Raw genomic sequence first — 57514 nt, forward strand, 5'->3', positions numbered from 1 at the left:
AATGTTGTACCCTATTTCTGGCCATTTTGGGAAAGCCAATAAGAGGGTGACATGCGGCATTGCATAAGGAATGGGAAGTAGATGAAAAGATCTTCAAAATCTTGGAGTGCTTTTTTGGAGATTACAGTGGGAATAAATCCAATTTTACTTGTCAGTGGATGGTCGACGGAATGTTGTGGTCAAGTTACGAGCGAAGAGAGAAACGTGGTCAAGCTGTTAAGATATAAAAATTGACCGAAAAGAACAAAGTCTTGGCCAACAGAAGAGGAACCGTTGTGTAAATAATAATAATAATAATACCTTAATAAAAGAAGAATCTAGATAAGATAATGATATATAAAGGCTTTTCAACTACTATAACCATTGCAGTAATGAAAGAATGATCCGGAAGAACAAGCTGCAATAAAGCTCTATAAATGGCAGAGGAATGTGATAGAGAAGAGGTGAACTAAAACCCAAACAACAACAAAACAATTAAATCTATCAATTTATCTTTTATCTCAACTTATCTAAGAGTAGCGATAATCAATTAGTAGTAATTCTTAGTGATAATATTTAGTTGTAATTCAAATCTACGCTGATATGTTGGAATTGTTCTCTATCCAATATTACGCAATTCTTTCAAGAGATGCATTCTTGCAGTTGTTCCTAGTGACTGATTGTGAGTTTTTTCTTTCGTTTGATTTGCATTGGTATTTTGAAAATCATTTTTCTGTGTTAGGCACAAAACAACCCATCTGCGAGGAAGAACCTCAACCTCTGATTGTCGTATAATCATTACAAAATTCTGCAATTGGTTGAGTAAGTGACCAATTTTCTCAGAATATGGTCATATATGTTCATATCAAATGTATCCACTTATTTTAGCTCTCAGTCGAGTTGATCGATTTAGATGGAGACGCTATATCGATTGTAGCACCCCTGCACACACTACACGTTACAGAAAACAAGCTAAGCGTCCAACAGTTCGTTGACATAGATCGTTGATCTAGTGGTTCCAGAGTGGATTGAGGATGCTCCAAAAAATCATCCATATCGGAAAATCCTCACCATCCAAATCCCGGCCTTTTCTTCCTGACCGTTACTACATTTTGTTTACTGATTGTATATTATGGACCACTGATTAGAGAGTACGATCTCCCCATCCCATCAGATCATCAACGGTATGATAGCCAAAACTTGATACGTTTTATGGAAAGAGCCATCAGGAAACTACACGTGTCCCACTGCACAGTAGCCGTCCATGTGCTCACGACAGGGGACAAGATACTGAAGAAATGGTTGAACCAGAGTAGCGTACACGCATTTTAGTTTTTCTAAAAATCGAATTTAGAAAAAATGCTCATTAACCGAAGGTTAGGATTGTTCAATCAACCTGACCTCCGGATGACATATTTACATTGGGTCCCACAATGCTGATGGTTTAACTTGCGTTATTATACACACGTCATAGTTTTCATTGTAGATGGCAGATCACACGCTATGTTTGAGAATTTCTAACCTTCTAAGAGCTATTTAATAGCATCCGGTTGGTCCCATCTTGCCGTCAGAATGTCAATGGTAATGGATATCCAAGCTGTGGTTGCTCAATCTGTTTTTTTTACTCCGGCATGCCAAAATCGATACAACCACTCAATTCAAACTGATCAATTTTCACCTCAAGCACTAAAATAGGCTGATATAACCTGTGTGTGTGTGATGAGATTTTGAGAAAATTGATCACTTACTCAACCACTTGCAGAAGTTTATAATGATCATGTGATAGTTAGAGGGTGTGGTTTTTCTTCCGAAAATGAATTACTTTGTGACTTCCATAAGAAAGTACTTTCAGAATACCAGTGCAAATCAAACAAACAAAAAATTTGTGACAATCGATCATCACTATGAGCAACGACAAGAATGCATCTCTGGAAAAAACTGCTTGATATTGGATTAAAAAAATTCCAACGTATAAGTATAAACTTGGATTACAACTAAGAATTATTACTACTCCTATAATAAGCTGAGATAAAAGATAAACTTGACTGAATTGTGGTTTGTTGTTTGATATTGGTTGGATTTTTTTAGATGCTTCTCTCTATCACATTCATCTACTATTTATAAATATATGTTGTGGCTTATTTTTCTAGATCTTTCTTCCATTGCTAGAACAGTTATAGCAATTTAAAAACTTCTTTCTAGATCCTCACTTATATCTTTAACAACTCAACCACGTTTCTTATCAGTCAACCACAATACTTCGTCGGCCATCACTAACATATAGAATTAGATTTATGCAACTGTAATCCACAAAAAGCACTCCAAATCTTTCAAGATATTTTTTTTATCCACCTCTTATTCCTTATTCAATGCCACATGTCCCACTCGCATGGGCTTTCTCATATTGGCCAAAAATTGAGTACAACACAAGCCATTTAAACAGTGGGCCCAACACGTAGATGAAAAAGGAGGCCACCTCCATTTGCCATGTCACATTTAGCCAGGACGAGGCTTAACATTCCATGCTCATGATCTCTCAAGCTATGTGAATTTTTTAGTACATGTCATCCATTTTAGGATCCACCGTAACAACGGTTTGGATTACTGAACCATGGCCTCACTAGCATAATTCGTGGAGCAATTCCGCTTAAATAGCACTCTTTGAACACTCAAAAGCTCTCTGGGCCACCATGCTATATATGTAAAAATTGGTATGGACTACACTGATTTTTGTATCTTCTATTCACCCTTTTGGTTGGCATATGATGAAGAGGGTTGATGAAAGATAGAGACCATGGTGTCGCCATACAAAAACCATGGCGGCCGTGATTTTTGGGTCCCATGGCCTAACATTGGAAAGTGCAATAGATGGATGGATGGAGTGGATTTTACATTCGCAGTGTGGTGGGTCCAATCGAGCTTGGTCGTTTCACGCGGAGGATTCGTATTGCGTGCTGAGTTACTCCAAAACTGAGTGTCCCACCGGAATGTATGTGTCTTATCCACACCGTCCATCTATTTTACCAGCTCATTTTAGAGCATCTAAAGCTTAGGTGGATCTCACCACAGGAAACATTGGAATTGAATGCTTCTATTTGAAAACTTGTTAGGGACCACAGAAGTTTTGGATCAAGTAGATATTTGTGTTTTCCATTCATCCATGTCTGTGTGACCTTATAAACAGGTTAGGATGATAAATGAACATCACCGTGGGAACCTAGGAAGGATTCAATGGCAGACAGCACTATCCCCACTGTTTCCTGTAGTGTGGTCCACCTGAGCTTTAGATATGTTTCAATTTTGGGCTCAAGAGCTAACATGATCTGAAAAAACGGATGGACCGCATGGATAAGAAACATACGTAACGTGTGGACCACATAGCACCCATGCTCCGTGTGCTAGAGTTTCATAAACGTGTGCTGTGACTCTCCCGTTAGCAAGGCTTGTGTGGTAAAGTTCCGTTCACATCATTTAGAGAGAGAGAGAGAGAGGAAGACAAGACATTCTCAATAACATTACATTTGAAATATAAAAAGAAGAAATAGATAACTTCCAATAATAAAAAAAAGCATAGAAAGCCAAACTCGATTATTGGTGCTGTGTCGTCGATGCAGGCTCTTCTACCTCTTCTGCATTTCTTTTCAATATTCGATGTCCTTGTTCTTCTACTTGTATAAAAAGAGGTAGGAGGAGTGTTTTGGTGTTGGGATCATCCCACTCCAATGCATCCCACCACTCTTTGCTTCCATAGATATCTCCTTCCACAAAAGATTTTGAGTTGCCAGAGTAAAGAGGGATCCTCTTCAACTGATGACAACCCTCTATAGAAATCGCATTCAAGGAAGGGCAAATGATTACCCGCTTACAAACGCTTTTCAATTTCCCTAAATTTATCAAATGCAACTCCCTCAAGTTTGGGAGTAGGATGATGGTATTCTTATTATTGTTGTTATAACCTTCTTCTCCTCCTTTTATCACCTCCTCCATCTCACTGCATTCTTCAATGCTGATGGATTCGAGGCATTGGAGGTACTGAAACAATTCAAGTGAAAAGACATTCTCCAATACTTGGCATCTCCAGACTGTCAGGAGTTTAAGGCATGCAAATGAGGGAGGCACCAAAACTCCCTCACACATCCCCATAAATTTCGGAAGATCCATTAGAAACAGAGTCCGTATTGACAGTAAAGGCGTTATGATGCTGTTGTCTCCTATCGGCACCACTTCATCCTGCACCACCAGATGTTACATGTCTGAAGTATTGCAAGCGAGATAGGCAGTGTAAGCTTGACAGCTCGCAATTCTGCATATTCAGCTTGATAATATCATCAGGAAGCATTGAGGAATTGCAACCAACAGAATAAATCCTATTTGTCTCTTCAGAAGATGAAACATAAAGGTTATTGAGGTTAACCAAACATTCAATCCCATCTGGCACTTCTTTGATGCCAGTCTCATAAAGGACGGTACCTCCCTTAACCTCTTACAACTATTTAATAAGAGCATATACAGGTTCTCTAAGTTGGAAACTGACTCTGGTAGATACTCAATACCAGTCTTAGAGAGGTCGAGAACTCTTAGGCTGTTCATGCGATTGAAGAACTCATCAGAAATGTTGCCTAAGAGAGGGTTATCTCGCAACAACAATGTGGAAAGTTTTGGGCAGTTGGGTTGGTCTGAAAGCATTTCAATTTCATTTCTCGTTAATGAGATTTTTTCAACCTCTTCAGTAAATGCTTCTACACCAATTGATCCCCTTATCCCCTTCCCAATTTTAACCACAAACTGAGGGCTCTTCCTTGTAATTCCGATGGCCAAATCTCTGACTAAATCATGCATTACTACACTATCACCAAACCTCCTTACCAACATACATGCATCTATCAGTCCATTCAATATTGTCTGGCCTTTGTCGAGTTCCTTTTCCCAGCCTCCCATATCATTTATCAATCCATCAGCTATCCAATACTTTATCAGTTCTTCATCAGTGAATAGGTAGTCCTCTGAAAACAGAGCACAATACAAGAAACAAGATCGAATCTTCTCAGATTTTAGTCGATCGTAGCTAAATTTCAAAATTGGAAAAACTTGATCATCAAGGCCTTCCATCTCCATCGTTGAGCATTTTAACTCCTCTAATGCATTTCTCCATTCTCTAATGTCATCCTTTACTCTCATTGTGCTTGCTATTGTGATGATTCCAAGCGGCAAACTACCACATTCTTCAGTCACAAGCTTCACAATCCGTTTTACTTCCAAAGAAAGCACCACATCAGCCCCAAGCCTTTCCTCGAACAATTCTCATGCTTCTTCTCTCAAAAGAACCTCCACTTCAAACTTTTTTTGGCACTTCATGCCTCGGCATATATTTTTTGATCAAGTAGTTAATACTACTTTGTATGCATTTCCCTAATCCCTACCTTTTCCAATGGAAATGGTTTCCACATATCATCTAAGATGATAGCAAACTTCCCCCTACGCTTTAGAGCCTCAAACAATTTCTTTGACCTTATCATTTCATTATCTTCATAGGAAAGATTCAATCCTATTTCTCGTGCAATACTATTTTGCAGTCTCTCAATATTAGAATCATTAGACCCCGTCACCCAAATGGCAAGGCCAAATATTCTAGAGCTCTGTATTTTTATTATAGATGTGGGTCATGATGGTCGTCTTGCCCACTCCTCCCATGCCATACACACCAATAGTTCGCTTGATCCATCAAGGACTCTCAAATCTATTCCAAATTTCTTTTTGCTGTCGTGCTACCCACAAGTTTTGTCGTGGGCGTACTTCCTGATGCAGGACATGGAAAATTAAATATGATATGCAAGATTTCAGGCTTAGATCACACCAATTCTGAAACAATCACACAAATTCCACATCCCACATGAAAATCCAAACATTCAATTAAAGGGGAATCTATGCGGGTCCAAGCAAACACTAGTATAAATTTACCAACTTCAAAATAAAATCAACTACTCATGCATAAAAATCAGTCCCTAATCCAAGGGATTCCCTAATTTCAATTCAAGGAACCCTAAGGTGATAAAAAGGGACAAATCAATTAGGGATCATGTAATATAGGATTAGGATTAATGAAAAACGACTATGAGAGGATAAAAGAGGATAAAAACCTGAGCCAAAAGATGATCCCGCGTATGGACAGCAACAATGGCCCAGACGGACGTGCGTGTGATCCCGGCCGCATGTGTGTGGGGCCCACTATTCAGAAAAAGGCCACCTTGGCCCTGGTTGGTCAGGGATGGACTCCAAAACCCCCAAATCTCAGCTCGATCCGATGTACGGTTTGTGCATGGTGCTCCGCCGAAGTTTCAGCTCGCCTACAAGCCAAAATCTGAAAATCTGCTGTAATAAAAAAATCTGATGCAACAAAAGGACAAATTCGAAGTACGGATGGTGGGGGAAGATGGAAAGAAAGATGATGGAAGATGGGGGTGAATTGGGATCGATGTGGCTTCGTACCACGGTAGTTAGCCCTTCGAAAAGGGAGGGCTTCGCACCCACTTTTGAATTTTTCAAGAACTCACGAAGAGAGTAGAAAAATAAAGTAGAAATTTTTTTATTAACTTCAATGAATGAAAAGAACTACAAAGGGTGCCTATTTATAGGGAGAACCCTATACCCAAAAACTCACACCATGTGCGACACCTATTACTTGGCGATAAAGTAAACTAAAATAAAAACCAAACAAGAAAATCTAAAGCGTTCATGATGTTCTAAATAATAACAATAAGCAAAATCTAAAATATAAAACTAATCCGATGAGTGGGCCACGATCATGAGATCCCATGGTGGGCTTTTTCTTAACTATCGGGCCACTTTTCTGAACCAAAACTTGTCTTCTAGCTAGGAGGCCCTTCCTGGACGTCGTCATCCAGCCAGATCGATGGTGGGGTCCTCCTTCTGCGTACGTACGAGCGTAAAGGTGGTGGTGTGCGGGCGTGCGTGTGCACGATGTCCTCATCAACTCTCCCTAGCTGCGAAGATTTTGCTACTGGCGAAATAAAACTCCTGAACCGCTCTAGGATGTCAGGATCAAGTCTCTGAAGCTCCTCCTCAGTGAGCCACACACTATCCGAAGTTGGGCGTGACTTCCATTTAACTAGGTATTTCTGAAACCCGCCATTCGACGTGAAAATTATCTCATGGTCCAGGATATCCTCTATTTCCTCTCTGGGTGTGTGAAGGCTAGGTATGGGAGGCAGAGGCTGGGATGAAAGGTCGGGAAGAGGCCATGAATCAAAGGGTAAGGTTGGGACATCAGGATGGGTGGACGAAGGGCCGGACAATGTATTAGTGGGTCCCTGAAAAGCAATTAGATCCTCCACATTGAATGTGGAACTAATTCTCATGGAAGGTGGAAGATCTACCTCATACGCATTGAGACCGTTTCGCTTTATAATTTTGAAGGGCCCAGCGCTACGCGCGTGTAACTTACAAACGGCCCCTGGAGGGTACCGCTCGGGCCTGATACGGACCATCACAAAGTCCCCAATATTGAACTCTTTGAAACGTCTATGTAGGTCTGCAGAAAATTTGTAATGCTCATTACTAGTAGTGATCTTTCGCCTGATTTCTTGATGCAATGGATGTATGTGATGCGCAAAAGACTCTGCAGACTCTGATGGCCTATGGGACAATGACATGGAGATAAGATCAATAAGTTTTCTAAGCTTATAACCAGTAACGACTTCAAAAGGACTTAGACCTGTGGACCTATTGACAAAACTATTGTATGCAAAATCGGCTATGGGTAGTACGGCGTCCCATGTCCTGGTATGCTCCCCCACTAAACATCGAAGTAAACTCTCTAGGCTCCTATTAACCACCTCAGTCTGGCCATCGGTCTGAGGGTGGTAAGCAGAAGAAAACTGGAGCCTAGTATTCATCATGTGCCATAGTGTCTTCCAAAAGTAACTCATGAATCTCACGTCATGGTCAGACACTATGGTTTTTGGTAACCCATGCAGTTTGACAACCTCACTAAAGAATAGCTTGGCAACATGAAAGGCGTCGGAGCTCTTAGAACAAGGAATGAAGTGGGCCATTTTAGAGAAACGGTCCACGACAACGAATATGGAGTCATGCTTTCGAATAGTCTTGGGAAGTCCAAGCATGAAGTCCATACTGATGTCCTACCAAGGGATAAATGGGAATGGTAAAGGTGTATATAATCTTGTATTCTGTTTCCTCTGCTTTGCCAGTTGACAAGTAGGGCATTGCCCTATAATTTTGGCCACGTCCCGCTTGAAGCTTGGCCAATGAAATCTATCCTCCACTAAGGCAATGGTCTTGTCACGACCGAAATGACCTACAACCCCCCTGAATGTAACTCCCAGACAAGGGAGGTGCGTGGTATGCACAAGCGGTAACTTCTAAACAAATATCCGTCCAAAATCAAATACTCACTGTTAACTCCTGACGGACTCTCTAATAAAGACATATACACAACTCCAAAATCTGGACACTCAGAATACTCTTCTTTGATGCGCTCAAGGCCCGTAACTTCAACGTTCATGGAGTTGAGTAATGCGACTCGACGACTAAACGCGTCGGCAGGCTTATTCTCTACACCGGCCTTGTGCTTAAGCACAAAAGTGTACTCTTGAAGGAATTGAACCCACTTAGCGTGCCTGGGGCTTAATTTCTTTTAAGAGTTCAAATATCTTAAGGCCTCGTGATCTGAGAACAAGACGAATTCTTACGGTAACAGGTAATGTTGCCAATGGCGTAGTGATTGCACTACTGCGTAGAATTTCTTGTCATAGGTGGAATATCTTTGCTTCGCCTCATTCAGTTTCTCACTAAAAAAAAGGCGACAGGGTGCCCTTCCTGGCTAAGTACTCCTCCTATGTCGACTCTTGACGCGTCACATGCGACTTCAAAAGCTTTTGAAAAATCTGGAAGTCACGTAACTAGAGCTTCGGTCATCTTGACCTTTATCTCCTTGAAGGCCTTCAAGGCAGCCTTTGTCCATTGAAACTCTCCTTTTTTTATGCAGTCCGTGATGGGAGCCACAATGGAACTGAAGCCTCGAATGAACCGCCTATAAAAAGTAGTTAAGCCATGAAAGCTGCGCACCTCAAAAATATTGCGGGGTTCAGGCCAATTAACTATGGCCTTGACCTTCTCGGGATCCGCCGATACGCCCTCAGCTGACACAATAAAACCTAAGAAGATCACACTACTAGACAAGAACGTGTACTTCTTTAGGTTGGCGTACAACTTCTCGGCCCTAAGGATCCCACAAACCTGCCTCAAATGGTTGAGGTGTTACTCCTTAGTCATGCTATAAATTAAGATATCATCAAAGTATACGACCAGGAACTTCCCCATGAAGGGTCTCAACACTTGGGTCATCACACGCATGAAAGTGTTTGGGGCATTAGTTAACCCAAAAGGCATAACTAGCCACTCATATAGCCCATCCTTCGTCTTGAAGGCCGTCTTCCACTCATCACCAGGGCGTATACGGATTTGGTGATACCCACTTTTGAGGTCGATTTTTGAGAAGATAGTAGCATTAGCCATCATATCTAGCATGTCATCAAGACGTGGTATGGAAAATCGATACTTGATTGTGATTTTGTTGCTGGCCCTACTATCAACACACATCCTCCATGTGTCATCCTTCTTAGGTGTAAGAAGGGCGGGCACGGCACACGGACTCATGCTCTCTCAAATGAAACCCTTCTCTAGGAATTCATCAATCTGCCTCTTCAACTTAGCGTGCTCCTTCGGGTTCATTTTATAATGTGGGAGGTTTGGTAGAGTTGCCCTAGGGATTAAATCAATGGTATGTTGTATATCCCTCATAGGGGGAAGCTCATTCGGTAAATCATCAGGAAAAACACCACGAAACTCGTGTACTACCTGAATGGCCTCAGTGGGTAACTCTACTCTAGTCTCTGGTACACTCTCCCTAGCCACAAGGGCGTATATCATCGAGTCCACATCCGTCTCTCGCTCAAAGTCTTTGGCATTCAAAATATGGAGCGGTTTAGACTTGGACTTCGACTCCTTCACTTCTTTTGGGCCGCTCACACCACTGTGTGGTGAACTCTTTTCCAGTTGTATTCTTGGGTGGTAGAGGATTTAGCTTGACCTTCTTGCCCTCAAACCAGAATGTACACACATTTGAACGACCAAATATGGTAACATCCCTGTCATAGAGCCACGGCCTACCCAAAATGACATGGCCCACATCCATAGGAACAACATCACACCAAATTGTGTCTTTATAAGATCTGAACTGAATAGGGACAAGACAGTGGTGCGAGACTGGAATGGATGTTTCATCAACCCAGGAGACTCTATAGGGCTGAGGATGGGCTTCCAGCTTCAAGCCCAAATGACTCACAGTGCTAGTCGATGCCACGTTGGCACAACTACCACTATCCACGATCATCTTACAGCTCTTTTCCCCACATTTTGCATAAGTGTAAAAGATCGTGTTGCGGCACCAGTCATCAGTGTTCTTGGCTTGAGCCAGGGCACAACGCACAATTGCGAGGGTCAAAGACTCTTGTGCTCCCTCTTCCTCATCACTAGGGGTTCCGACTAGCTCATATTCCTCCTCCTCACTATCACTCTCTGGGGGCACTACTTCTACTTGCCCATCAATAAGGAGTACTTTGGTGCCCTCTCTCGTGCCGCACTGGTGAGCAAAGTGACTAAACCCCTGACACCTAAAACACCTAGTGGCCCCACTTCCACATGAACTAGACCCGACAATCTCTTTACCCTTATCATCCTTAGGTCTGGGCTGAACATTAGGGGAAGGTTTGTTTTGGAATCCCGTGTTAGGTCTAGCCCCAGAGGGGTTGGCCTTAGTACCGGATTCGCGAAAGTCAAACCGCCTTCTCACAAATGCTTTAAGGTATTACTCGACATCTAACACTACTTGGTACAACTGTTCGATGGTGTCTATGTCTTTGGCGAGCAATTCTCTCCTAATGTCAGGACGGAGGCCCATTTTAAAACTAGCAAGGGTGAGTACGGGGTCCTCATCAACTTCACAGCGGGTCGAGTACTCTTTAAATTTCTCAATATAGTCAGCAACACTCATGGAACCCTGTTGAAGAGACTGCCACTCCTCAATCAACCGCATACGATAAGAGAAAGGGAGGTACTTCTCTTTCAGCGTTTCTTTCATTTCTCCCCAATGGACTATTGGAAGTTCCCTCGCTCTTTCTTTTTTTCACTCAATCGTCGCCCAAAACCTCTTTGCTTGACCCACAAGCTTCATCTTAGCGAATCGAACTCGTCGAGCATCCGACATATCATACCATTCAAAATAGTGGTCCATATCCGCCAACCAATCTAAAAAGCCTTTAGGGTCCAAGTGGCCATCAAAAGTAGGGGCATCTACCCTAACTCTCTTGAGGAGTTGTGCATTTGGGTCATTTTGATCATGATATCCCTCACGGGGTGGGTGCACGGGTACGCACCCATGACCAGCTCCTTGGCCGCCTCCATTCCTTGGTCTAACCTCCTGACCAACTGCCTAAGATTGGGCATCCTCTCCAGTGGTGGGGTTTGCCCTGAAGGAGGCCTCTATTTCTTCGAGGCGTTTATCTATGTGTTATTCCAAATGCTTATTCAAGGACTCAACTTGGTGGGCTAACTTGGCCACTATTTCTTGTAGTTGCTCTATGTTTAGCGTGGGGTGCAAACTAAAACCGCGACCCGTACGTGTGGGCATACACTGACTTGCTCAACCTAAGGACCTGCTATGACAACTATATGCGTCTAAAAACTAAATGACCCTACGAGACTCTATATGAAGGAGACTACACACTGTTACTAAAATTCAGCTATATATGATGGACTGAATGCATGAAGGACTTAAACAAACTAAACCCTAAATATGTGGTGAATTCCCCTACAAGAACCCTAGGCTCTAATACCAAATTTGATGCAGGACATGGAAAATTAAATATGATATGCAAGATTTCAGGCTTAGATCACACCAATTCAGAAACAATCACACAAATTTCACATCCCACATGAAAATCCAAACATTCAATTAAAGGGGAATCTATGCGGGTCCAAGCTGACACAGGCTAGGACTGGACCAATAAAATTATAAGCCAAACATGTCAAAGGGAAATAAAATCAACTACTCTTGTATAAAAATCAATCCCTAATCCAAGGGATTCCCTAATTTCAATTCAAGGAACCCTAAGGTGATAAAAAGGGACAAATCAATTAGGGATCATATAATATACGATTAGGATTAATGAAAAACGGCTATGAGAGGATAAAAACCTGAGCCAAAAGATGATCCCGCGTGTGGACAGCAACAATGGCCCAGACGGACGTGCGTGTGATCCCGGCCGCACATGTGTGGGGCCCACTATTCAGAAAAAGGCCACCTTGGCCCTGGTCGGCCAGGGATGGACTCCAAAACCCCCAAATCTCAGCTCGATCCGATGTACGGTTTGTGCATGGTGCTCCGCTGAAGTTTCAGCTCGCCTACGGGCCGAAATCTGAAAATCTGCTGCAATAAAAAAATCTGATGCAACAAAAGGACAAATTCGAAGTATGGATGGTGGGGGAAGATGGAAAGAAAGATGATGGAAGATGGGGGTGAATTGGGATCAATGTGGCTTCGCACCACGGTAGTTAGCCCTTCGAAAAGGGAGGGCTTCGCACCCACTTTTGAATTTTTCAACAACTCACAAAGAGAGTAGAAAAATAAAGCAAAAATTTTTTATTAACTTCAATGAATGAAAAGAACTACAAGGGGTGCCTATTTATAGGGAGAACCCTATACCCAAAAACTCGCACCATGTGCGACACCGATTACTTGGTGATGAAGTAAACTAAAATAAAAACCAAACAAGAAAATCTAAAGCGTTCACGATGTTCTAAATAATAACAATAAGCAAAATCTAAAATATAAAATCAATCCGACGAGTGGGCCACAATCATGAGATCCCATGGTGGGCTTTTTCTTAACTATCGGGCCACTTTTCTGAACTAAAACTTGTCTTCTAGCTAGGAGGCCCTCCCTGGATGTCGTCATCGAGCCAGATCGATGGTGGGGTCCTCCTTCTGTTTACGTACGTGCGTAGGGGTGGTGGTGTGCGGGTGTGCGTGTGCACGATGTCCTCATCACTTCCACTTTCAGGTAATAGATCAGCAAGTAACCCTTTTAAAAATCGACCTTTCTCCTTGAGCTTCACCACCTCGTCAATCTTCTTTACTACAAGCTTTCCCAATGCTACACGAGAGAGTGAGAAATCTCTCCCTACTTCTCTAGAATCCTCTTCTATCTTAGTCACTTCGCTTGTAGTCTTTTGCACATTTTTCAGCCATAAACTCACCTCTGCCTTTAGCTTCTTTCCATGCATTACCTTCGCTATGTTCAGTTCGTTCTTTACATCGGCCTCCTGGTTGCTCAACTCTCGCATTTCAGTTTTCAGAACATCAAGACTCTCTTCAAGCCTTCTAGAGTAGTCATATTGAACCCATGCATTCCTGGCAATCTCCTAGAGGAATTTCATAGCAACTCCTGCAATAGCAACTTGGAAGTGTAAAATTAAAAATTATTGAGCCCCAAAAATAAATTAGGTTGTACCAAATTTCATGAAAATTTGCATTAAATTAAACTGATCATAGTTTAAAAACCCAGAAACTCAACTCGATGTCCATTCGGCCCAAATCAACTTGGAGACTCAACCCAACTTGACTAGAGATTTAATAATTATAGATTTTTATATTTATAATTATAGCCAATGTTAAGAATGGTTAAATCTATATTTATACAAACTTAAAGCCCATTGCCCTATTTTTCCTGCTCCTTTTAGAATCAGGGTTTTTTTTTTCTTTGCGTGAAAAGAATGAAAAATCCTTAAAAATAAACTTCTAATGTGTTACTGGGCCTATTTGGATAGCACATTTTGATAGTATTGTAACTTAAAAGTGTCATCATTATGATTTTACAGTACATGTTTAAACATGTAATTTAGCACAATTCAGTGGTCAAATGCAAATGTAATAAGAAACAGATAGATAAATTTGTAGTCATTATAGATCTACAATACATTGTAGTAGAAATCTTCTATCTAAACACAAGATTCAATATATTTTTTCTATAGATATTTGACATTTTAATAATGTAAAAGTATTATCATTATACTTTTACCACACTTATCCAAATAGAAGAATTAATGGTCAAATTACTCATTAACTAGGAGACAACATTGTAATATATAATTATTGCACTTTTACAATTCATTAGTGTCAATTATTCAAATAAGCCCCAATGGTAGTTAGGTAAGTTAGGTAATCTCCTCTTTACCATACATAACGCAATAGTTAAATGTTGAGATTTTGCCAGCTGCCCAGGAGAAACAAAAGAAAAATGTACCCTATAATATTTATGTGGAACAAGTTTCAGATCCAAAACATTCAGCAGCGATCATTACAATTCAACATGCTTGCACTTCTATGTTTCCATCCACCTCTTGTGCTACCAACATACAATTAGTACCATGTTTTGGGCTGCCCTCTCAACAATGGCTGAGAGTGCATTACAATTCCATTTTTGTATAGATTGTAAAATAAATGAGCTTCTAAATACGATATTTAAATGGAAGAATCCACCCAACATACACACCTCCAAGCTAAGCTTAGCACAAAGAATCACAATTAAGTAGAGAATAGATCTAAAATTTTATTAAAAGTATCTTGAATACTTATGTGGGGCCTTTAAATAGATCTTGGGCATAGTACAAGGAAGGAAAGTCTCTTTTTATTGGCATGAGATCTCCTTCCTTGCTTAATGTTATTAAAAACTAAGAATTTATTATGAAAATAGAAAGACTAATAAATAAAATACTAGATAAATAAAAAGATCTAATGGGATTATATTGGGTCCCATTAGTTTTGCATGGTTGGCTGATTGAATTATCCTGCTTAATTGGGAGGCTTGCTCTTCCTGCTATATACAGTTGTGCATGATGAGCTAACTGGTGGGATTGGGATTGGGATTGGGCTTAATGGAGATGGGCCTAGCCATGTTTTGGGCCTATTGATAAGGCACAGCCTGCATCAATTCTACCTTACTTAAAAAGGACTCAACTTGAGTTAACGCCCTGATATTGCTCATAAAGGTTAGGAGTCCGGCGTTGGAAGTCTATAGTTGTAATCCACGTATAGCATCAAAGAAAAGTTGTTGGTGCTAACAAACGAGAAACTTTTGGTACCCACCTTGGCACATGGAGACGATATGTGGTTGTTAAGAACATCGATGATCATGTTCGTAAGTGAAAAAATGGTCAAAAGTGTGATAGTTTGCTCCTTGGTACCATCATCAGTATGGTGCCCATGATAGATGAAAGGATCTTCCACATTGAAAGTAGAACTGATAGGTAAATCTGGTGGAAGATTTAGAACATAAGCATTTGCACTAATATTCTGTTTTATAACTTTGAACAGTCCCATATTGCAAGGATGGAGCTTTGTCAAGTACTCGAAGGGCAATCACTCAAGACAAATACAAATTATAACCATGTTGCATTATGCAAACTCGATAAAATGACATCTTGCCATGCATGCTACTTATAACTCTCACTTGTGGCGATATTATGTCAAACTTCGTCATGAACGTATTGCATATGGAAGGAAATCATCAATTTTTACACTTGGTCTCAACTCTATAGTAGAAGAGCCAAATCAACTAGAAGATGCGGATGTATACCAGTCATTGCTTCAAAAGGTGACATTCTTGTGGACCTATTGATTGAGTTATTATAAGAGAATTTAGCCTGGGTATTACGAGGTCCCACATAGCTATATGCTTGCGGACAAGACACCATAATAACTTTCCTAAGCTACATTTGACTACTTTCATTTGACCATCAGTCTGAAAGGTGGTAAGTACTAGAGAAGTGAAGCTTGGTCTTCGTTGCTATCTAAAGAATCTTCCAAAAATAGCCCATGAATTTGGTATCATGATCTAACAAAATCGTCTGTGAGAACCATGAAGACAAACAACCTCTCGAAAAAATAATTAAGCAAATATTGAGGGCTTCTGCTATAGTATGGTATGAATAAGTCATCATGTAAATTGGTCAACCACCATAAACTTTCCAGGCAGTCTTTAACAAGTCTAGAATGAAGTCTATGATAAAATCTTCCCACAGAGCATGTGGGATCAGTAATGATTAATACAATTCATTCTTTTTCTTTTAACCCTTTAGCGAGTTTGCAAACCTTGCATAACCAACAGATTTTCGTGATATCTCTTATTTTATTAGACGAAGCCAAAAGTATCTAACTCTAATGAGATTTTGGGTCTTATCACTACTTAAGTGACAACTACATCCACCAACATATAATTCTCTCATAACATGCTCATAAATGGATATGATTGGTAGGCAAAGTTGCATTTCCTCAAACAAGTAGCTATTGTGAATGTTGAAATGAGGATTCTCGCACGCTCTCTACAAAGAATGTCTATATAAATATGCCCAAAATTCGTATCTTCCACATACTCATGTCATATCTCTTCAAATCTTGGAATAATGACAGACATCGATGACAATAAATTCGCACGATGGTTTAAGGCATTAACAATATGATTGTCCTAGCCAGCCTTATGACAGATGACAAATGAGAACTCCTGTAGATAAGTACTCCACTTGACACGATAATCACTTATTTTCTACTAAGAGTTTAGATAGTTGAGTCTTCATGATCAGTGTATAAGATACTCTTTTCCAACTAAATAGTGACGTCAGTGCTGTAAAGTCTGAACAAAAACATGAAACTCTAAGTTATATGTAAAGTATTGTTGCTTTGCATCAGAGAGCTTCTTCCTGAAGAATGCCATCAAATAACCCTCCTAACTGGAAACACCACCAATGCTATTGTTGGAAGCATTGCAGCTCACCTCAAACACCTTCTTAAACTTTAGAAGGCGCAAAACTAAAGCTTTCATCATTTTACATTGAATCCTCTTAACAGCCTTGCTATTGCACTGGACCATCGAAATTCTATTTGTTTCATGCAATTGACAGAGCCATAATGTTGTTGAAGTTCCACACAAAAAAAACTATGAAATTTAGCAAGACCATAGAAACTATGAACTTCAGAGATATGGGTAGGCGTTGACCAATCAACAATGACTTTCACATTGGTGGACTCCACTTTCACACCTCATGGTGAGATAGCGTACCCTTAGAAGATACACGGATATACTGATGAAAGTGCACTTTTTATGATTGATGTAGAAGTGCTTGTGGTGAAGGACTTTGAAGACAAGACCCAAGTGAATGAGTTGCTCTTCCATCCATTTACTGTAGACAAGAATATCAACAAAGTAAACAACAACAAACTTGACAATAAAGGAGTAAAATAACTTAGTCATGATGTGCATGAAAGTGATATCTGCATTTGTGAGACTAAATGTCAAACCAACCACTTGTAGAGATTGAACATCCTTCATTTTAAATGTCATCTTTCATTCGTCACCAAATCGGATGCGAATTTGGTGGCATCCGCTACAAAGATCAATCTTAGAAAAGATGCTAGAACCTAGCATCAAGTCCATCAAATCATCACGCCAAGGAATTGAAAAGTGGTACTTCATTGAAATTCTATTAATAATTTGGCTATCCATGTACATATACAAACTCTCATCCTTGTGGGAATAAGGAGAGCTGAAACAATGCATGAGTTTAGGCTTTCTCGGATGTAGCCCTTTTCTTAACAACTCATCAACTTAACTGATGCGGGACACATGATTTAATCCTAGCATGCAACATGGAGATTATGAAAGAGTTTATAAAGTAATTCAATGAACAAAAAACGCTAACCCACTATGTAATTAAGAGTAAATAATAGGAAATAAAATCTTACTTAACATAAATCACATGCCCGCATGCTAAGAAGTCACATAAATCAATTAAAACAAGGCCCGATGGAAGGATAAAACTTCCAATTTAGCATAGGCATGTTCCACATTCAAGGGACATATTTATAGGTTTTATGATTAGGGTTAGGAAGGGGAAAATATGAAATTTAGAAAATTATGGTTCATGAGAATCAGGAATTTTGGAATTAGGGTTTTTAGAAATTAAGGAAAATAGAACATTAGGGATCTAGGGTTTAGGGTAGGGTTATGGATGGGGAAATTAAGGGTTTTGATGGGGGAAGCAAGGGGAAATCAAAGGATTGAGCAGTTGTCCATACGGTCAGCCTAGGGACTCGCACGTGTGGGTCGTTGGCTAGGGTTTTTGGGTTCTCAATGGTTGATTTCGGTTAGGGTTGAAGTTATATGATGAAAAGTTAAAGAAAAAAAGATGATTTAGATGGTCTTGGATAGGAAGGGAAGAAGAAAGATGATAGATGGAAGCTTCGCACCTCTGTTGAATGGGGAATGGAATCACACCACACCCAAATTCCAAATCACATAAAGTATTCTTCAAATCACATGAAGAAAAGAAAACACAGAGCTTTTTTTTTTTTTTCAAAATAATGGCATTAGGGCTTCATACATCAATATTTCTCTTTTATAGTCGCAGAAAAGACCTTTTACAAAAAGACACTCTTACATAAGATTCTCAACATAAAGACGCTTAATAAATGAAAAGTTGCTCCTGACTCCCTAATTTCAACACGAATATAAGGTATACCAAAAATAACAAGCATGAAAATAATCTAAACATCTAAACTATTTTGTGGCCCATGGGGGTCCATGATCAAGATGTTCGATGATGATGATCTAAAGGTCTGATCATCGAGTCTAACCAATCGAACGGTCCGATGTGTCCATCAAGCTCCTATATACAGCCCATGTGCATCTTCCCAATGTGGGTCTTCATAGATGCATGAACATGTACGTGGGGTCTTTAACGTGGCTAGGAATGTGAATTAAGCTAAGTGGGCCCCATGTAATGGTTTTCTAGTCATAAGGAGACTGGCTCAGCCCTCCTCTGGTATGGTGTTCGGATATCGTCATCATTAATGCTTCAACTCAGCATGCTCGATTGGACTCATCTAATATACTAATAAGTAAAGATGCTTAAGGAATCAAATTTATGGTGCTTTAAATATTCCACAAGGGAGACAATTCCTTGGGTAGATCATTAGGGACTATCTTGAAAGTCATGGAGCATGGATTTCACTTTATTAAGAATAAAATCATCTTGATCAGTAACGGGCTCCCACATCTGTTTTGTGACTAAAGAGAACATTACGCCTTTCTCTATACTCTATTCCTCAAACTTTTGGATGATGAGAACAAGAGTTAGGAAGAATAGCTAATGTCAACAATATAAATGAAGAAAACAATGTAGGTTGCAATGGGCTAAGGTGGATCAAATGACCTCTCTATAGGAAAGAATGCATGTTAGCTTCACCGTTACTTTACACTTTCAAGTCAAAGAGTCAAGGTAGACTAAGAAGGATGTGATGACATTTACCTAAATTATGTTACACCAAATATCGTCCTCATAGATGCCAATTAAAAATAAAACATCAAACGCATTTAAGTCACATGGATGGCAATGCCATCGACCCACGCAACCTTGTATGGTTTGAATGCTTTTCAGTTGGCAATTTGAGCTCATCAATCACCTATTGTGATATGATGTTCATCATATTGCCATCATGTATGATCATATTACAAAACCTACCCTGACACCTTACCCATATATGAAAAATAGTGGTCTATTGTCAGTTTTTCGCTTCCTCATAGGTGATAGGAAGGAGGAAGCATATGGTAAGAGTGAAACCTTTAACCTCGGCTTCAACCTTAGTTTTAGCGAGTAATTCATCTGCCCGTTGTGTAGGCTCTACATAGGATTGTTCCATCTCAATATACTCGTTGTAATACTCAGGATGTCTTGATAGTATGGGCCCTCATTATCACAATAATGAAGGTACATTGCCCGTAAATGCTCATTAGAAAAGTGAATACTCTATTCATAACAGTAATAGTCAACATCCCATTTATCTTGGCTAAGGGGAGGATTATGATTATGACATCTCCCTCTAGCACAATGTCCCTATAGCATTGACCACTTTTGGTATGAATTATGTGGCGGATGGTGTTGTAAAGGTTGTAGTTGCCTTACAGGGGGAGTTTGCATCTATGGGCGTGATTAAAAAGGGAACGAAGATGGTCCATAGCCTTGCGGCGAGTCCGATTAAGATATGGATTAGGACCTTTTCCCATAAAAGACTTCTCGACCAAAGAGCCAAAACATTAGACAATCTATTGTTGCGACTGTCGCTCAACTTGTTGAGCCTTTCAATGAACAGTGTCAAATGACTTGAAATCATATATGACCATCTCATGCTGGATCTAATGGCGTAACATTTTTCAATAGCAGTTAGTCGTTACGCGGTCAGTCTCTACAAGCTTACAATAGATAATAAGCTTATTGAATTTCTCGGTATAGTCATCCAACGATAAACTTCCTTGTTTGAATGAGAGAAGTTCCTGGAGAACTTATTCATGTAGCCTAAAGGCAAATATTTACTTTCCAACTTCTCGCTCATGTTAGTCCACCTGATGATAATAGGGTGATCCATGATGAGATTTTTTTCATCAATACTACGCCACTAGATTCTTACCAGGCCCTTTAACTTGACCTTAACAAATGCCACTCGCTAATTGTCCATGTTATACCATGCAAAATAATCTTCAAGCATTGTAATTCAGTTGACGAAAGCCTTTGCATCATCACGAACTGTGAAGTCCAGAACTCAGCTTGTTTGTGACATCTTCTTGCTCTAGTGTTTTTATAAAGTCACTATAGGCTTTCTTTGCAAAGAGCCATTGCATGAAGTCATAAACAAACTCCCGGTGACCAATGCCATTTTAATTTACTGGAGGTTCTAGTTAGAAACTCGATTGCATATTTGGGTTACCCCGACTCTAGTTGCACAACCAGATCGGACCTAGAAATCTATGGGGGACACTAGTTTATAGGAATTTAGAAAAAGAGATGTTTTCGGGGGAGGGGGGATGTAGAGATTATTTTTCTTTTACTTTGGTTAACCCATACTTGGGTTCTATTAGGTAGCAAGGACTCTTTGTCTTTATAATAGTTAGAAGTGGCAAAGGAATTAATAGAAAACTATTACAGATTTAAAGAACTTTAAAAACTCATTAAAACATTAAAAAAAAAAAAAAATTTAAAAGACAATATACAGCGAACACACATATAGGGCACCTTGCCATGCCATGTCTAGGACCATGACCATGGCTTGGCACGCATGTGCGTGAAAAATGGAGGCATGAGCATGGGAATGCACTCTCCCATACTCCTAAAAGCATAATCCCTAAAACGCTCGAGCCCCTACCTGAGAACGTCCTTATATAAATGGGTTAAACTACACTCCTCGTAACAAGTATGGGATGCAACTTTAAGTAAATTAGATTGGAAAGAAAATGTTAGCACGCCTTGCCACCATCAAGGTTGAAAATACGATCATTATTAAGCTAGGAGGTAAGAACCATTCTTTCTAGTAGGCATTCTTCAAAATTGAAAAAAGAAAAAGCCTTGTTGAACAAAAGTGTTATCGCCTAGCTAGCATCTAAATGTTGACTCATTGAGTGTATAGTACTTTCAATCCGTTCAAAAGGTGGGGTGAACTATGAAAAACATCTATAGTTTTAAAACTCGCTAGGTCAACTTGAAAGTCAACCAAGTTAACTCAACTCGGCAAGATTTTGAGCCATGCTGATGGGAAACTCAGTACTAGTTTTGACTCGATCATGGCTTGAGACAACTTGTTTACTTGACTTGACCACTCGCAAAAGGAAAGTTGAACGGAACTAGTGCACCATTAGGTGACTTAATGATTATTTGTATTTTATATTACTTATATTTAATTCAACTAAATGTACACTCTTATTTCTAATTTTTAAATTTATAATTATTAAAATTCAAGTTGATTCGAGTCACGTCTTCAGGTCAACCCAACACAACTAAACATTAAGTTGAGTTTTTGGATTTTCAACCTATGGGCCAATCTATTCATCCTGTGGGCCGCACCATATAACACAATAGAGTTATGTTTTTTATCCACTCGAAGAAAGAATTTGCTTGATTTTGGGAAGGGTGATTTTCATGAAGCCAACGTTTTGGATGTAAATGTCATACACAATTAACATGTCGGGAAGTAGGACTATTAGGATAAAAATATTATTGTCCAACTAGCGTGTCTCATCCTCATTTATAAAATACTTAGTATTATTCAAATCCTTTTGAAAAAAATAGTTATAATAAAATATCTTTAAACATAAATGATTTATTGCATGGTACGTGCATAACATTTAACCCATCCAAAATGTATGCTAACATGCTCTCTCTCTCTCTCTCTCTCTCTCTCTCTCTCTCTCTCTCACACACACACACACACACACACACAAGGCAAGTCCAATATTTAGGTGGACCCCACCATAGAGATCATGTACATGTTGTCAGATGTCTTCAATCTATCTGAAACAAGGGTCTATTGATAGGATCAACAGACCGCTCGATCCCATTTAGAAACTCCTGATTTTTCCCAATTGCTCGCTGGACAGTTTTTTGGGCATTCTTCTATCCTATCAAGGATGGCTTCGATCTCATCGATAGGTCGTCAATGCCACTCAATCCTATCGAAGTCCCATCGAAAGAATTGCACGATTTTGTGGAAGTGCGGGTTTTGTTTCTTATTTTGTTTGTAACACTATATAAGAAAGTGTAATCGGGATTAGGGTATTCTAAGACGTTCTTAAGGTGTTCTAGAGAGAAAGCTAGGGTTTTGGAGAGGGTTTTCAAGGTTTCTCATTTGTGTAAGTGCATCCATCTTTTGTAATTCAATTTTCATAGTGGATTTGTTTGTCCCTTTGTGCTGTAGTTCTTTTTCTCATGAGGGTTTTTCCACATAAATTCGTATGTTTTCTATGATGTTTATTTGTATTTAAGTTCTTGTTTGATTCGAATTCAGGGTTTGCTTTCGTGATTCCCCAACAAGTGGTATTAGAGCTAAACTTAGGATTCGAGTTTGAATCTAAAACATATCGTCAAAGGTATCAAATGTGAAGTATGAAACAGAAAAGTTCACCAGATGAAACAATTTTAAACTATGGAAGATGAAGATGAGATGTGTTCTAGTTCAGCAAGGATTGCAATAAACACTCCTTCGTAAAGCGAATCCATGAATGATACAGAGTGGGAAGAACTTGATGAGAGAGCCAGTACCTGAATTCAATTATGTTTGGCGGACAATGTTCTTTATAATGTCCTTAATTAAAAGACCACCGCAAGGGTTTGGATGAAACTAAATAGTTTGTACATGAAGAAATTCTTGGACAATCGTCTATATCTTAAGAAATAGTTCTATAATTTTAAGATGATGGCATGGTCTGATATTAATGAACACATTAGCATGTTCAGTAAATTGCTTTACAAATTAACGAATGTGGAGGTGAAGATCGAAGAAGAAGGTCAAACCTTAATCTTATTAAACTTTCTTCTAGCATCTTAAGAGAATCTCATAGACACTGTGCCATGGTAGGGAGACCATAGATGTCGAAACTATCATCTTAGCCCTTCATGTGAAGCAGTTGAGAAAGAATGACAACGACGATGGTTCTTCTACGAATACGTTGGTCGCTAGGGGAAGGAATTCTGATCGGGAGAATGGAAACTCACAATCGAGATCCAAGTCAAAGGGCTAAGAGCAAGATAAAGTGCTTGAATTGTGGCATGACTGGACACATGAATCCTAAAGCTCAGAAGGAAGTGAGATCAAATAATACACCGAAAGAGGCCAACACAATGGAATCTAGTGAGGAAGTTGATGGCGGTGATGTTCTGACCGCATCCAAATCTGAGTATCGTAGTAACAAGTGGATTTTGAATACGAGGCCCTCATACCACATGACTTTTCAATGAGATTGGTTCACTAGTTACAGCGAGTGCGATGGTGGCCAGGTGTTTATGGGCAATGACATTTCCTATAAGGTTATTGGTGTCAGATCGGTATGCATCAATATGTCTGATGGGGTGGGGCGTATCCTAACGGATGTGAGACACATTCCTAACCTAAGAAAGAATCTAATATCTCTGGATGCACTCGAGTCACTTGGATGCAAATTCACCAGTTTTGATAGTGTCCTAAAAGTTTCAAAGGGGACACTTAATAATCATGAAAGCGCAGCAAAGCAGTAACCTTTACTAGTTTATCAGGAATACAGTATTAGGTGGAGTTGCAGCATCTGTAGCAGAGCCCACATTAGCATGTATGTGGCATGCACATCCAGGCCACATGAGTGAGCGCAGTATGAAAGTACTTTCTGATCATTATCTAATTCATGCATTTAAAAGCATTGATTTTAATATATGTGAGCATTGCATGTATGGTAAACAATCACAGTTATCTTTTAAATCTAAAAAGGAGTAAGGGTGTACTTGATTATATGCATTCGGATATATGGGGGTCGTCGCCCGTGGTTTCTAGTGGAGGACCGTTACTCTTCGTCACATTCATTGATGATTACTTTAGAAAAGTTTGGATTTATTTTTGAAAAAATAAATCCAATGTTTTCGCCACCTTCAATATGTGGAAGGTGATGGTTGAAAAGCAGATGAGGCAAGAATTGAAAGTGTTAAGAACAGATAATCGTGGTGAATTCATCTCTAGAAAATTTAATCAGTTTTGTAATGATAAGTGGATTGTGAGGCACAATACAGTAGGGCATACACCGGAGCAGAATGGTGTGGCGGAATGAATAAATCGAACTCTCTTGGAGAGAGCCCGAAGCATGTTAAGTAATGCTGCATCGGGCAATGAATTATGGACTGAGGTCATTAGTACGGCTTGTTACTTAGTGAATCGGTCCTTGTTTACAACCATAGATTGTAAATTTTCAGAAGTAGTGTGAAGTGATCATGATGTAGACTACTCAGGATTGCGTGTATTTGGTTGTGATACTTACTCTTGTGTACCATCAATTGAGAGAGATAAGCTAGACCAAAGGGCAAAGAAGCTTACCTTTGTGGGATACGGTGATGGTGTGAAGGGATATAGGTTGTATGACCAGGTCATACGGAAAATCACGATGAGCCGTGACGTCGGGTTTAATGAGGATTATGTGTTGCATAAGGATGAACACAAGGAAGCGAAAAAATCAGTGGTGATTGATGTCGAAACTGAAAAAGGTGAGACAGGTAGAAGCCGAGCCGCAGGAAGAGGTACATGAGCAAATGGAGCAGCCACCTCTCAGAAGAAATCCGCCAAGAGATCGCAGATTACCAGCCAGATACAAAGACGACTCAAATATTACCTTTACCCTCATTACGGATGAGGAGGATCCGTTTACCTTATAGGAAGAATTAGATGACACTGATGCTGAGAAGTGGATGGTGGCCATGCATGACAAGATGGATTCTTTGTACAAGAATGAGACATGAGAGTTAGTGGAGCTTCCAGTTAGGTGTAAAGCAATAGGGTGTAAGTGAATTTGTAAAAAGAAATAGGATGGGTACAAGCGAGATTGGTTGCAAAGGGATATGCTCTGAAAGAATGCATAGACTTCAGTGAGATATTCGCATCAGTTGTCAAGCAGGTATCTATCAGATTTATGTTGGCATTGGTTACCCAATACAACTTGTAATTGGAACAAATGAATGTGAAGACTGCTTTCCTACGTGGGGAATTGGAAAAACGTATCTACAGAAGCAATCAGAGGGGTTCAAGATACAGGGAGTGGAGAATAAAGTTTGCAAGTCGAGGATGTCGTTGTACGACCTGAAACAATCGCCTAAATAGTGGTACGAAAGATTTGATACTTTCATGATGGGTCAGCGATTTACCAGAGGTGAATATGATCATTATATCTATTTCAAGACACTGAGAAATGGAGAATTCATTGTCCCGGTATTATATGTTGATAACATGCTTATCGTCAGTCATAGCATACTAGAGATCGATACATTAAAGACTTAGTTATCAGGGATATTCGAGATGAAATAAATGGGGGTTGCAAAGAAGATTTTCCGCATAGACATGCACAGAGACAAGGAGAGGAGCAACCTACGGTTATCACAGACAGAATATCTTGAGAATGTATTGGTTAAGTTCCAGATGGACAAGGCAAAACGGATTAGCACATCCCATGCTACTCACTTTAGGTTTTCTTCAGAGAAATATTCCACTACATATGAAGAAAATCAGGTTATGTCTCGTGTGCCCTATTCGAACGTGGTTGGCAGTATGATGTATGTCATGGTCTCTACGAGACCGGATATTTCACATGCAGTCAATGTTGTGAGCAAATATATGTCTAACCCCGACAAGCAACACTAGGAGGCAGTGAAATGGATACTTCATTGCATATGAGGTACAGTGGACTACGTCTTTAAATTTGAAAAAGCAGAGGAGAAATTGATAAGCTATGTGGATGTCCATTACACGGGAAACGTGGACAACAGAAAGTTGACTTCCAGTTACTCATTCGTATTAGCAGGTGGAGCGATTAGTTGGATGTCGAAGCTTCAGTCTATGGTTACTCTTTCCACAACCTGAGATAAGTATATAGCGGTGACAAAGGTATTCAAGAAAGGCAGTGAAATGGCTACTTCATTACATATGAGGTTCAGTGGACTACGTCTTTAAATTTGAAAAAGGAGAGGAGAAATTGATAAGCTATGTGGATGTCCATTACACGGGAAACGTGGACAATAGAAAGTTGACTTCCAGTTACTCATTCGTATTAGCAAGTGGAGCGATCAGTTGGATGTGAAAGCTTCAGTCTATGGTTACTCTTTCCACAACCTGAGATAAGTATATAGCAGTGACAAAGGCATTCAAGAAAGGCGTTTGGTTGCGAGGAATGATAAACGAACTCAGGCTTTAGCAGAAGGCCGTGCCAGTTAATTGTGACAGCGAAAGCGCGATCAACCTAGCAAAGAATTTTGTTTATCATTTTAGAACTAAACATATTGATATTCGTCATCATTTTATCCGACAGGTGCTTTAGGAAAGAGGTGTCTCTTAAGAAGATCCACACAAGCATGATTTTAGCATGCATGCTTGCAAAGGTGGTTCCCACAGAAAAGTTTCGATTCTATTCGACTTCTCTACGTCTGACAAAGGCTTGATGAAGACGAAGTGTGCATGAAAAGTGACCACGATGGTGAAGCTATGATGAAGGCAATTAGAGATGGAGCTTGGAGTTGTGGATCATAATGATTGAAGCGATGGTGGAAATGGTTGATAGATATCTTCAATCTATCTAGAACAGAGGTTTGTTGATAGGATTGACAGACTGCTCAATCCCATCCAGAAACTCTTGATTTTTCCTGATTGCTCGCTGGACAGTTTTTGGAGCACTCTTTGATTCTATCGAGGATGGCTTCAATCCCATCGATAGGCTGTCGATGCCACTTGATCCCTATTGAAGGTATCATCGACAGAATTGCATGATTTTGCGGAAGTGTTGTTATAGAGAGAAAGCTAGGGTTTTGGAGAGGCTTTTCAAGGTTTCTCATCTGCGTAAGCGCATCCATCTCTTATAATTCAGTTTTCATAGTGGATTTGCTTGTCGCTTTATGGCATGGTTTTTATCCCATTAGGGTTTTTCCACGTAAATTTGTGGTTCTCTGTGGTGCTTGTTTACATTTATTTTCTTCTTATTGATTCAAATTCGAAGTTTACTTCCGCGATTCCCAACGGTACAATCGTTCAAATGCCCTAAGATGGGGTCCACATGTTATGCGTACCACATTGAACCCATCCAAAAGCTACACCCCACCATGACGATGGGATACCCTAAAAATCATGTCAATCCAAGCATCAGGTGGGGCAAGACCACTTAGGGCCTGTTTGAATACCTATAACTTTTTTAAGTTATAAGTAAGTTACACGTAACGTACTTACAAGTGAAAGAAAGTTACTGGTAATCATGTTTGGATGTAAGTTGTAACTTACTTACAAGTAACTTTGTTTTTGTATTTGGATAACCTGTAACTTTGTTACAGGTAATAAGTTGTATATTCACCCTAACTAGAGCTTGAAATAGGGAATCGTTGAAAAATCAAATTGACACATTAAAAAAAACTTGGATAAAAGTATTAGATTTTATTAAGCCCATGTAAATGAATAGTTTGGTCGATTCTTAGGCTAAACTAATCAACAGGTGGGCCATAAAAGTGGGCCCACATTTTCGAAATGCTTGTAACGTGGGGAAAAAAAAAACTTGAGGTAACACATAAATCATGGTAGGGCCCACATAGCGCCATCAGTAGTAGCCACTTTTAGCTGACTACTATCGTTTGGCTACTGACATGTTATGTCGGCCCCACTATGATGTATTTGTTTCATCCACACCATCTATCCATTATTTCAAATCATTTTAAGTCATCAGCCCAAAAATGAGGTACATCCAAATTTCAAGACCACATCACTGAAAACAGTGTTGATTGAACGTCCACCATTAAAAACTTTTGGTGGGCCACCAATGTTTTGGATCAAACTGATATTTATTTTTCCCTTCATCCAGGTCCTTATGACCTAATCAACAAGCTGGATTTCAAATAAAAATTACAGTGGGCCCTAGGAGTTTTTTAATGGTGAACTTTCAATCATTACTATTTTCTGTGGTGTGGTCCACCTGAGAATTAGATATGCCTGGTTTTTTTAATCAAGCCCTAAAAGGATCCAAAAGAATGGATGAATGGCATGGATAAAACAAATACAAGATGGTGGGCCCCACAGACCACCAGCCATTACCCACAATTCCTAGCTAAACCACGTCTGTAAAACTGGACGCCAAAAAAGGGGGGAAAACATAAAAAAAAATAAAAATAAATAAAAGGAGGACAGGGTTTTCCAACCTTGCTGGAGGACGGGAGAGAAGGAGACTAGGAGAGGGAGAAAGAGACAAAGAGAGGTAAACAAAGACACATTGGAGGGGGATAAGATGTTTATATAGATACAGGCTGCGATTCTTCTCATAAATTTTGATTTCAAAAATTCCAACCGTTATCTGTATCAAAGATACAAGTAACTTGAAAAATGACTCGAGCCCGATTCCCGAGAATGGGGTACTACGGAGACTATCATAGCGTGGACCACCTTGTGTGGCCCACCATGTTGTTTAATTTCTATTTGCCTATATCATTTTTGCCTCTTTATCCTGTAAGAAAGTCACAGGTTGAGAGAAAGTTACCTATGACTTTCCTCCCCCAAACACCAACTGTAATAATCTCTCCTGTAACTTTGTTACATTTTAAAAATGTTATAGGCATACAAACCCAGATTTGAATGGGTTTTAGGTGATTTCTCATTGTTCCTAGTAGTGTGGCCCAGCTGATGGTTCCATCTGTCTGATTTTTGGGATGCCCAATCATCATATTTGTTTTCCATCAAAACATTATAGATAGATTCGGAAGATCTGACCATTATCCGAAAACAAATCATATTTTCTTTAAAAAAAAAAAAAAAAAAAAAAAAAAAGAAGAAGAGAGAGAGAGAGAGAGAGAGAGAGATGTACCCAGCCGAAGTCTCTCTTTCAAGGTTTTCAAAAGCAACTCGGTTTCTGTAGAACGGAAATGCAAAGAGATATTAGCTGAAACTCCAAACTCAGTGTGCGTTTGTTGCAGCAAATAGCAAGGTATTTCATGATTAATCAGTGCAATTGGTACAAAATCTCATGAAATTTTATGATATTTGGTGCAACCAAACGGCCATTAAAGAGAAGAAAATAAATAGAAGAAAACGGGTTAGACCTTACAAAAATGAACTCTGATGAGGCAAACTAGATGTAATCCGTTTTCAGTGGTGATGATGATTTTTAGACCGATGGTGCCCTGAAATTTCTTGCTGGGCACATAGGAGAGCGGATTAGGTGAGACCCCGGCCTCACCTAAGACGGTGCAGCCCTTACTATGGGATTACTGTAGGGCCCACCTTGATCTAACTATTATGTATCCACGCCATCCATCCGTTTTTACATATCATTTTAGGACATAATCCAGAAAATGAATCAGATCCAATTATCAGGTGGACCATACCATAAGAAACAGTGGTGATTGACCACCTTACCATTAAAAACTTGTTAGGGCACACCTTAATGTTTTCACAATGGCAATGAAACAGTGATAATTGACCACCTTACCACATCTTTTGATAAGGTCACATGAGCTTGGATGAAGGGAGAAAACAAATATCAGCTTCATCCAAAACTTTTGTGGCCCATTAACGGTCAGTCACCACTTTTTTCTATGGTATGGTTCACCTGGTAATTGGATTTGCTTCATGTTCTGCATAGTTCTCTAAAATGATCTGAAAAAACGGGTGCACAGTGTGGATACATAATAAATACTTCAAAGTGGGCCACACGGTAACCCCACGGTAAGAGCCGCACCGTGTTGAGTAGGCCGCGGTCTCACCTAATCCGCTCTCGGCACAAAGAAGGTTGACTAGGATTCAGTGCGACACACCCATGTTGGTACATTGCCAGTCTTGGCCGTTGATACCGTCCAAGTAATAAATCTCCGTACGTGGAGCGTGCTAGGTGGTAGCTACCAGATGTGGGGCCCAGTGATGTGTTAATGAAATCCAACCCGTCCATCACAGGCTTCAATTAAAAAAATTCAACCCCAAAATCAGTTCGATCCAAAGCCTAGGTCATCCATAGCACAAAGCACATTTTGGAACGGATCGTCCACCACTAAATAGAGTGGTGGGGGCTAATGTGTTGTATATATAGAATCCAGTACGTTGGGACCCTTGATCCAGGCCGGATAAAATGTTGTGCATAACTTTCATAGGAGGTGACGCATTTCTTACCTCCAACACACGAACCAGTGGTGGGTTACATTGTAAAAGCGGCATAGGCGACAACGGAACCATGTTGCCGATCAAACTTCCATCAACATTATGTTGTGCTATTGGTGGCGTTCGTTCCATTATCAAAGCCACCAATCGTTGCATGGCTTTAGTCCAGTTGGCCATATAACGATTAATGCTCTCGACTTGTATATAGAATTGTTCCCCTTGATCTCCTTTGTATTCTTACACCATCTGGATACTCATCCGAACATCCTGGAGTACCACGGACACCTCGTCTGGGAGCACGGTACGGGATGTGAATGGCCCCACTAGTTCTCCGATCGGGTTGTTATTCATATTTAATGCCTCAAGAGGTGCAGGAATCGATACATCCTCGCCTGGAGGTGGTGCCTTCAGTGTTGAGGGCTCAACCCCGGCAATACGAGCACTCCTATGCATCCTTGGCAATATCACAACGGTAACTTAAAAACAGTGTCCCATCAAGCGTGCTAGAAAATTATTCATCGTTATTTTCTCCACTGGTTATACGGGCGTGCCAAAATTAGAATTGTGGCTCCAATTCGAACTGAACAATAATAACCCCGAGCGCCAAGGTAGGCAGACACATAGTTTATAACCAAGATCTGGAGCGATCGGTCGCCTATTTAGTCACTTGCTCAATGTGTAAATTGAATCGGGCGATATTCAGAGGATGGGGTTCGTCTTCTGATAACGGGTTACTCATTAGCCTTCTATACGAAAGGACTTTTCAATACAAATTAAATGAAAAGAGAAAGAAATTATTGCAGTCCGTCGCAAAGATCAGCTAAAGAACGTCTCCTTAATGGATGATTTGAGTCCAGCGTGCAAGCATATACTCAAATTACAACTAAAATTACCGGCTATTTTGTTAATACTACAGATTACACTAAGGAATGTAAATTGTCAACCTTGAAAAGTAAAGATTATGCTAGGGAATGTAATTTTCTTAATATGGAAAGTAAATGATTATACTAAGGAATGTAAATCGATAGGATAATTTGAAAGATAATTGAAAAGATAATTGATTTAGTTTGTTTGGGTTGGTGTGAGACGATTTTCATTATTGCATTTCTCTTCTATTTATGGTTTTCGATCCAACTGTTTTGAATTCTTCCCATGTTCTGACGGTTATTGTAACTGCTTTCCACTTCTTAGCTTTTGGATGCTTCCCATGCTCTGCCTCTCCTTTCTCCACTTGTTCTCTAACCGATTGAGCTCGATCCCTTCCCTCTTGACCGCTCTAGTGATGCATGACACCACCTAATACGTCCTACCTCTACTTATTGAGAAATCTCCTCTGTACATATCTGCAGATCTCTAAGAGCACCATGCGCATCCGTATATATCAAACGTAAAGCCCTCTAATTAGTCATTGCAGGGTACGACCGTAGTGGGGACAGACAGTTGGTACTTGTGGACACTGAAAATTTGGGTTCGTTATACTAGGTCTCAGACCCCTGGGTGAAACTCTCTAAACCTCGAGTGGTACCCTCGAGCCTCATCGCCAAGACCGGACAGATACCATGGGTCATCAAGCACCGAAGACCATTGTAGGCTGACTCCCGCCGGTATGGTCAGGTGAGAAGAGGTTCGGCCATCCCTAGCTGAAGATATGGAGCAAATATGGTTGGGTTTGACCATCCAAATGGGTCCGTTGCCAGCATGTCGGGTGGGTTTTGGCATGGCCTTAGGCCCCCACCGATGAGACGGGTATGCAATGCCTCTATCCAACAAGTTTCAGATTTTCTCTGGATACTAGGCCTTGGTGATTTCCAATGATGGTAATTGTATTTGATGTTAACTTTTAGAGGATAACTTGCACGCTTGCATACACCTTACATACTCCCGCATTGCATCTCCTGCATTGCATCATGCCCTCTTGGATTCATGTAACATTACATTGTCACCATGCTTTAGTTCGTGTACTCTAATATCTTGATTGTTACTGCATGCTTGTACACTACGCACACACGAGTGTACTCACTAGGCTTTTAGCCTAAGCCTTCCTTTTCCCCATTTTTCAGGCAGCAGTAGCTTGGAGGACTTTGCTTTTTTGGATACACCTCGTCTATGCTATATTTTGGTGATATCTGCATTTTATACATTCTGGGAAAGCATTGTACTTGTAATTTGACTAAATCTAAAGAGAAGACTATTTGCTTGGTACTGTGATTATGGATCTATATGATCAGGTATTATTATTATTATTATTATTATTATTATTATATATATAAATCACTCCAAAGAAAAAAAAATCTTCCTTGTGGTGTGCCAAACTCGATACTTGGTGTATGGGTGCCAAGAGTCGAATTCAGGGTACCACGAAAGCTATCCATTCCCAAATTTGGGGCATGATAGCCCCTTCTACGATATGCTTGGGTTTCAATGTGTACGAGTGGGGTAATGTTTATGGTTGATCTCTAGATGCCCCACCCACATGTATTCTTGTCGTTGGCCTTATCCCTTCATTTGATTGACATAAAATAAACAAATAAAAATAACAACCATCCACAATCGACTAGACCAAGTCAGAGATCTGACTACTCCAATCTGTAGGACTTGTGGTGCTTGGGCCATCCATGGTAACCATCCATCATATCAAGAGTTTGGACTATCCGAACATGGCTCCAATTGTACAAACTAAAACCTGAAGGAGCATTGAACAAAACATAATGGCTACTGTTTACACTCATTTTTGGTGCCTCAATGTGGACCAATAAAAAGATGTTACATGGAAACAGTATGTGTTTGGCACGGTACTCAAACTCAGAGAAGATCTGCATCTGATCGTCCTTCGGCGTTATGCATTCTATCATTATTGCAACAGTACATACTCTTATCAAGCCCTTTAAGGGGACAAATCGCCACATGCCATGTGGCCACGATTAACGTGCCCATTAAATGAGCAACATGTCTGGCATAGATATAAAAGACCTGTTGGATAAGCATATCTTATCTCACAACTAGATATGATCTCATCCGCGAGACGGTCTCTTCGAAGAACCAACAATAGTCTAGAAGATTTCGAAGACCAAGGGGACGAATCAAAATCCAAGCCAACCTAGACACAGTCCCAAGCACAAGTTGTAAAGAGACAGTTGAACCTATATCATGTCCTGTTCTACATGATGATTGGAATCAAGAGAATGGGAGATCTAGTATATCCAAATGACATATTAATATTGAGGGTCAAATCCCTCCAACACTCCAAGCCATAACTGTTTAAGGTGATCAAACAGAGGAGGTGGTTTGATCTAGACCGTCCAACACCTTAAAGCTAACAAGGTGGGGCCATCAAAAGATGATGGGTGGCCATCTTCGATAGAGATCAACTCTTGAGGTCCCTAGAACTTGGTCTGGTTGCCTTCATCAAAGGAACTTTGGTAGCACTAGGCCAAATCTTTAGTGTGCCACGAACATATCAGCAAATGATCAACTATGGAAAGAAGACCCAAAAAGCCAACAAGTCGAGAATCCTTTCTTTCTAAGGCATGCCCCAATTTTCTAAGGAAAAGATTACGTGTCCTGAAAGCCCACATGAAGGATCTAGAAGCCCAATGAGGGGCTTACACCACCTCAAGAAAGCTATAAAAGGAACACCCGACTAAGAGCTCGAGGCCCCACGCTAAGCACATCTATTTATTACATATCTAATTTACATGCATGCCTATTTTACTTTTCCTAGCCTAGTTCACTACTACCCAACAGCTCCTGCTGCAGTACGTTTATCTTAGGAGTAGATTAATTATTTACAACTTTAAGTTGCCAGATCCCCATGTCCGAGTTTCAATTCAGTTGTTCATATCCTCGGTCATATCATGCTGACCATTTGCCTCAATTGTCTGTTCCAATTGGCGCTTCAAGTATTTATCTTACTTACTATTTTAATAAGACTGTAAAGTATTACCGTTGTAACAGGACCAATACATTAATAAAAATTGATTGTGTTTGTAGTAGTCTTTACTCTGTTATATGCAAATCTTCTACTCTTATTAAGAAATACCACGTTAAAGCGTTGTTGAAATGAAAAGTTCTTAAACCGACCAATTCCGTAATCAATGGTACGAAGGCAAAAAGAACTCATTCGTGAAGGCTAACCCCTTCTCATGCTCAAATCGCCTTAGTAGGATGCACAATAAATCCATAAGTTAGTGGTCGAGAGGACTCTAGGTCTAGGTTCGGTCACCAATTTGTCCATCTCGACACAAGGGCACTGACCAATTCAATCAATATCCTTGAGTCGAGCAGACTCTGGTGTGTCCGTGCAATCATACACGCACACACATTTCCTTTCCAAGCCCTTGGTCACACAAGTGGCCTTGATTGCCTGAATTAAGAGCAACACCTATTAGCATTATAAAGGATATATTGACCCAGTGTCGATGCTACCATGGTTTGTAGCAAGCATTAAGACCATTGATCTAATAACCTCACATAGATGGCCCGTAGAATAAAGAGTTTCCCCAATCCTAATAGTTTGTTGTGTTTTTTGCTCACTGATTGCCGACCATAGATTCACTCATCTGCACGCGCACATACCATTCATAAGCTATTGATTCAATTGTTAGAATAGTTGTATGGTGTGATTCTTTCAGCGGTTGTATCTTACCTCATTTTCCAATGTTCTAGAGTTTTTTAAATGATGGGCCTCACCTTGCAAACCTCCAAACTTGCACCACATAAAAAATGATATGTGCATGGATTAAGGAAAAGCATAGATTCTTTTAAGTGAAATGATACTTTTGACTTTTCAATAAGGGGCTCCACCTCTAATATGCGTGCATTATGCTTCTTCATTCGTCCTTCTTTATAAAAGATTCAGAGTGTAACTAGGTGAATTCTCTCCCCCTTTTTCACTTTTTATAAACTTATATACAATATGGTAGTTCACAGGAGGACTAAAAGATGCTACACTATACTAACGTTTCTCTTTAAGTTGAAGTATTGATACGATGTATGCCTCACTTAAAGATAATATCATTTAAATGAGACCTTGTAAAAATTTTCTTATATAAATATCTGCTAATTGACCTTTAGACACAATATAAGGTATATTAATGTAATACCCTGAAAATCGGGAGTCGAGCATAAGTCCAACTCCCGAATTCCAATGCATCACTTATGCAACATAAATAATGATGATTAAATGTTGTCCATGTTAGTGCATTAATCATGAGTGGGATTATACCAAAACAGTAATTCATACTCCAGATCAATTCATATAACGCAAGCGGAAGACTGAAAAAATGTATATAAACGTATATGAACCAAAAGGATCATGATCAGTCTCCAGAGTATGAATACATCACTGAGTCACCATATACATGTAATAGTTTAAAATAGTTCAACAACAAAAATAAACCCTATAGCCTCGTCGATCCGGATGGCCTAGGCGAAACCCCCGGAGAACTGCATATGCGAGAACTCGTCCTGATCATCATAGAAATCAGGCTCCGCCTCCTGAGTCGCATCATCATCTGCAACTAAGATAGAGTCTGGTGGGTGTTCAGAACATCGTCCCAGAACGTGGGAGTGAGTGATCAACTCAGTGGAACAATAAAGCAAAGGTTAACATGTTCTCAATTCAATCAAGCAGTAATGATAAAACAATACAATCAAACATGTCCTAAGTACTCTTGTTAATGCAAGAATGATATGAAATAATGATGCATGCCCTCGCCTACGCTCCCTCAGCGACTTCATCTTACGTTCGCGCATGCAACGCTGCCACAGTGCTTGACCTGCTACGCCAAACGCACACGTAATGCGGTGCATGAGCGTGATTACCAAGTTATTATTAGTCCTTTTCATACAGCAGGATTGGGAAGCTAAGGTACCTCCCTTATATCAATTCCCAAACAATGATCCAATCTAGGGTCATTAATCCTAGTAAATCTCATACGATGATATGGTTCTAGGTCGCTGCAAAGGGCTCGTCACCTTATCAGTGCAGGCCTAGTGTACTCTTGTTGCTAAGTAAGGGCTCGTCGCCTCTACGCAGTCTTAGACGTACGCTCGAGGTCACTACAAAGGGCTCGTCACCTTATCAGTGTAGGCCGACAGCTCGAATACAGTGTCTCATACCACCGTATTCGGCTCACGAGTCTGGGTTGCTCACTAGTCACTATGGGGAGGCTCGTCACCCCAGCGTAGGCCGACAGCTCGACCACGGTGTCCCATACCACCATGCCCGGCTCATGAGTCTTAGCGGATCGAGGTACCAAGGTTAATGGGTTTCACTAGTGATTTTGGTACTTAGATTCAAGCAGTAGCGTCTATACATGATGAACATACATTGGGTCAATCGGATTACTTGACGAGCTCGATTAGTATGAGCGCACGTTGAGTTAATCGACATGAAGTGCGTAAGCACTCCGTGTGGCCTAACCACTGCCAACAACTAAGGTACGACTCGTGTTCATCGAACACGTCCTATGTGGCGAGACAACCTCAGCCACCAATCAGAACCTGTTACCGATTGCCTGGACTATTTCATAGTCCTAATCACATTTAATTATAAGAGATACTCATACCAGCAAATCAGAACAGTAATGGATCCACAATTCCAATCATACAAGCATGTGAGCATTTGATGGATTTCAACTTAACATGAATTCACACATAAGTAATGTCTAAGTTAAGCAGACAAAGAATGTAAGTTGCATGGAGGAAATCATACACAGCGTTAAGGTAGTCGAGAATCTCTTCTCAACGCCCATAAAAAGTACAATATATTACACACTTATTCATTCAGACATTTCTACAAACACTTAGGCTCCACATCCCAACATACATGACGTATGTTGGTGATAGCACATATTAGGACAAATCTTTTCGCCAAGGAGTTGTTACACATACAACTAGCACAAACACACGACAACAAATCATGGCAAACACTTGTTCATATTTCATATGTATACGATACTTTCTACTATATATGGAATACACAAATCTCAATATAGTTCATATATATCATAAACGCAATACAAACATCGCATTTTTCATGTGAAATTGCACCCACATCAGTACTAAACCATTAACCGACATTGAAAGCCTTGAAAAAGCCTTGAAAACCATAACCTATACATTTAAAGTCCGCACCTTTCGCCGGTAGACTCGTAACGAACTCAGTTTTAAAGCTAAGTCTTTGTCTATGGCAGATTGACAACCTATAGCATAAATTAGGTTAGCTATTTCATAACTTACACTATCTGAAACCCTAAAACAGATTAGGGTTAGGTTTTCTTACCTAAGAAGGGAATGGAATTCACCGGAATAGTGATCCAGTAGCGATGAATAAGCACAGGAAATGGCAGGGTAGAATACCAGGAATCTTCTCCAAGTTCTCTCTCACTCTCTCTCTCTTTACTCTCTTCTCTCTCCTAGGGTTTTTCTCAAATTCGTATGGAGTGAATGAGAGAGGGTTTAAGGTCCTTATATAGGCCCGGGTTTGATGGAAATGGCCCCAGGGCCAAGGTATACTTAGGTTATATCCAAATATGAGCCGTTCCGGTCCAACGGAGCACATATGGTGGCCCATTTTCCACGTGTGGTCGGAGTTAAGCTCCCTGACCATGGATCTAGGTTAGGCTGGGTTTTCATACCAATCAGATTTATAGATTAGCCAAAGCGGATAATATCATACCGGCGGTAGTGCCTGTCCCACATCGAAAAGGGAGAGCCCGAAGATCTGAGCTATATGTGGGGCTTCGACCTTAAGGGTAAGACGCGTTTTGCAGGTGGTTTGCTAACCGCTTCCGTCTGTGAGAATAAAACCGTGAGGTGGACAGTGAGTGCCAGCCAAAGCGGACAATATCATACCGGAGGGGTCGGGGTGTTACAAATGGTATCAGAGTGAGGGCACTCTGTCTCTCGGGGGGGTGGGTGTTAGTGCCTGTCTCACATCGGAAAGGGAGAGCCCGAAGATCTAGGCTATATGTGGGGCTTCGACCTTAAGGGTAAGACGCATTTTGCAGGTGGTTTGCTAACCGCTTCCGTCTGCGAGAATAAAACCGTGAGGTGGACAGTGAGTGCCAGCCAAAACGGACAATATCATAACGGAGGGGTCAGGGTGTTAAAATTAATGTGAATGCCCACAAACTGTCTTACTTCTCGCTACCTCACTTTCCTTATTAGTACAAAGAAGGGGTGGTATTGACTCAAGAATGATACGATAACTTGGAGTTGTCGCTAGCCAATGTAACGCATAACCTATTGCCGACTGGATACATAAATCACTTGTATGATAAGGAATCGTAAGACTCTAGTGACTCTGATGGTTGATTTGTGGTCAGAGATTCCAAATATGGGTCTCGGGGATGGAAAATGAATCGGTTAAGCACCATTTGGCCCACATAATAGGTAATTTCTAATTTACGAGATTTTGAAATTTTTAAAAGATTCAACAAAGTTCTAGAATGTCTACACCCAGAATTGGACTACAAAGACTAAGTGCTCAACATCAGTCTAATAGACCGAAGTAAGAAAATGAAAAGAAAAGGAAAAGTATAATGAAAGCGAGTAAAGGAATGTGTGAAATATCAACGTAAGCTTAGATAAAATGTGAGAAAGAAAAGGAGAAACCGGACACTCTTTCTACAAACAAACGATCGAATATCCACGATTTTAACTCTACTCATCAACTTCAATAAACTTCTTTACCTTTGTTTCAAAGGCTTTTTTAAGAAACAGTCTTACAGCAACATTTTCTATAAGGTCTTTCCTTGAGTTGCTTGAAAGAAAGTGAGACAAAATATCTTGGTTTAGGTTGCATTTGGATGTGCCTTAGATTGCTGGAATAATTGCTACTTAGGTGCAAGATTGCATGACCGTCCCATAGTTAAAATTCCAAAAACTTGATTTAATGTTCAGTTGGGTTCCAACCCATGGCTATGTGGCAAACTAAACTACATTTTAACACTAAAGTCATGAGTTTGAGTGCCCATATGGTGTAAGTATTTGTGTAAAAAAATGACTAGAAGGCCTGATGCAATCGACTTAATATTAAAAATTATATATTAAAATTAAATGAGTCAGTAATAATTATGTAAATTTTTTACATCCATCAAAGTAATAAAAATACTACAATAAGCAGCAAGTTAAATATGTGGTGAACATTAAAATACTAATAATTATATATTAAAATTAAATGAGTTGGTAATAATTATTTGAACTTTATATATCCATTAAAATAAGCAGCAGGTTGTTGTTGATGTCTTAAACCTATAAGCAACATGGTCTGTCGATACCATCGACAGGTGCTCAATGCCATCGAAAAAATTCAAAAAATCCATGTTGGTTGCTGGAACATTTTGGTGTTGCTACTCAATGTCATCGAAGTAAGTTCGATGCCATCAAAGTCTTCGATGGGCCTATCTATGCTATCTAAGTCCCATCGAAGTTCCATCGAGTGTGATGCAGAGTTGCGTAAGTGCAGGATTTGTTTCTTATTCCGATCGTGATACTATATGATATTATATATATTGGGTGTAGTCGGGATTTGGGAGGGAGAGGAGGAGTCTTAGGGCTTTTTAATTCATTCTAAAGGTTTCAAGGGCATAGATTGGGCTTGTGAGGTAGATTCGAGGCTTGTTCGAATCGGTAACTATCTATCTCTTGTAATTTATGCTTTCATGGTGCATACTCGTCGCATTGTTTTGTAGTTTTTTTTTTCCAAAAGCATTTTCCACGTAAAATTTGAATTATTTGTGTTTGAACTTGGTTGTGTGATTGCGTGTGCTTTGCTTGATTCGTCTCTGTGTGCTTCCACAGTTCCCCAACAAGTAGTATCAGAGCTAATGTTGAGAAGCATATCGAATTTGAAAACAAGGTATCAATGGCATACAACCCGAAGTTTGATGTAGAAAAATATTTCGTTAAAAATAATTTTGAACTATGGAAAGTTAAGATGATTGGTGTCCTAGTTCAGTAAGGATTAGACGATGTGCTCCTTGAAAAGCGACCGGAATCTATGATTGAAGATGAATGGAACAAGATAGATAAGAAAGTTACTACCTCTATCAAATTATGCTTAACGGATGAGGTCCTCTATAATATCATGAGACAGAAAATTGCAACAAGTACATGGGCAAAATTAGAGAATATCTATGAGAAGAAATTTCTTGAGAATCGTTTGTACTCTAAACTACTGTTGTTCAATCTGAAGATGGTGGAGGGGGCTGACGTTGAGGCCCACATTAGTAACTTTAATAGATTGATTTGCAAATTGCAGGATGTGGAGGAAATGATGAAAGATGAGGACCAGTTATGCATTTTGTTGAATTCTCTCCCAGATTTGTATGAGTCGTTTAAGGACTCGTTGTGTACTGGTAGAACAATCATTAGCATCGAGTTCGTTATCTTAACCCTTCAGTTTAAGGTGATAAGAAAGAAAAATGGTAACGTGGGTGCTTCTACAGATGCGCTGATTATGAGGGGGAGAAATTCTTAGCGAGACAGTTGATCGTCACAATCAAGGTCCAAATCTAAAGGTAAAGGTAAATGCAAGTTGAAGCGCTGGAATTGTGGGATGACCGGGCACATGAAGAAGGATTACGAGAATCCTAAGTCAAGAAAAGAGATTTCAGAAGGTTCTTCCAGGGAAGCCAACATCGCGGAATCCGGTGAGGAGACAAACGGTAGTGACATGCTGACCACATCAAAATCTGGGTACTTCGACAAAGAATGGATTTTGGATATAAGAGCTTCATACCACATAACCCGTCATTGGAGTTGGTTCACCAGTTATAGTGAGTGTGATGGTAGCCAAGTGTTTTTAGGTAATAATAATGTATGTAAAATAGTTGGTGTTGGATTGATGTGCATCAAGATGTTTGATGGCATGGAGCATATCTTGACCGAAGTAAGGCACGTTCATGATTTAAGGAAGAGTCCAATATCTCTAAGAGCACTCGAGGCACTAGGTTACAAATTCATCGGGTTTGATTGTATCCTTAACGTTTTAAAGGGGGCACTCATAGTCATGAAAACGCAAAGGGATGAAAATCTTTATAGCTTAATCAGAAGTACTTCATCGAGTGGAGATGCAGTGTCTGTAGCGAATTCCATGTTTGCACGTATATGACATGCACACTTAGGCCACATGAGTGAGTGGGGTATGAAGATACTTTCTAACCATTGTTTAATTATAGTTTTTAAAAGTATTGATTTTAGTATATGCGAGTATTGTATATAGGGTTAACAGTAAAGGTTGTCCTTTAAGTCTGGGAAACATATTTATAAGGGTGTTCTTGATTATGTGCATTCTGATGTATGGGTGTTAACGCCCGTAGTTTTTGGTGGAAGGTCATCATGGTTTGTCACATTCATTGACAACTATTCTAGAAAAGTGTCGATTTATTTTATGAAAAATAAATCCGATCTTTCCACCAGCTTCAAGCAATGGAAGGCGGTAGTGGAAAAACAGATAGAGTAAAATGTGAAGTGTGGAGAACAAATAATGGTTAGGAATTCACTTATGCGGAATTCAATCGGTATTGCAAAGACGAAGAGATCATGAGGCACAACACAGTGCGCTCATTAGAGCAGAACGGTGTGGATGAGCGGATAATAAGACTCTCTTAGAGAGGGCCCGATGAATGATTAATAACACTGGGTTGGGCAAAGAATTGTAGACCGAGGCCGTCAACACGGCTTGTTACTTAGTGAATCGGTACCCTTCTACGGCCATTAGATGTAAAATTCTAGAGGAAGTATGAAGTGGTTAGAAGGTAGACTACTTGAGACTGCATATATTTAGTTGTGATGCTTACTGTAACACCCCGAATTTTCACAACCATAGTTCATACTTGTGCCAAAAAAAATCGGGTGTTAATAATGTATAAACCTGAAATGTTTTTGACAATCTCACCTTATTTTTATTTTTTTATTTGGATCACATCCAGATATATTCATGAAGGTAAAATTTACAAGAATAAAATCAACTATATTGATTATATTTCATCAGAGTAAAAAGAATAATCAAATGCCTTCTCAATGGAAGATTATTATATTTATCGAGTTCACAGTAAAAGTATAAAACTGAATCATAAATTGTCTTCTTACTCTTTCAACATAACCTTCCTTAGGGAGAATGTTCACTAGGTTTTCAATCTGTACGTCACCTGCATAATCTGTACGGTTGGGAGAGAGTCAATGCTCTACTCATAGTGATAGTTATCCTTTAAGATTAACAGTAATTCAAGAGATTTATAAAATCAATGTAAAGGTTCTGATACGTCTCGTACTCCACGACTACAAGAGGTATCAATGCACAAGCAATCTACATGAGATACATGCCTAACAAAGTATATGCGGTTTATCACACTTAGCGATCACCACAATGTGGAATACGATTATAGTTATCCGACTCGCCCTGCATCCTATACTATGGAGATTCGCCGGCATGTCCCATGTTTAACATGGATTTATGCGGTTATCCAAAGACGGACACAACACATGACCAGATGAATTACGCAACCCAAATTGGAGTGATTAATTGTGACAACCAACCCCAAGAAGAAAAGGATTGATGTGACACATATATAACGATTAACATACACCAACTGGTGCACCATCACCCGTGAAACATAGAATTACGTGTCGCCCCAGGGTCGCTACCGAAAAAGCATTACGTCTACGATATTTATTCGATCACTAGAAGAGTGATACCTGACATAGTACTTGCACTAAGAGAGAAACCCTTGAACTATGGGAGTTTAGGAATATCAAGACACCTGCCCGAGCCTTTAAGGTAACTAAGAGATAGGGCTATACATTGAGTCGAGTCGAGTTGAGGTGGGCCAAGCTTGGCTTGACTTGTCCATGCTATACTCGAGTTCGAGCTCGAGCTCGAGCTCACCCTCGAGCTCAACATTGAAGCTTGGCTTGTTTGCCAAAGCTTTCGAGTCGAGCTAGTGGTTCGAGTCGAGTCGAGTTTATCTCGAGTCGAGTCAAGTGTACCTCGCTAGGGTAAGGGAAAGAAAAAGAGGGAATGGGGACGGGTAGGGTTTTTTAGTAAAAACTTTTTAAGTTTTAACTTCTTCTTTTTTTAACTTAAATATATATATATATATATTATATTTAATATTAATATAATATATATTATTAAAATATATTACTCGAGCCGAGTCGAGCTCGAGCTCGAGCTTCGAGTCGAGTCAAGTTCGAGTTGAGTCGAGTTGAGTTGAAATACACCATGGTCGAACTTGGCTTGAACTCAACTCGAGCTTTAGTAAACAAGCTTGACTCGCCTTGAGTCGGCCTTTCAAGCCGAGTCAATCCGAGCTGAGTCGAGCCGAGTCGAGCGAGCTTTTCGAGCTAGCTTGACTCGTGTACAGCCCTACTAAGAGACGAGTGGCAATGACCAGCTCAAATAAGAGGCGAGTAAAGAAGGTCACTCAAATACGAGGCGAGTGCCAAAGACCAACTCATATAAGAGGTGAGTGATGAAGGTCAACTCAAATAGGAAGCGAGTGGTCTAGGCCAGCTCGATTAAGAGGCGAGTGTTGTCGCTCGATTATGAGGTGAGTGGTAAAGGCCAACTCAAATAAGATTAGAGACAAGAGCAAGGCTCGCATCCATAGCCCCCCATGAATTCAGCAAGGCTCCTTGCGATGGACGTCATGTATAATCCCAAAAGGGTTAATATTTGTTGATGACAATGTAAACGAAAACAGAGAGGAAGTCATGGTAATCTGAGAACAGGTAAACAAGTATGTAAAAGGCAAGATAAAATGCATCAACTCAATTAAGACAAAAGGCATGTAAAAGCGAGATAAATAACATGAAGGCATAAAAAGGTAGTATAAATATAACAACTTTAATTAATGTAAGCTTAAAGGATAAAACCCTCACCTTTAATGTCGGATCGCTCTCGAGTGTTGTTTTGGTTCTGTGCATACGCCGTTATGATTGGATTCTACATTATTTTAAACAATTTATGGGATTAGATCGCTATATCAGCTGACTCTAATGACTAAGATTAAAGGCTAGGATTTTGCCTAAGATTTAAGTTTAGAGGTAGGAGTACAATGGTAGTGTTTTTAGATTTGGATCTAACATAGGGTTATTAGTAGATGAGTGATCTACCTTAATCGGTAATCATTCTTAGTTAATAAAACTCAGAATTCAGTAATTTCACTTGCTGAGTCAACTTAATTTGACTCAGATCGAACCCAATCTATAACCATTGCCTTGGAAGTTTAGATTTGTCTAAGGATCTCTATGGAGAAATAAGTCTGGAGATCTTCTTACCTCTGAGATGTTAAATTCGACTTGGACACGATCTTAACCTCCAGTTCAGTGAGTCGTGACTCAGTCCACAGCTCTCTCTCTCTTCACGTTACTTCTTCTCTCATCTCTGTCTTACTGCTGCCGGTCGGCTGGATCTCAACCTCGCTCTAGCGTTTCTTCTCCTCTCTCTTGTTATGCTTTTAAAACGGTGGGGTGGAGAGCCCCTTTTATAGGCTGTCTACGTAGAAGTCTCCTCTGCGTATCTTTATTTACGCAGCAGGGAGATTAGCGTCGCCTCTTACGCAGCAGCTTCTGCGCAACCGGGAGAACGTGGTCATGAAATCTCACCCTTCTTCTTACACCGGATCTCGACGGCTGGGGATTTCCTCAGCTATGGCCTCTAGGTGGACGTCCCAGATGTCTCTAGATGGACGTCCTTGGCCCCACCGAAGATCCCGACTGATCGGGACTGCTTAAATACGCAAACATTTCCCTCCGCGATTCGTTTCCCAGCGTGAAACACGGCGAAATTTCTCCTTCCCTTGCGTGTGTTTTTCCTTTTCTTTCTATTTATAAACCTTGGCTGTGATCGGACGTCGTCCCTTTCCATTTTGGGAGGTCTAGATTGCTCCAATAAATCTTTTTTAGGTTATCATACGCAACAAAATGGAATCCCATCGCTGCTTCCTTTCCTATATTTGCGGTGGAAGTCCGAAGAGGCGTGTCAGATGGAACGTAAGGGGACCAGGGTTTGGTCGGATTTTAGATGGATTCAAGATGTACGGTTTGGATCATCCTAAGTGATGATCGTGGTGGGCCCCAGCACGTCCCAGCGGACTCCTATCCACATACGCTACGCGCTGCGAGCGTCTCGCTCGCGATTTTCAGGTCAAAGCCGACTTTGACCAGCTTCTCTGATCGGTGCAACGCGGGTGCACTTCTGATGTGCACGTGTACCGCTTGGTGCGGGGCCCATAGTGATGGTTTTTGACAAATCTATACGGTCCATACGTTTTTCCATTTAATTTAAGGGATTGAGCCCAATTTTGAAGCATATCCGACGATCAAATGGGCCATGATACATGGAATGGTGGTCATTATGATTTCCACCGTTGAAACCTTCCCAGGCCCTGTAGTGATGTTAATTTGTCATCCAAACTTGTTCATAAGATCATACCATCATAGATGAATAGAAGTGTCCTACTACGACTGCCTACAACTTTTGATGGATATCAAAATCGATGGTTAAGGGGCGGATCCGTCAATTGGGTCACTTTTACAATGATCTAAGAGCTGAAATTAGACATATACGGTTAATTTGTGATAGATAGGCATAATATAAAATTTTACATGAAACGGGTGGTGAGAACTATGTGATCTAAAATTCAGTGGTATAGGTTAATGGTATTTTCATAACTATTACTGATCTGTGAGTTTTGGGAAAACTAATGGCTCCATATGCTTATAGGCACGTTTCTAAGTAATTCTTACAAAAGAACGTATATCTAAATTATTATGGATAAGGAGTTATTCATCAATTCATTTAAGGAAAGGCATGTACCTCAAATCGCGTAATGGATGGTCTTGTCTTGTAATCAACGGTCAGATAGTTAGATCTATTGAATGGAGGTAATTTCCAATGGTTAGATTTGCATCAGGATAAAAATGTAAGGCTGGAATAGTTGGATTTATATCGTAAACACGTATATATTACGTTGAATCTTATAGTAACGCTCGAGGACTTTCGATGCTCGAGTATCGAAAAGTTCGAGGCGTTACACTTACTCTCATGTACCTTCAGTTGAGAGAGATAAGTTAGACCAAAGGGCTAAAAAGTATATCTTTGTCGACTATGATGTGATGTGAAGGGTTATAAGCTGTATGACTGGGTCGCACAGAAAATTATCCTTAGTTACAACGTCAAATTCAATGAAGGATCCTTGTTTCGTAAGAATGAGCACAAGGAAGCGGAAAAGTTGGTTGTGGACATTCAATTAGACAAATATGAGACACATGTTGATACAAAAATGTAAATAGAGCTACAAGAATGGGTGGAGCTGCCACCTGTGAGAAAGAATCCGCCGAGGGATCACAGGTTACTGGCGAGATACAGGGATGACTCAAATGTCACATTTGCCCTCATTACAAATGAGAGGGATCTGTCTACTTTTTAGGAGGATCTTGACAGTGTAGATGCTGAAAAGTGAAAAACAACGATAGATGATGAGATGAACTCCTTGTACAAGAATGAGACGTGAGAGCTGGTGAAGCTTCCCGTCGACTGTAAAGTGATCAGTTGCAACTGGATCTTCAAGAACAAACAGGATAGGTTGGTAGAGAAGGGATATGCTCAGAGAGAAGATGTCGACTTCACTGAGATATTCACGCCTGTGGTGAAGCAAATATCTATTATATTCGTGTTGGCGCTAGTTGCCCAATACAATCTCGACATAGAACAAATGAATGTGAAGATTGCCTTCCTGCATGGGGAATTGGAAGAGTAAATTTACATGAAAAAATCGGAAGGTTTCGAAATATAAGGGGCAAAAACAAGGTTTGCAGGTTGAAGAGGTAGTTGTACGGCCTGAAACAGTCGCCTAGGCAGTGGTACGTGAAATTTGATTTTTTCATGGTGAGTCAGAGGTTTACTAGGAGTGACTGTGATCATTGTGTTTATTACAAGACACTGAGTAATGAAAAGTTCATTATATTAGTATTGTATGTCGATGATATGCTTATCGCCAATCATAACATATCTAAGATCGACATACTGAAGACTCAGTTATCAGGGACATTCTAGATGAAAGATTTGGGGTTACAAAGATCGTTCTCGATATTGAAATACACATAGATAGGAAGATGAGTAGGCTATGATTATCTCAGGAGGAATACCTTAAGAAGGTATTGATAAAATATAAGATGGATGAGGCAAATGTAACACCCCGAACTTTTCAATACCCGAGTATTAAAAGTCCTCGAGTGTTACCATAAATTTAACCTATTATATATACGTGTATGGTACTAATCTGGTCAACCTAACCCTACATCCATCCTCCAACATGAATCTGACCGATTATGAATGATATTCATCCATAAATCAAGTCGTCCGACCATTGCTCATTTAGTTCGATATATGTACCTTCCTTTAACTAAATCAATGAATAAGTCTTTATTTATAATAATTTAAATATAAGTCTTTTTGTAAGAATTGTTTAAAAAATGACATATAATCATCTAGAACCATTAGATTTCACAAAACTCTTAGATCAATAATAATTACGAAAATGCCATCGACATGTATCCTGAATTCCAACTCACAAGGTTCTCATGATCCGTTTCGTGTGAAATTTTATATCAGGTCTAATTACTATAAATTAACCATACACATCAAATTTCAACCCTTAGATCACATTAAATTAGCTACTTGATCTCTACATCCGTCCGTACACTTATCAGATCAAGATTCTGATCCGTTCACCTTGTTCACACCATATGAATATGCTTAACCCACCATTAGAATTACAATCTGAGAAACCTACACGTGTGAATAAGACACCCTAATCTGATGATACACATGCTTTACCCCTAATCCTCCTTAAACTCGCTTTACATATTATCCGTTTACGAAACTGACCGTATACCTACCTACATACATAGTAAGAGTGCTAACCATTAAGTTCTCTTATTTTTAGCTAGTCATCTGACCCCCAGTCATATTTGGATCTGCCAAACGGGCCACAAGAACATCACGGTAAACCGATCATCATGAAGATCTTAAGTTCTAAGTCCAAACTGCCCGATAACTTGTTGATTAGAGGTGTACAAATATTATTTTGGAATTTTGAAGTATATTAGCCATTAAAAGAACATTTTATTCATCCTCGGGAGATCGGGACCCAAACTGGATCACAGGAAAGAGCACGAAAAATGATGCATGTTCATCAAATTTCAAGACATTCGGACGGTACATTTCGACATAACGGGCGTCGGATGCCGGTTGAGAAATGGATGGCGAGTTCGTAAATAGTGAATGCCATTACATGCCACCATTGATGCTTGAATCGGATAGTATGGCCCACCTGATCAACAGATCTGCCCCATTTTTTGACCTTAATCCTAGCAGGATATGTTAAACACAATGAACAGAGCGGATCGTACAACTACAAGTAGTAAAGTAAACTTCTCACAGAATAACTCAGTTCATTCAAATTTCTACGTGCATGGGGTTTGACGGTAAATACCATTTAATGCATTAACAGATCGTGTGGCCCACCTGAAAAGTGAATCTGACTCAAACTTAGGGTTGTGGGCTACAACGACATGTAAAGAGTAGTGAATAGCATGGATTCTCTGAAAGATCATCACAAGTGGACCCCACCTAATCAAACAAGATTGGCAATTTTCCGCACAAGCTAGCTGTAACAACAGCGACTAAACCGAGCGGAATGATGGGTTTTACCCCACTTCCCTACCTCGCGTGTGGGTCACTTGATCAATGGATTCCCACCATATTTTGGCCCCTGGCCTAAAACAACCCTACAAAACTAATGAACGGATTAGATTTATGGGAATGCCATTAAAGTGGACCCCACTCAATGTTACAGTAAGTCACAACTCTCCAAGCTAGAATCCTTCCGAAATAAGTACGTATTCAAATTCAAAACGAACTGCCTTCGTTTCTTTCTCCTAAAACAATCACGTTCCAACTAGGATTAGCATCAATAGATCTCACCACTCCATATGGGATAATCCCTACCCTCAGTGGACCCTGCTAACTCAAGGACCGATTTGGAAAAGAAACTCTCTCGCATGCTACAGCAATACCCATGAAAATCGTCATTGTAACAATATGTAGTTTAGATTTGGGGTGTACCCCATTAGCATGGGCCATTTGAGTTTTGATCTTGCACCACCCATAGTCAGATGGCCTAAATATGACCCATAAAACATGACAGATAGTATGGATCTCACTAATCCTCACTGAAGGCCTCACACATTGGTGGTGCGTGTACACATGTGTACACTCCCGAGGATCACCAAAATTAAGGCCAGCCCAGATTTCACGCGAAGGAAATCCTATCTTCCATCCACATTCACGGACGACCGTCCACTGGGACGAGTCGTGGCCCACTACGATTGTCCCTAAGGATGATCTGAACCATCTATTCAGTTAGTTACACGACAAAACCCAAAACCTCAAAAAATTGAAAGACTCTATACAACTCGTGGCGTGCGCACCAGCCACACAAGGACAGCCATTTCCCATTGAAACCGGTAGTGGCAATTGTTATGCGTAAGTTCAGCCAATCATCCAGTTGCGTGAAGGATACGCACGAGTCCTCATGTCTACAAAAGACCTCCCGTCCCACCAGTATAAGTCACGACAGAAGGAAAAGAAGAAACGTGGGAGAAATAGAAATCTGAAAGATTCAGGTAAAACCCCAGATCTGAACTCCAATTCCCACCATTATTAGAATTTAGCCGTTCTCCCGTTTAGTTGGATTCAAATTTTCCTGTTTTGATTGATATTTTAGTTCATCTCATGCAGTTTTCTGTTTTAAAATTCCGATTCCAGTTTCAGTGCGGATCTCTTGAAACTGGTTGCATTTCGGCCACATTAAAAGGTCTGGCTCTCACTTCCTGATTTTAATATATAAATATCTATCTTTTCATCCATTGCTATAAAACCCCTCTCTTATTAGTATTATTACCAAATAAATCCTAATCTTGCATGCCAGTTAGCCGAAGTTTTCCATCCCACCTGCCGACTTGGATGGGGTACTACTTCTCTAGTAATCTGAGGGGCCCACATGATCTCTGGTATGATCACTATACATATATTCCATGTGGAGTGTGGTTAACGTTACCTGGATCTTACCTGTATCAATGTTCGACCTGGGTAGGTAATCTAAACCTTAGGTTGGGACCTTAACCCTAAATAGTTTGTAAGCTTGAACATAACTGTATAAATTTATAACTCATAATAGGGTTTGATTCTAAGGAAACACGCACTCCCTAGCAACACTGGTAGGCGATTCAAAGTATAAGGTGATGATTTTTCCCCTTAAGCTTTCCATTTTCAAATTGGTTTAAGTTATAGTCTTTATCAAATTGTTAATTCATAGCATGCGATCTCTTATATGATTTATATATGATTTACGATTGATAATTGTGAAACATGATTGCATGCGATAGTTGCTACATGATAGCTCTCATTTTAATTTATAGTTCACATCATGACCTGTTTTGATTATTATGCTTAACATATGCCTGTCATGCTATAGCAGTATATTTTCATATGAATTGTTGTAAGTCATTATGAACCTATATTCACTACACTTATTAGTGGGTAAACCCTTTAGTGTATGTGAACTCATACTTAGGATGTAACATGATGGAGTGTGGAATCGAATGAACCCTCGATTGGAGGTTATGTAGGACATGAGATTCCCTACTCAATTAATTTGATTGACTATTGATCGATGGGTTTCATTAAGCATCTTAAGGTGGGAGAAATCTCATAAGCTAGGGATGGTGGTAATGGGACACTATGCCCGAGCTATCGGCCTACGCTGGGTGACGAGCCCCCCGTAGTGACCATTGAGTAACTTAAAATGGATGATTGTAATTGGAATAATAACGGGTTGGCTGATCATGCATCCATAGCATATTGGCGATGACGGGTGGCTAATTCTGGATGTTGTAGCATGTTCCCTTAGGAGCATTAAGGGATTACTTTGCTAGCTCCCAGACCACCGACTATCGACCTATTTGTCCGACTGGATACATCCCCAAGTCGATGATTGCATGGGTGACGAGCCCAAATCCGATTGGATACATCCCCAGGTCGATGGTTGCATGGGTGACGAGCCCAAGTCTGACTAGATGAACATCCCCAGGTCAATGTGCATTCACGCATCCATGCATATAAAAAGACTGCATCATGTACTATATTGAATGCTTATTGTTTTTAACTATGCTTAGCTAAGGCGGCGGTGTGTAATCTTGAGGGGAATTCACACTGAGTTGGCCACTCATCCATCAAATATATAACCGTACAAGTAGCATAAGTGGCTTAAGTGATATGCAGGTTCAGATTGATGAGGAGTTGTATAATAGTCAAGGATGCGTAGTTGTACCTACCAAGGAAGCTGCGCAATCTTACGGCTTTCGTTTATATGTTTTTATATATTCCTCATATATGTAAATTTTGTAATGTTAACGTGGAGGCATTGGTTTATATAAGTCATTATGGGCAAACTCTTGTATACTTTAAATGTAAATAAAAATATTCCTTTATGCTGACTTGTCCATTCTACGCTTATCTGCTAACTCTGATAAAAGAAAAAGATTATATATGGAATTTGGCTCTTTTTAAGTTAACACTCAGGATCTTGGGAAACGGGTCATATAATCGGGTCCTGAAAACATGGAGCGTTACAGCAAAGCCGGTCAGTGTTCCCCATGCGGCTCACTTCAAGCTATCTTTAGAATAGTGTCCTAAAACAGACAAACAAAAGCTGAATATGTCTTGTGTGCCTTATTCAAGCGCAGTTGGCAGATTGATATATGCCATGGTCTGTATAAGACCGGATATTTCACGTGCAGTTGGTGTTGTTAGCAGATACGTGTCTAACCCCAGCAAACAACATTGGAAAGTGGTGAAATGGCTACTTCGATACATTCGAGATACAAAAGATTACGTCTTAACTTTTGAAAAAATAGGGGTGAAGTTAGTTGAGTATGTGGATTCGGATTACACAGGCAATATTGATGCCAGAAAGTCGACTTCAGGTTACTCATTTGTGTTAGCTAGGGGTGCACACAGGTCGGTTCGATTATGGGGTGAAACCAGAACCGAACTGTTCCTAACGATTCTAGGATATTCGGCACCGGAACCGGACCATTAGCACCCTAGAACCGAACTAGAACCAAACCGTTAAAACCGGATCGGTTCCACAGTTCTGGGCTTTTTATAATCCAGCCCAATTGCATGTTTTATTTTATAATCTAACCTATGTCCATTCATGTTGTGATCCATTTAATGAATGGTTTAGATATTGTATAAGGTATGCAAAAATACATTTATAAAAACAATCAAATAGTGCATTTTAAACCATAAATCATGAGTCAAATATGGAAACATTTAAAGGGTTCCTGGTTCGGTTCCAAGTTTAGTTCTTGATTCGATTCCGCAGTTTGGATCCACCGTTCGGTTCTACGGATCGGTTCACGGTTTGATTCGGTTCTACATACCCCCAAACCGAGAATCGAACCATTATAATCGGTTCTTTGATTTTTGGAACCGGAACCGGTGCACTCTAGAACCGGACCAAACCGGACCGTTTGGTCGGTTCTAGTCCAGTTCCACGATTATACCGATTCGATGTGCACCCCTAGTGTTAGCGAGTGGAGTGATTAGTTAGATGTCGAAGCTTAAGTCTGTGGTGACCCTTTTCACGACCGAAGCTGAGTATATGGTGGTAACATAAACATTCAACGAAGGTATTTGGTTGAGGGGGATGATAAATCAATTGGGGCTTCAGCAGGAGGCCATGCCAGTCAATTGTTACAGCGAAAACCTGATTAATTTGGCTAAGAATTATGTTTATCACACACGTACTAAAGATATTGATGTGCTTCATTATTTTATCTGACAGGTGCTTAAGGAAGGAGTCATGATTCTAGAGAAGTTTCACACGAGCGTGAATCTGGCTAGCATGCTTACAAAGGTAGTTCCCACAGAGAAGTTCAAGTTCTGCGCAACTTCTCCGGTCTTGGATAAGGCATAAATGAAAGACAAAATGTGCACGAGAAGCGATGGTGGAGCTATGATATAAGGCAGAATTAGACATGAGGATAATGAGCTATGATGAATGAAGATTGAAAATATGGTGTAAATTGTTTTTCATGTCTTAAATTTGTAAGCAACGGGGTCTATTGATGCAATAGACAAACCTCTCCATGCCATCGAGCAAATGTCGATGCCATTGATAGGTGCTCAATGCCATCAAAAAAATTCAGAAAATTCATGTTGGTTGCTGGAACATTTTGGTGTTGCTACTTGATGTCATCGAAGTAAGTTTGATGCCATCGAGGTCTTCAATGGGTCTATTTATGCCATCTAAGTTCTATCGAGCGCACGAGCAGAGTTGCGTAAGAACGGGATTTATTTTCTATTCCGATTATGATACTCTATGATACTATATATATCAGGTGTAATCGGGATTAGGGAGGGAGAGGAGTTCTAGGGCTTTGTAATTCATTCCTAAGGGTTTCAAGAGCATAGCTTGGGCTTATAAGGTAGATTCAAGGCTTGTTTGAATCGGTAACTCTCTATCTCTTGTAATTTCTACTTTCATAGTGCATACTCCTTGCTTTATGCTGTAGTTTTTTCCTGAAAGGATTTTCCACGTAAAATTTGAATTGTTTGTATTTGGACTTAGTTGTGCGATTGCGTGTACTTTGCTTGATTCGTCTATGATTGCATGTACTTTGATTGATTCGTGCTTCCGCGGTTCCCCAACATAGGTCAAATATATGCTCGCTGACTTAGCACATCAAATGAAGTCATTATGTCCATAAACTAGGAAAAAGATCCACTGGGGCGGCACTAGCCAAGAAGAGAATCACACCAGTGGGATAAAACTCTCACTAGATGTGTCATGCCCCAAGCTTGAAAAAGGGGCTCACAGAATTCCCGATCGCCGAATCCGGTGACAATAGCCTCCGTAGTACCCCATTCTCGACTCCCAGTGTCCATACACCAGGTTCCGATCTTGGGATTCTACGAGGAGAATTTTTCAATGTACATTTATCCCATAAGAAGCATAACTACAAGTATACCAAAATCACAAAGGCAACATTATCATCACATATCCACTAATATAAACATTTGAATACAGTGCTAAAAGGGAAATACATAAATTGAAAATCAAAGCTCCAAAAGACGGCTGCACGCTCCAAGCTCAACGCTGCTACGACCTAACGCCACCTGCATGCATCTATCTTGGATAAGCTTATAGAAAGCTTAGAGGGTGGTATAAGTGTGTGCGCAAGGTAAGTGTTAAGTATGCAATATCAAAGCAATGCGGAAACATGCTGGTAAGTCTATAAATACCATCAGCCTTATCCAGGTTATGCGATGCAAAAACATAATAAGGCAAAGTCATATACTAAGGAAGCAATGTAGATTAGCTATACAATGCGGAGACATAGTGAGCCAAATATCATGTATTAAGAATGTAATGCAATATGCGGTGCGAATGAAATGACCAAGCTGGAGTGTCAAGTCGGGATGATAGTACGTAGTATCGCAGGCTAAGGGTCCATCACAAGGGACTTCTATCCAAACCAGTCGCATACCTAAGTTTGGATAGTCAGACTCAATGTAGTAAACTCCTGATCTCAGGTTGGTCGCTCGCCCTAACCGAAATCCTAGTCATTGCGAATATACATATAATCATTAGTTACGCACCACCAGCCCGAGTGGATAGTGAATGAATGAATAAATGAGTATGCAACTCCTACTCAATAAGTCCACATATTAGTACCGTACATCTCTAGGATCATCACTGGGGTCTATTACACTCTACGCCAGCTTGCAGCCCCTATCTGAGTGCACAACTAGGAAAGTGGAAGAGATCTCACTATCCACCTGCCAATATCGGGCCCGGCTCGTCGATAGTGGACCCATTCCTCAAGCCGATCAAACTCAACCTAGATATTACCCCTTCACTCAGGCAGGTAAGGTTACACTCCTTCCCAACCGACCACGACATAGTGGGAGACGCAGCCTACTGGTATACAGCCCTCGTGCACTCATATATATCCACTCGGTGTAGACGTTGGGGCGTCTCCTAGCCGCGGATGTTTAGGAATTTTCACCCAGGGACATCTATGATGCCCGTATGCTAGAATTAAACATTTTCAGTGTCCCGTCTAACTATCCACGACATGCCTATGGAGGCCACAACCCTGATGTCGATAGGGCGTACGATGGTCATATCACAAAATGCGAGATGCATGAGTCATACCAACTAGTCATGCATCAAACCTGTGCGTACCACGCGCTCATATGGGCAACTCCTCCTATCAGGGAGTCCCCTAATAATCCGCCCTATGGCATATGCAATGGTCAACCACATCTCATAACAAACATGCAGATGATGCATATGGGCATGTATCATGATGATATACTATCATATACTCATAATCGATATCGATAATCGGCACCGATAATCAGCCTTGATTACTAGCATCGATAATCGGCTTAACAAATGGCCTAAGAGAAGGTCACAATGTGGACATTTAACCATCATTGCCCATCAATGTGGACATTTAACCAACATTGCTCCCAAGGAGTGGCCTTCATAGGGCCAAACATATAGTGGGCCCATGGCCTCACACAATGGCCCAATATACATCACCATAGGCCTCTCTCAAGGGCCTAATACACATCACGATGGGCCTCACTCATATGAATCACATTGGGCCTCGCTCATGGACCTCATATATATCACATTCGGCCTCACACAAAGGCCTCACATATATCTCATTGGGCCTAACCCATGGTCCTTATATACATCACATTGGACCTTAACCCATGGGCCTCAAATACATCACAATAGGCTACATATACATCAAGTGGGCCGCATCACATGGGCCGCACCAATGGGCCTCATATACATCAAGTGGGCCGTATCAATAGGCCACACCAATGGACCTCATATACATCAAGTGGGCCGCATCAATGGGCCTCATATACATCAAGTGGGCTGCACCAATGGGCCGCACCAAGGGGCCTCATATACATCAAGTGGGCCGCATCAATGGGCCGCAGCAATGGGCCTCATATACATCAAGTGGGCTGTATCAATGGGCCGCATCAATGGGCCTCATATACATCAACTGGACTGCATCAACGGGCCGCACCAATGGGCCTCATATACATCAAGTGGGTCGTATCAATGAGCCGCACCAATGGGCCTCATATATATCAAGTGGGCCGCATCAATGGGCCTCATATACATCAAGTGGGCTGCATCAACAGGCCGTACCAGTGGGCCTCACCATCTACACCATTCATCTATTTTAGAGAGCATTTAGAGCATTTCCCAAAAAAAATGAATCATATCGATAAATCATCTGAACCGCACTCTAAATAGCGGTGGCAATGATTAGAAGATCATCTGGACCATACCACAAATAACAGTGGTGATAATAATTTCCACCGTTAAAACCCCATAGGGCCCACCATAGCGTTTATTTTCTATCCAATCGGTGCATATGGTCACAAAGACCTGAATTAAATGGAAAAACAAATATCATATTAATCCACAGCTTTTGTACACCCAAAAGGGTTTCAAGGGTAGCCGTTCAATCCCCCACTATTTACTGCAGTGTGATCCACCTGATAGATCTGCCTCTTTTTTGTCTCAAGCCTTAG

The 57514-nt window shown here is 40.3% G+C and overlaps 1 protein-coding gene across 1 annotated transcript; it reads right to left on the reverse strand.

The window, feature by feature from the left end:
- Positions 1 to 3567: 3567 nt before the first annotated feature.
- LOC131249614 (disease resistance protein At4g27190-like) lies at positions 3568 to 30975 on the reverse strand. The gene is made up of 4 exons (XM_058250408.1): positions 30811 to 30975; positions 13175 to 13499; positions 4450 to 4982; positions 3568 to 4209 (listed from the first exon to the last, which is right to left on the reverse strand). Exons 1-4 carry the CDS (start codon positions 30973 to 30975, stop codon positions 3568 to 3570), a joined length of 1665 nt encoding a protein of 554 aa, XP_058106391.1.
- Positions 30976 to 57514: the final 26539 nt, after the last annotated feature.

This window comes from Magnolia sinica, chromosome 6 (genome assembly GCF_029962835.1).
Source record: "Magnolia sinica isolate HGM2019 chromosome 6, MsV1, whole genome shotgun sequence".
Taxonomy (NCBI): Eukaryota; Viridiplantae; Streptophyta; class Magnoliopsida; order Magnoliales; family Magnoliaceae; genus Magnolia; species Magnolia sinica.

Excerpts from the sequence above, each read along its gene's own strand:
- LOC131249614 (XM_058250408.1), bottom strand. The coding sequence starts at position 30,975 with ATGGCCAACTGGACTAAAGCCATGCAACGATTGGTGGCTTTGATAATG. Across the intron at positions 13,500-30,810 it reads CACTGGTTCGTGTGTTGGAG|GAGATTGCCAGGAATGCATG; the intron begins GTAAGAAATGCG and ends AAATTCCTCTAG. Across the intron at positions 4,983-13,174 it reads GGTGAAGCTCAAGGAGAAAG|AGGACTACCTATTCACTGAT; the intron begins GTCGATTTTTAA and ends CTCTGTTTTCAG.